This window comes from Hibiscus syriacus, unplaced genomic scaffold, assembly GCF_006381635.1.
Source record: "Hibiscus syriacus cultivar Baekdansim isolate YM2019G1 unplaced genomic scaffold, ASM638163v2 tig00110528_pilon, whole genome shotgun sequence".
NCBI classification, from domain to species: domain Eukaryota; kingdom Viridiplantae; phylum Streptophyta; class Magnoliopsida; order Malvales; family Malvaceae; genus Hibiscus; species Hibiscus syriacus.
The window spans coordinates 3087690-3159778 of record NW_024062770.1 but is presented as its reverse complement, the minus strand read 5'-3'; the positions used below and the strand labels follow the sequence as shown (position 1 = coordinate 3159778).

The following is a 72089-nucleotide window of genomic DNA, read 5'->3' as shown; positions in this document are numbered from 1 at the left end:
ACACTTTTCAATTCAAAACATGCTTGGTTTAAGCCTGCAATAAGCTAAACTTGTAGCACTAATACCAATAAATGTAACACCATTCCCGTTTCTGTCACTAAATACGAGTAAGAAATGTCACATGAACTTTAAAAAAACATTTCTTATCAGAGGTCAATGCAATTTTGTTCCTTTAAACATTCATTTAATAATAATAATAAATTTTAAACAATTTAATCACGTAAAATCAAAACCAATTTTTCTAACATTCAAATCTAATCCATTTTCAAGCAGCAACCTAGCAGTTTGTAACTATATCATATAATAAACAAAACTACTTAACTAAAATTCATCTTAATGTCAATTTAAACTAGTTTTACCAAAATATTAACCTGCAATCCATTTTTATAACTAATATAACTATGTAATGTTCCTTAAAAACCAACATGTAAACTATTAATATTGTTTAAAACATAGTAATATCAAAATATCATTAACACACACACGCGCACACACACACACACACACACACGCACACACATATATATATATATGCATGTCAACTAGAAAATCAAAACACATCAGTAAGATCTCATTATTGATACTGGAGATGTAGTCTTTGCTACTAGATGCCAAAATATTTCCTACTCCACTCGATTTCCTTTACCTACGTGTGAAAATCATCACACGCTAAGTATACACTTAGTGAGGCATTTTCCATAACTTAAATAAAAGCATATCAATATATAAAGAATATCACATATATCATAGTACATAAAATATCATACAATAATATATGAATAAAACTAACTTAAGTCAAAGTCACTTTTTTATAAGTATAACCTGAAATCAACAGTTCAGATATAAAATATTTAATGTCGATTCAAAGTATTTGATGAAAGATTTACTTTCAATCAAATCAATCAAACTTGCAATTTTCAATTCATTCAAATCAAAACCCAATGTAAATAAATGAGAATGCAAGGTATACAAGTCAGACGAGTATGCACAATTTTTACTTTTAGTACCAGATAGACATACAAATACAATAAACATAATATCAATGTACCAATAATCAGGAATACCATAGTATCAATATAATTTTACTATTTATTTTATTCCCAAGAGAATAATAGTACCAAAATCACATCTACTATGTACTTGATATAACTGCGTACAATAGTATAAAAATCATATATATACTATGTACATAATGATGTTACTAATCCTCCACCTCTATGGCATGCCAACTGTACCAAAGATTCTCAATGCCATACAATGGGGATTTCTATATCCCTTATCATTCATTTATCAAAGATGTCCATAAATATAGATTTATCAAAATAACATATAATAATGCAGTGAGCAATTTATACCCGAAATTATTCAAATTTTATTTAACAAAATATTATGAAAATATCATAATATAAATCAAATCATTTTCTTTCCAAAACATTCATGGTTGGCTTATCGCAAGTCTTCCTTATATCATATAATAATATAAGATAAGAAAGCACTCACCTAGTATACTTCACTAGAAAACCTTAAATAGTGATATAAACTTCACTCCTTAACTTGCTCATTAGTTTTGAGCTTACTTCTATCCCTATTAAAGTCAAGATCTACACATACATCATTTTCAAAACAAATACAATTAAAAGTACATGTTAGTACCTTACCATACATAGGCACATAATTAGAATGAATTTTCTAAATATTCTTTCGGTGCTTATTCGATACTAAATCTATTTCATATGATCCAATTCAACCTTGAACACTTCAAAAGTTCATTAACACTTCAAATCATAACTTCAAATTTCTCAATAACCAAATCAAAGGATAATTCACATGAAAAATTTCAAATTTCACAATTTATCATCAAAATGAATTCTTCCAAATTCATCTTAATATTTCCATAATTTTCAAAATGGTTCATTTCTATTTAACCCTAGATTCAATCTTCCATCAACTCATTTAAGCATTCTACATCAATTTCTTCATCAAATCTATTATTTCTACACATGTCGAATTAGTCCCTTAACATTTCCATACTTATAATTTGATCCAAACAACATTCTAAAGCTTTTACAACAATCAATTCATCATGTTAAGCCTTAACACAACATTGACTATTTTTCCCTAATTTTTCTTCAAAGGTTGAATACTATATAGTGACTTGGACATGACTTTCAACTTGATTCAAGCATGAATTCTTCTTCCAAACATCATATCTAATCATTATAAATCATTCCAATATCAAAAACCAAATCAAACTTTCAAGTTCATGAAAACCCTAAATGGTCAAATTCTTCATGAACAATTTCTAACGGTTTTTCATCATCCTCCGAGCATGGAATTTATTCAACAACATCTAATACATCATAATAAATCCTTAGAATGTCAAATCCTAGCATCCCCTTGGTCTACTCTAATTAACAACTTAAGTTTTTAAGCATGAAAAACATGAACTAATGGTACCAAAAGCTAGAGAAATTCATGTAGATCAATTTTGTATTTCATGATCTCATCAAAATTTCTAACCAAATGTTTGAAAATCAAAAGAAATATTTTCTTCTTACCTATGGAGTTCACGGCACAAACAAGAAAAGATGAGCAAAATCTTGAAAATTCTAATCCTTTAATTTAAGCCACTTTTCATATTATTTAATAAAATAAATTTTAAATTTTATTTTATTACAAAATGATCACTTTACCCTTAAAATATAATTCTCAACATCATGACACATTTCAATATCTTCATACAAGGGCTATAATTAATCAAGTAGTTACCAGATACAAATTTTACCTTTGAAAAATTTCAAAATTACAATCTTGCCATTTTTCATCCAACAACTTAGATTTAACTTGGAAAATCAACTTAAATTCAATGGTCCATATTAAATCTTATCATTTTAAGGCATGAAAATGACATTATTTTTCTTATCATCTATCAAAACATCTCAAATATTCGATTCGATCTAATTATTCGAATCTTTCTCGATTTTTAAAGCTTTATAGCCTTTAACACAAATTTCGTATGAAAAATATGGGTAACACGAAAACAACATTATTCAGGGTGAACTATTCATTTATGAGACTAAATATCTATTTCTCAAAAATTTCCATTTAGTCCCTAAACTTTTCTCAAGTTTATACTTTGATCACCAAACTTTAAGTTTATTCATTTTGGTCACTAAAGTTTTTTGGGGTACTACACACGTGGATTTCCATTCCATTGTTGTGCTATGTTATTCATTGTTCATCGAACTTCTCCTTCTTACTTTTGCCTGTAATGAGTAGAGAATGAAACAAACTTAATTTTAATTTGTGATTTAGGTTATAAATTAAATTTTATATTAAATAAAAAAGGTAAAATGGCCTACATGGATCCTACTTGGTTTAAATAGTTTCAATGAAATCATCCATGCCATCCCATCATGGTGTGCAGTTGTCATGTTACTGTCTTGTTAAGTTATTAACGACGAAGTGAAATAATTAAACCTAAAAGTAAATATTAATATTAAATTGATAAAATTATAAGTTTAATGGTATAAATAAGTCAATAGTGAAAGTGTGATAGAATCTGAAGAAGTTTCCTATGTTAAAATTTAAAATATATTATTATTTTAATTATATTATCCCGTAACAAAATTAAAATATAAATTTAAGCAAATACAAAATATTTAAGTATTGATATCAATTGAAATAATATATAGAAATTCTCTATTTAAATATTTTACATCTATTTATATGTGAATTTTTTAAAACAACTATGTTATAATATTAAATTATTAAATATTATTATTAATTTGATTTATTTTTAAATAAGTATTTACTTTATAATATTTTGAGAATATATATATAGTACGGTAAACTATGCATTTAATACCTAAACTATCGCACGAATAAAGTGGTCTCCGTGGTAAAAGAATTGTTGTTATTTCTTAAGGGCTCATGTTCGAGCACCAAAGATTCAAGGGCTTGAGAGTTATCTTTGAATAGGTAGTGCATTATATTTACCCTATATTAATTAAAATACCTAAACTATCAGTTATAGTCTGTTTCAGTAACTAAACTTTTAATTTTTTTAAAACCACACCTAACATTTAGTTTTTATTTCATTTTAGGGCATTGATAAATCAATAACCCCATTAAATAATTTTTTGAAGAACAACCTCCTCCAAAGATTATTTAGATGGATGCCCGCCAAACTGCACATGTAGGACTACTTTGTGTCCTACAAAATGCGATATGTAGGACTACTTTTCACAGAACGATATTAATAGTGGTATTTAATACCTCGCACTCTGCGAGACGCGATGTCCACGATACATTGAATCGTAGCGAGTCATTTATCACGAGAGGTATTTAACATACCTCGCATCCTACAAGAGGCGAGGTAGGTATTTTTGAAAAGATTCCATAAACTCGTGCTTCATAGTACACGAGGTACCCCTCGCTTCATGAACGGTGCGAGGACGACTATAAATATGGACCCCCACACCCATATTCTTCACACCTTCTTCATTAAAAAAAATCTCCCTCCCTCATATATTATCTCTGCTATTCTTTTTACTATCAATATGGTGAGATTACTGAGGCTTGATCGAAGGCATGTGTTTGACTATTAGCAAACAAATCCAAAGGTAATTTTTGAATAAATTACTAATTAATTATTTTTTTATGATTTATTTATTTATTCGTTTCAAGGTATCGTTGAATTGTTATATCAACCATTTCCCGAGATCTGATGAGGATATTCTTCCATATTTATACGAAGCCAATTTTGGTTATGTTAGCACTATAATTGGTGGTACAAATTTGCATCCTCAATTGATAAATGCGTTGCTAGAACGATGGAGACCGGAGACACACACGTTTCACTTTCCTTGTGGGGAGGCTACTATTATCCTTTAAGATGTTGCGTTCCATCTTGGGTTGCTTGTTGATGGAACGTTTATTATCGGTATTGCCCATGGAAAGTGGAAAGACTTGTGCGACAAACTATGGGACTTACTCCGACAGATGATGATGTGGATGGAGGGAAGCTAAAGATTACATTTTTGGATGACAATTTTGTGCAGTTACCTGCCAATGTTGCTTAGTAATCAAGGAGGTAATTTTTATATTTTATTTATTTCAAATAAATTATTTATTTATTTATTCATTTATTTATTTGATTTTTTGACTAATTGTTTATTTTAAAGAAATAATTTATTTATTTTCGAATAATTTTTTAATTTATTCGCTTGATTTTTATATTGTAGCACTTTGCTCGTGCTCGGATTTTGAAAATTCTCGAGGGGATCTTGATGCTAGATAAATCCCAAACAAAGTGCATCTAATGTGGTTGTTTCATCTACACAATTTGAGTTAGTCTTAATATGATTTAGGGATTGGCAATGTCGACCTATTTGTTTTGAGAGCTATGTAAAGATGTTCATTCAGACAAACAAGCTATTGGAGGTTGTTTGATGTTGTTATAATCGTGGACATGGTTTTGAATGTCGTTTTTACAGTCAATTCCTACACAGTGACCCCACTTAAATTTCCACTACTTCGAATGTAATTAAATATAAATTACGTTTAAATTTAATTTTTTATTAGTATGGGTTTTTTAGGGTTTTACGAATAATTATATTTTATTATATGGTAGGTGGACAGTTGGACTAACTCACACCCACATACCACATCATCTGTTTGATTTTAGATTGTTGATTGATAACATGATAGACAAGTTAATCAATTTTATAGATTTTTTTTAAAATTAAATATCAATTTTTAGTTGGATTTTATCTAACTTAGTTTAAAAATATTTTTGTATTTCATTTGGATGTTGTACGATGATGATACTAGCCAATCGTGTACTCCAACTAAAATAAGTCTCAGTTCAAACGTTTAGATGTCGAGGATGTCATTGATGGTCTATGAGATAGTCGAGTGGAATCCTACCGATCACATGTTGCAGCAATTTAAATGTGTCCAAACTATTCCGGTAGCACCACCAAACTTGGATGAATTGCACCACGTAACGCGATAGGGGAAGACAGAGTTTAATTGCATGGTTTATCATTCAGACTAGTGATGCGATGGATGGCGAGGTTAAATAGTTGGCCCTGTTCTCAACCCATCATCGACTTCAATGTTACTCATGATTATGTTGTGGTACGAGTAAAATGGAATTTCTATATACTAATCGAGGAGGAGAGAGCACGAGAAATTTATACGCCTCCTCAACCGTCCGCGGATGCAACGTGCTTCTCGAGTGGAATCAAGTTGGAGTAGCATAAAACATGTTCCAACATCATAATCGGGTACGACACGGGCACCTATAGAGAATCAGATACCGCTGACATCACCTACATTCACCCACTCGAATCAGTCAGCATTTTAGCAAACGATGTCTCCTCTGAAGGAAGGTTTTTTCACTAACGCATTTTATTCATATCTGACGGTCATTGTCCCTTCCCATTTCCTTTCCTGCACTAGTTGAACCGTATTATCTATCTGTCACACCCAATCCAGGGGCTAAATTTTTATTATATTTAAAGTGTCGAATTAAGGTAGTAACAAGGGGAAATTTGGGGACCAAAATGCAAGATTTTAGAATTTATAGGTCTTTTTAGGAAGTTTAAGGAAAACCCAGGGATTGGAAATCGAATTTGACCATTTTTTATACCCAGTGAAAAATAAATTTACCTGATCGGTTTAACCCTAATTTGGTCCCCAACAAAATCCCTAAATCCATCTCCCTGAAAACCCCCTTCACAACCTCAATCCGTAACCGTCCAGCCACTATTCGTCGCTCTGACGCCACATATAGACTCACCGTCGAACGGTGATCAAAACTTGACCCCGAGCCCGTCGTGAATCGGCGCCGTTCGCCGTAAATCACGTTATGAAACCCGTTGAAATAACCTTGACCACCGCTCATTTTTTACGATTTCGGCCGCCACCGGCTTTATCTCGCCTCACCGCCTGCTCCAATGGGTTCACCGTCACCGTGCTCTCTAAACCCATCCAGTGGGTCACCGTATCATCGTCGTTTCTTCTGCCGATCGTCATTGGGTAAGTCTGGTTCTATTTCCAGTTATTTGGTTGGGTTGATTTCATTTTTAGTGAAATTGATGTTGCAATCGATGTTTGATGAGCTAGGGAGTAATCGGTCACTGACAAGCCATATTCTCACCAGTTCACGTCCGAAGGTTACGCGTGGGGCTTGTCCCCAACTCTGGATTCTTCTGGAACTGGTCTAGCCGGTCTAGACCGGCCCAAACTGATCAACCTAGTTTGAACTGAACTGAGTCAACCCAAACCGATTCGACCTACCTGCCTGACCCGAATCGATTTGACCTAACCCGTTAACTTTGGTCATGGTTGACCATTGACCTGTCAGACCGTTGGCTTTGACTGGTCTGACTGCTGACTTTGACCGAAAAAGTCAAATTTTTCAAAAAGCCCTATTTTATGTTTATCGACTTCCTCAGTCTGATTCTGAAGTTCGTTTTTCCAAACTCGCACCAAGTAAGCCGTTTTTCAAGGTTTTATCTTCGGATTAAAATTGGTTTCTCATTTAAGTTCAGTTTCTGACGTAAATTCATTTGCTTTGTATCCGAGGAATTATTGGACGTTGGATTAAAGTTTGAGAGTGATCGAATGGAGTTTAAATGGTCGACCGATATGGCACAAAAATTGAGTTAATACATTTCTACCTTATGAATGCTTTATGGAACATGTTGGAAATTGGTAGATATAAGGATGAATATGATTGGTCACATCTACATAGTAAATTATTCCTAAACTCAATCTGAATATGAAAAAAAGTCGGTAACCGAACATGACTCATATGGCTCGCATAAGAAAGTTGAAGATCAATCGAAAATAATAATAATAATAAGTTCGGTGATTCAATAATTATTGAATTCATTTCAAGATTCGTAAATTTTGATAAAATTTCTTTAAAGGTTAAATATCGGGATTATGTGGATAAGGAATTACCAAAATTGTCTTATGGGGTAAAATTACGAAAATGCCTTTGTATTATAAAAGACCAATACTTCCTCGGATGGTGAAAAATAACCCAGCAAAGACATTCTTTACCAATTATCAGAAATATTACATGTGATTGAATTGAAAGAAATTATTGAAATGTCCTCAAGATTCATAATAAGTATAATAACCTCCACTAATCAAAGGAACAAATACCATGAACTTTAATGGAACTAGAATACTTGAAGCATAATACATCAGAAGTAATGTCACTGACATATTGGAATGAAATGACAATGATACGCTTATAGAGTAAAAAGCACAATGGATGGCTATTGATAATAGTGATGACTGAGAACTCATATCTTGAACCACTTGAACCTTGGAATTATTGATTTAAATTACAGATCTATATTGGAATTACGAAATTACCCATGAAGTGAATACTCTGGAATTACAACGATTGGACCGATTGATAGGTATCAGTGATGGCCCTTCTACAGTTCGGGTTGACTCGATATTCTAATAGGTCGACACAATCGTAAAAGCCTTGAATCTTCGTTTCTCCCTTATCAGCTCAAATCACTAAGAATTCTCCAAGAACCTAATGCTCAAAATGTCTCTGAATTTTTGAATAATGGAATCACTCCTGTCATAGCTGAAAACACAAGTAACTCAGATGCAAAGGATTCTGAATACCTTTCTGATTACCTAGTGTCTCCAAAAAATGTTCGAATACTATATGATCTTGATAAATCACATTCTGAATAACTGATGATCTAGTCAGCTAATGAACTCTTTTGATAGTGATTCTAATTTTCTGCATTCTATCGATATATTGAAGATCTGTGTTTCTCTGTCCGAAAAGATTATCTAGTATCTTCGAATATATGGTGCCTCTAGTGTGCTCCCTGATCACATGGATGTTTCTCTGATTTTTGTTATGATCTCTGCTCTGATTTCTAATATCTCTGTTACTATCTGGAAAATGATTTTATTCGAGGTACTCTGGGATCTGGTATGAAGACTCTAAAAAGTTCAGTCTCTGCTGGTAATTCCTTATATAGGTTCAGGATCTACTGGTAATTCCTATCTCTGGCAGTTTTAGTCGCTGTTGGAAATTCCTTGTATAGGTTCAGCACCGACTGATAATTCCTTATGGACCTAAGGCGACCCTTGGGTAGGATCTGAGGCTCCGAGAATCTTTCTTGGGTAGGTTCTCAGGCCCTAAGGTGCCCCCTTAGGTTATGCAGTTCTAGGGAACTACATATGGCATTCGATTGGAGGGTTTTACTATGGTTTTTAAAGATACGTTTTAAACTTCTACTGTTTTAAAAATGATATATATATATTCACTGGTTTTGTGGGAACACACTATGTTGAAAATATTTTGATATTTCGATATAACATATAAAGTGTTAATTAATTTTAAGATTTTATATTCGATTCAAATTTTATTTTCGATTCAATTATTTGAATATTACAAATATTACTCCAAGTTTTCAAATATCAATTTTTACTCCTTACTAAATGAAAATTGTGATTTATACTTTAAATATTTTTTAAACAATTTTTACAAAGTATTTCGAACCATAATCGAGTCAAAATAGAGTTTTAAATAAGGTAGTATTGATACTACCTTAACAGTATCGATACCCCCAATCATCGAAGCCAATTTGGGTACCGATACCCTACACGGTACAGATACCCTTATATATAATATTGATACCATAGCATATGGTACTGATACTACCTCTTTGTTTTGACTCCGAGAAATAACAGAACGCAAATTGGCTATCGATACCCATACGCTCCCAACAGACTTTTCAAGTGGATTTCACTCTACAATGGCTCTATTGACTCCATGATCATCCCCAACGTGTAGAATTGATCTGAGGTGTATTTAAACAAGTCTTAAAGCCATTGGTGATTAGGAATTGAGAAAAGAAACAATAGAGAAATCCTTAAACATCAAGTTTGAGCAATTCAAGCCAACATCCATTCACTATTCATTTTTCTTTCAAGAACACCATTTGTGCTCAATTGTATTTATTCTTGAGTATTCTTTTTTCTAGAATTGTTCAAACATCTTACCTTGTGAGGTTTTTCTGTAAGTTTGCAAAGTTTGTAATTTTCTCTTTGAGAAGAGAGTGTCTCAAGAATTTGGGGTATAATTCTTGAAGAAGTTGTAAGGTTACTCTTTGTCCTCAAAAGAAAGACAAATTAGTGAATTTGTGGAAAATCCTTAGTGTAGATTGCTAAGGTAGTGGAAGTAGGCTTTGGTTGAGAAAGTCGAACCACTCTAAATCGTTGTGCAAATCTTTACAATTTTTTGTCAAACCATCTACGAAATTTTTTTGTCGAACCTCTTGAGAAGATCCGGGAAGAGTTCAATCGATACTCAAGTCATCAATGGCCTCTACATTAAACTTCGACTTCGTTCTTGATTCTCAGCCCGTCAACAAGCCTCCTTTCTTCAATGGAGATAACTATGCCTATTTTAAGAATAGGATGGATTTCTTCATTCAAACTAGTGACATGGGAGCATGGAAAATCATGATGAGAGGATACTATGAACCATCCACAGAACCGAAAATGTGGAGTGAAGAGTAGAGAGATTATTCCAGCTCAACTCAAAGCTATCCATATTCTTTTCTGTGTACTTGGACCAGTTGAATACGGGAGAATATCATCTTGTTCAACCACCAAGGAGATATGGGACAAACTTTAAATCACACATGAAGGAACCGATGAGGTAAAAGAAACCAAAATTAGTCTTCTTAGTCATAGCTATGAAAATTTCAGGATGAAACCAGATGAAGATATCAAAGTTATAATGGATAGATTCTCAGTGATTGTCAATGGTCTCAAGGGATTCGGAGATATAATCCCCAATGAAAAACTTATGAGGAAGATATTATTTTCTTCCAAAAGCTTGGCAATCAAAAAAGACTACAATTATCAAAGCTAAAGACCTAAAGTCTTTAACTCTCGATGAGCTCATTAGTTCTCTCCTCACTCATGAAATGATGATTCAAGATGAGGTAGATCACGAGAAGAAGGATGATACAAAGAAGGAGATGGAGAAAAGAAGAACATTGGTGTTTCTTTCAAATCCACCAAAGATTAGAGTGACTCTGACGATAATGAGGATGAAGAAATGGCTTTGCTTTCCAGAAGACTCATAAAATTAATGAATCCAAATAGAGGAAGAAAATTCCAACGAAATGAAGGCTTCAAAAATGAGTCCAAGGAGAAGGACCCAATCATTTCTATGAGTGCAAAAAGCATGGGCATGTTAAATACGATTGCCCACAATTGAAGAAGAACAGTCTTTCAAAGAAGAAGCATAAAGCACACGTGGCTACTTGGAGCGATGATGAATCATCCGATGAAGAGGATCAAGAATTGGTAAACTTGTTCTTAATGGCCTTCGGGGAGAATTCTCAGGTAACCTCTAACTCATCCAATTTAGAAGATTATTCTTTTGATGAGTTATTAGAGGAATATTATGGGTTGGCTTCGAATTATGAGAAATTATTTTCACAATACAAGAAACATATTTCAAAATTGAAAAATGAAAAAGATCTCATATCCAAGACCAACAGTGATCTTGAAAGTAAAATTAAAGAACTGCAAATCAAAATAGAAGATTTTGAAAAGAAAATTTCGGATTTACAAAACTTACTTTCAAGAGTTAATGATGATCATCAAAAGAAAATTAATGATCTTAAAGCTTATTTCGATAAAGTTGGATCAAAACATTTTGAAAAGGGAGAAAGTTCAAAATCCAACTATATTAGAAAGAATTTTAAATCTTACAATCATAGAGGTCCCCAAAGAACCTTGAATGGTAAAATCATTAAGAGTATATGGGTTCCTAAAGGACTCAATACTACTAAAGATAAGGATATCCTAAACAAATGGATACCCAAGGGGATAAGGCTTTTAGGGACTAATGAATATGGACCCAAAAGAATTTGGGTACCAAAAATAAAAAAAATTAATCTATGTTTGTAGAAATAGGAGCATTGCTTCAAGGCATGAAATACAAGCTAAAAATCATGGTTGATAGTGGATGCTCGAGACACATGACTGGAGGCGATTTACAGAGCTTAACAACAAAAATGGAGGAGGAGTAACCTTTGGTGACAACTCAAAAGGTTATATTGAAGGTATAGGTACTATAGAAAATGTGTTATATGTGAAAGGGTTAAAGTATAATCTGTTAAGTATTAGTCAATTGTGTGACAAAGGATACAATGTCTTATTTCAATCAAATGATTGTAAAGTTGTTGACATTGCATCTAATAGGATTATGCTTATTGGTCATAGAATAGGGAATATATACATGGTGCATTTATATTCTATTAACGTGACTAATTTATGCCTAGTTTCCAATGATGAAAATGATAGTTGTTATGGCATAAGAGACTAGGACATACAAGCATGAGTGTTTTGCAAAGACTAAATCAAGGTAATTTAGTAAGAGGCTTACCCAAACTAAAATTTAATCCTGATAAAATATGTTATTCATGTGCAAAAGGAAAACATAAGAAAGCTTCCTTTAAATCCATTAACGATGTATCAACTAGTAGAGTATTACAATTGATCTATATATTTTGTTTAGGCCAATTACAACTACTAGCTTGGGTGGAAAACAATATGCTTTTGTATTGGATGATGACTATTCTAGATTTACTTGGGTTCTATTTTTAAGTACTAAAGATGAAGCATTAGAAAATTTTATCACTTTTTTCAAAAGTAATCCAAAATGAAAAAGGTTACTCCATTTCAAGTGTTAGGAGTGATCATGGTACTGAATTTGAAAATCTTGGATTTACTAATTTTTGTAATTCAAATGGGATTAGCCATAATTTTTCAGCACCTAAAACCCCTCAATAAAACGGAATTGTTGAGAGGAAAAATCAAACTTTAGAAGAAATGGCTAGAACCATTTTTTGTGAAAATAATTTGCCAAAATATTTTTTAGCGGAAGCGACAAATACCGCTTGTTATGTTATTAACTGAGTAATGATTAGGCCTATTTTAAAGAAAACTCCATATAAAATTTTCAAAAATAAATACCTAACATTAGCTATTTTCATCCTTTTGGATGTAAATGTTTTGTTTTAGACAACGATAAAGACAATCTTGGCAAATTCAATGCTAAAAGTGATAAAGGAATTTTTCTAGGTTGTTCCTTAAATTCTATAGCTTATCGTGTATTTAATAAAAGAACTTTAGTGGTAGAAGAGTCTATTCATGTTGTTTTTTATGATAATCCTCTTCCGAGGAAGGATTCTTGTGTTGATGATGACGTAGGTATAATAAATGCAAATAACGTGGGAGAATCATCATCAAAGGAAGAAGTGAAGGATGAGGAAACTCAAGATGCCTTCAAGAATCTAACCATTGAAGAAAGGGAAGTCACATACCCAAGAGAGTACAACTAGTCAAGGATGGTGAGATTTTAGGTGATCCATCCAAAGGGGTAACCGATCTTCTCTTAGGAATATTTGTAATTATGTTGCATTTATCTCATGCATAGAGCCTAAAAATATTAAAGAAGCATTAACTGATGAAATTTGGATTATGGCTATGCAAGAAGAGTTAAATCAATTTGAGAGAAGTGAAGTATGAACATTAGTTGAAAGGTCAAGTAATAAATCTACTATAGGTGCTAAATGGGGGTTTAGGAATAAGCTAGATGAAAGTGGCAATATAGTGAGAAACAAGTCTAGACTTGTTTCTCAAGGGTATACTCAAGAAGAAATAATAGAATTTAATGAAACATATACTCCCGTAGCTAGGATTAAAGCAATTAGAATGTTGTTGGCATTTTCATGTTTCAAGTACATTTTTAAATGGTTTTATAAAAGAAGAAGTGTATGTGGAACAACTTCCTGGTTTTGAACATTCAAAATTTCTAAATCATGTTTTTAAATCGAAAAAAGTACTATATAGTTTAAAACAAGCTCCTAGAGCTTGGTATGAAAGATTGTCAATTTTTTAATTGAGAAAGATTTTTCAAAAGGGAAGGTTGACACTACATTGTTTTTAAAATGAAAAGGTAAAGATTTATTAGTAGTTCAAATTTATGTTGATGATATAATATTTGGTTCAACTAATGATGCTCTTTGCCAAGAATTTTCAAAGCTAATGCAAGGTGAATTTGAGATAAGCATGATGGGGGAGCTTTCATTTTTCTTGGGGCTCCAAATCAAGCAAAGGAAAGATGACTTCATCAATCAAGAAAAGTACGTTCAAGATATGCTCAAAAGTTTGGATTGGATAATGTGAAACCCCAAGCCACTCCTATGAGTTCATCTACAAAGCTTGACAAATGAAGAAGCTAAATGTGTTGATGTTAAACTTTATAGGTCAATGATTGGTTCTTTGCTTTATCTAACTACAAGTAGACCAGACATTATGTTTAGTGCTTGCTTATGTGCTAGATTTCAATCATGCCCTAAGGAATCACATCTACAAGCCATTAAGAGAATCTTTAGATACCTTAAGGACACTCCTAGTATAGGACTTTGGCATCCTAGAGACTCTAGCTTTAGCTTGCATGCCTTCTCGGATGCGAATTATGGAGGATGCAAAATAGATAGGAAAAGCACCTCTGGTACTTGTCAATTCCTAGAAAATATGCTAATTTCTTGGTTTTCAAAGAAACAAAATAGTGTTACATTATCTACCACTGAAGTGAAATACATTTCAACCGATAGTTGTTATCCACAAGTTTTATGGATGAAACAACAACTTTTAGACTATGAAATTGAAATAGGTACCATTCCTATCAAGTGTGACAATACTAGTGTTATTTGTCTCACTAAAATCCCATCCAACACTCTAGAACTAAGCACATTGAAATTAGACATCATTTCAATAGAGATCATGTCACAAAGAGAGAGATATTTCTAGAATTTGTAAATACTTTGCATCAATTAACGGATATTTTTACAAAACCCTTAGATAAAGAAATATTTTGGAAACTTAGGAGAGAATTGGGTTTAACAAACCTAACTTGATTTTGTGTTTAAATAATTTTAGCACTTTTCATGATTAAGGAAAAATGCATGTAAAAATAACATTTTTCAATGCCTTTTATGCTAATAGTTAAGTGAGTTTATGATCTTTAATGAAAATTAAAAATATGTTCAAATTGGACTTAAGTGTGTTTTGATTGATTTAACATAGTTAATTTTATAATATGAGTTACCAATACCACTAGAGTTAATTAATTTTGCATGCAAAGTGTTTGAATGCAGATTTTTGACCATTTTGTGCACTTGTTATCGATACTGATCACCCAGTACCGATACTAATCTTGCTAGATATCAATACTACTAGCATAGTACCGATATTGCTTCAATGGGTATTGATATTATTTTTAACAGTACCGATACTGCTTCAATGGGTATCGATACTACTCGAAAAATGCCTTGAGGTATCGATACACCTCGAGGAGTACCGATACTACCTATCGGGTTTAGGCTATAAATCCTTAAAATTAACATCATTTGCCAAAATCCCTAAAATCAAAACTCTCACCGCCGTTTTACCTCTCTCTACCCAAATCTCCATATTATCTCATTCCTTCGATTTCAAGTCGGAAATCTTTCGTTCTTCAACTTCTAATCCTGATACACTCATCAAATTTGTGCAATCATCATTACATCCCACTCAATCTCAAATTTTTCAAGGTAGTTTTTCTAAACAACTGTTTTATTGATTTTTGAACATAGGACTAGTTTTAGTTAGTTCTAGTTTAAATTAATGATTGGGCATTTCGTAGATTATGGTTTTACACTAGAATCTACAAATAATTTCATCAAAAACACAATTTTTCTAATTATTTTTAGAATTTCGAAATAAAAAAATGTTTTTGATTTAAATTGTTGTTTTTGATTTAATTACATGAAAACTAGATATATTGTCATTTTTCAAACTTCGTTTTCAAAATAGTTTTCGAAATTTGACCATTAGACACTAGTTTTTAGAGAACCTTGAATTTGAGGACTCATATTGAGTTTTGGGATTAATTTTTGCATACATATGTTATTTAATTGCAGGTATCCCATCCTATTCCATTTAAACCATCTCAAAACGTCCTAGGTCTTCATATAGTCGATTAAACCAACCACAAAACCCTCCAATTCCACCACCAAAATATCCCTAATAAACCCAAAATGACTATTCTCAATTCATGTTTTAACAAACCTAGCTGTATGGGTCTCTACACTAGGTATGTTAACCATTTCGAGTCATACAACATTAGGGAAGAGCTATCCCATCCTTACAATCCATGGTAGAAATGAAATTTAAATATCTTCGTACCCTCCAAGCGTGGAAGTTTGATAATTTGTTTAAAGTCAAACCTATTGTCTATCATCAACTCGTACGCATATTCTATTCCAATGCCGTTTGCATACAAAACGAGTCCCAAACCGCCACTGAAAGTATTCGGTCCTATCTCTTAGGCAATATATTAACATAGACTCAGATTACATAGCTGCAGCCTTTGGATTAGATAATCAACGGGTAGATAATGAGAGATATTTAGTGACATCCCCTTATGAAGTCAAGTCGAGTGCGAGTGTTTTATATTACCAAGAACGTTTCCTTTATCTTATGATCTCTTGTGTTTTAAACCATCCAGAGGAAAATACTCCACTTTTAAAGCTCTTGACTTATGGTGGATACATTATATCCAACATAATAAGAAAATAAATCTCCCTCAAATTATCTTTGGGGAACTTGTAGAAACTGTAAACAACATTCCTTCAAAACGAGTTGAAACCTTAGTTATGGTAGTCTACTAAGTAACATGTTCTTCAAAACCAGTCTTAAGTAGACCTTGATGTGACCATCCCTTTAGGAACCGAAATTAACCTTAAATCTCTTCATAAATCAGGATGGTAGGGAGAAAATACCAATGATTTCGTTCAACGAAGAAAACTCCCGATGCTAGCTCCGGCTCCGGCTCAAGAGCTTGAAGATCTCTTATGGGATGTCGACGATCCCGTAAACCAAACCGATGATGAGCCAGCCAGGAAAGAGAGTCTGATGCCTTTATATTTTTGATCATTCATGGAGATATTCAACTTGAGGTTTACATCCCTAGAGTCCCAACTTACTGCTAAACATCTACAACAACAACGGGAAAATCAAGCACTCAACGCTAGGATCGATGATCTTGCACGTGATGTGGCTGCGATACGAGCACATCTATCTCCTACCGATCCTCCGATGGATGACTGACCTTATCTTGCTAGTTTTCTTTGGTTAAACTATGTCTTAGAACCTATGCATTGTTTTAACATTTTGATGGATTTGTTTGTTTAAGAGATTTGGATATTTGGTTGTTTGGTTATTTTGTGTTCTGAATGTTTTTTTTGGATTATTGATATTTTAGACTTAATATGTTTAATTTAGTATTGCTTATACATATTAGAAATATTATGACCAATCCCTATAGTATATTGTTATGAATATTGATTATGTGTACTAATGGCTAATATTTTTCTTGGCTTGATCTTAGCAGCTATATATATATATATCAATTGGCTATATTGTTTAAAATTTATAGAGACCTTTTTATTTAACAAAAAGGGGGAGAAATCTTATAGTAAGGGGGAGTATTTTTTTTCAAAATTATTTTCAAAAAAAAATCCTAAAATTTCTAAAAGGTTTTGTTATATCAAAAAGGGGGAGATTGTTGAAAATATTTCGATATAACAAATAATTGATTATGTGTACTAATGGCTATATTTTTCTTGGCTTGATCTTAGCAGCTATATATATATATATCAATTGGCTATTGTTTAAAATTTATAGAGACCTTTTATTTAACAAAAAGGGGGAGAAATCTTAGTAAGGGGGTATTTTTTTTTTCAAAATTATTTTCAAAAAAATCCTAAATTCTAAAGGTTTGTTATATCAAAAAGGGGAGATTGTTGAAAAATTTCGATAACAATAAAGTGTTAATTAATTTAAGATTTTCTATTCGATTTCAAATTTTATATTCGATTCAAATTTTATATTTGATTCAAATTTTATATTCGATTCAATTATTCAAATATTACAAATATTACTCCAAGTTTTCAAATATCAATTTTTACTCCTTACTAAATGAAAATTTGTGATTTATACTTTAAATATTTTTGAAACAATTTTTACAAAGTATTTAACCATAATCGGTCAAATTGAGTTTTAAATAGGGTAGTATCGATATGCCTTAATATCGATACCCCCAAACATCGAAGCCAATTTGGGTATCGATATCTACACGGTATCGATACCCTTATATATAGTACCGATACCATAGCCAATGGTATCGGTACTACCACTTTGTTTTTGACTCCGAGAAATAACAGAATGCAAATTGGGTACCGATACCCCCTGGACAGTATCGATACCGTTGGTTTACAACGGTCAAAATATTTGAATTTTATACAGGTAGTACTGATACCCCTATGAAGGAGTATCGATACCCTACGCTCCCAGCAGACTTTTCAAGTGGATTTCACACTACGATAACTCTATTGATTCCATGATCATCTCCAACGTCTAGAATTGATCTGATGTATATTTAAACAAGTCTTGAATCCATTGGTGATTAGGAATTGAGAAAAGAAACAAGAGAGAAGGTCTTAAACATCAAGTTTGAGCAATCATGCCAACATCCATTCAATATTCATTTGTCTTTCAAGAACACCATTTGCTCAATTGTATTATTCTTGAGGTTCTTTCTTTATTCTAGAATTTTGCAAACATCTTTGTGGTTTTTCTGTAGTTTGCAAAGTTTGTAACTTCTCTTTGAGAAGAAAGTGGCTCAAGATTTTCGGGTATAATTCTTGAGGGAGTTGTAATATTACTCTTTTCCCTCAAAGAAAACAAATTAGTGAATTTGTGGAAAATCCATTGTGGATAGCTAAGGTAGTGGACGTAGACTTTGGTTGAGAAAGTCGAACCACTCTAAATTGTTGTGCAAATCTTTTCAATTTTCTGTCAAGATTCCACCAAAATTTTAATTGCCATTCACCCCTCTTGGCTAATTCATCCGATCGATAGACTCAACACACTAGATAACTTATTCTGATCTCCTAAACCCAGTCATCCAAACATTTCCTATGAACTGGAAGTTTTCTGTCTTTTACTATCTGATATATCAATGGACCTCAGCTCAACATAAAATATGTATATGTCTGAATCAATTAAGGAGACATATGATTATTTGTTATCTGCAAGTTCTGTATTATTGAGTTTTCCAAAGCTCACTTGGTTACTCACATTTTCAGGTTAAAATGGATTGAACCAGCAATTATCGACATCAGTAAGGGAGTTCCACCGGTGTTGCTTGCGGAGTAAGGTGCATATGTTTAGGGGGCATGTAGGTTGTTTATTTTTATATTTGAGTCTGAAATCTATTTTATTTTTAATATTGTTAAATGTTACTATTGTTTTAAATTATTTTATGATTTTCATGTTTTAACAAAAAATTAATTTTTTCGTGATTTTTACGGTGCGTCACTCCGGTGGCCCTAATGTGACACCTTAGATCAGATCGGACCACCCGCATCAGTCTGAGGGGGTTACACTGTCACCTCCGACTACATTTGTTCACCATTGGCAACAGACTTTGATTTGGCTCCGACAGTGTTAAGCAGACGTCGCCTCAAAGCATGTTCTGCAAGGGTCTTGGTCATAGTGCTAGTAAGGTATTGGACATGTTACAATGTGTACAATGGAAAACACGTCAGGAATCTTTCCCGTAGTGTACAACACTCGATGTTTCAATCCAAGTCAATATTCACAATGGAAAACACAAGTATCCTTGCCTATATAATGCAACCTCTACTACTGACATTTTAAATTATAACACACAGTCTCAACTTATAAGAGGCTCCTCTTCTGGTGGTACGACTTGACACGAAACATAGACATCCATATGTCAAAATCGGTGATATATGTTATGCCACCCGAAAAGAATGCCTTTTATAAAGATGTTTCCCTCTAATTTTCATGAGTAAGTTTTCATTTAATAACGCCCTTAAAAGACATTCTTTTCTGCTGGCATCCTTATACGACCCATCCAAGTAAACAAAATTATGTGAGGGAGTTTCAATATCCACCCTCCTCCATCAAAACCATCGGTCGATATTTAAACCTTCTTCAACACAAGTAACCTGACATTCTTGAGAAACTTATTATTTCTAAAAATGCATCCTCTTCTAATGGCATGCTCCATGGAAGAACCTAGGGTTTTCTTAGTGCATGAAATTTCTAGTTCCATCAAACCACTCGGTAACCTATGGCTTTTAATTCTATGACTAGGATTACTATGAAACGTGTTTTTGGTTCGAACAATTTTCAACATGATTTTTCACTGCTTACAATGTCTCATATGTGTCAATACTAGCCTCAATTGAAACATAAGTATCAATATTGCGACTCTAATCTTATAAATGATGAAACGTTTCATACTAACTTCCTAAAAATACTCACCGAACATGTGTACAAAGCCATGTTAGCATCTTCTTAATGTAGAAAACCAAGCTTTTGAATCATGTTGAACACGATTTTTACCTCGCTTGCAATGTCTCGTATGTGTCGATATTACACTCAATTGAAAGATAAGTTACAATACTATGCCTCTAATATAATAAAGTACGAAAATTTTCAAATTAAATACCCAAAAAAATACCTCGAATATACCTATCAAACCATTTTAGAATTTTCTTCACGCACAAAACAAGCTTTGGAAGCATATTCAACACGATTTTTTATCGGCTTACAATGTCTCGTATGTCTCGATATTGGCCTCAATTGCAAGATAAATTCAAATAGTACGCTTGTAATCTTATAAATTACAAAAATTTTGAGATTCAATACCCGAAAATACCACTCGAACATGCCTATAAGAACTTGCGATATGGGCTGCAAAACAACATACATCGTGTCTTGTAGGACGCGAGATATGTTAAATATTGTTCGCGATAAATTACTCGCTGCGATTCAATATATCGTGGACCTCGCGTCCCACAGAGCGCGAGATATTAAATACCATTATTAAATATTGTTCTTTGAAAAGTGCATCCACCTCGGAAGTAACTCGCGCCTAGTTAGAAGCGAGTAATTTATCGTATTCGTACGACGTGAGGTAGTCCTACGTGTGCAGTTTGGGGGCATCCATCTAAATAATCTTGGGAGGAAGTTGTTCTTCAAAAATATTTAATGGGGTTATTGATTTAAGAATGCCTTATTTTTGTACCCACCATTAAAAGCTTTACGCGTTCATTACCTAAAATATTCGTTTTAGTCCGTTTTAGCACCTAAACTTTCATTTTTTTTCAAAACTTAAAGTTAAATTTTGAACAGATACTAAAATGAAGTAAAACTAAACTTTAAGCGTGGTTTGAAAAAAATAAAAGTTAAGTACTAAAACGAACCAAAATTGAAGTTTAGGTACTAATCGTGTAATTTTTCTTATAGGTTAGATATTAGAAAGTAAATATTCATAAGAATATATATATATACACGCGCAATTATAATCACAAATTTTATTATTATCTTCTATTATTAATTATTTGTTATTATTTTATTTATAATATTAAAATTCAATTATATTAATAGGGTAGCGCAACGTGGATTAGTAATTATTTTGACCAATCTAAAAATTTAAGGAATAATGATAGGAATTCAATAATTCTATAAAAGAAATCAATAAAGCATGAATTAAAAAGAATCAAACAAATAAATGAAAGAGGGAATAAAAGGAAAGATTTTACTAAGGTGCAAGGAGGTTGCCGAGTAGTCCTCGAACTATTCTCTTTTACTTGATTCTGAATATAAATAAAAAAATAAAACAAAAACTAAAGGTGATAGAAAATTCAGAGAATAAATATGACAGCACCTTACTTTAGGATGGTCGGTTGTTAGATAAATATTTTTTTTATTAATTTAAAGTAAGTACAAGGTAGAGATAATATCTGTTTAAAAATAACTTTTAATATCTTGACGTTGGACGCTTACATTTTTTACACTAATAGTGGTCGAACTCAGGTTTCTCAAAGATTTCCAATCATTCCTTTATCGCGGCCTTGATTCATACTCTTAAATAAATATTGGATTAAATAAAAATATTTAATTCTCAAAAGATGTTTATATTTACTGATATTAGTTCTCTAATGATATTTAATCCTTAATAACTTAGACAATGAAGGAAAACACACGAGATCAACACTGCACTAGATAACACCTTTCCCCCGCTCTTCTCAACAAATTCGGTTGTAACTGCTTGCTTAAAGGTTAATAAAATTCAATTCGAATAAAAAAATTTGATATTTTAAATTTGAATCAATTCAAAAAAAAATCAACTCGAATTAGGTTCGAGTTATAATTTCATAAATTTAACTCAAAAAAATTTAAATTCGATTCGAGTTATAAAATAGAACTCAAATAACTTGAAAATTTAGTAATTAGTGAATTGGTTTCAAGTTTAAGACAATTCCCTCAACTCTTAATATATGTATTATATGAAAAAAAAATATATAAAGAAATGTGTATGTATTGGGCATGGTTATAGAAAACATTTAAATTAGAATCAAATAATATCATAATATTATAAATATTTATTAATTAAATTTAAACGTAAACTCAGCTTGACTCAAAAAAAATTAAATCAAGTTTGAGTTATAAAATAAGACTCGTCAACTTACATAATTTGAATTTTTTTTCTCGACACAATCGAGCACTCACCCCTACTTACTTTTGGAGCTATATGCACATTTTGGCTCGCATATGCTCTCATTGATATGATAAAATATAATCTTAAAAATGCTTGAACTGTATTTTGTTAATCAACTCTCCCTTTACATTATGTGGTCGAGTCAGTTCTTGAAACATTATATCGTCAAGCTAATGCTTGAAAACAACTACAATGCCAATAGATATCATTAAAAGATATTTTATCATATCTCAATCAACACGTTAATATTATAACAAAAATAGAGAAGTTTAAAACATATGAATAATCAACAATCATTTTACAACTTTAATAATTGAGGGACTCAATAAAACAACCGATAGATCATTTTGTAACTTTTAAGAGTCGGAAGACTTAACAAAACAACGCCCTACATTAGAGAGACCGGGACCATTTGTATACTTTACTGTTCAAAGTATCATATCAACGAATATTACCATGTGTAAAAAGCAAGGTTGATTGAAACCAGAAAGATGATAGAAAAATCTAGCGTAGAACGTAATGCAAAGCAGTAACAGAGAAACCGGCAGATATGCAGATATTTAAAGCAGAGGGAAAACGTGCACAAATGTAGAATAACTGCTTCTAGTAACGAAATGAAAATAATTCCGTCAATAAAAGAATTTGATTCACTTTATAATAGAAGAATAAATCACCATGACCGGGGGAAAAAGGCCGAGGTTTTAAGTCTATCTATACCTTATGACAATTCTAAACCTGTGACAGCCGGGAAATTTATAATTTATTTACATAAAATACAGCTGCTTTCCTTTTAAACATTGTGTATAAGCTTGGAAAACTTGAACAGGCATGAACCTAATCCTGTAAGGGGGCGGACATTGCAAAGAGCATATCTGGTGCCATGTTTATTCTTACGGCTCACGAATGGTCTCCGGGAGAGGCTGATGAGGAGCGAATTAAGTTTTGGGCTTTCCTTGATTGCCGAATATTCTTGAGCGTCATCACGAGTTTCTGTCTCTCGCCTTCAACCTCTGCAAATTGAAGGCTTAGCTGAGAGTATCGTTCATGCATCTCTTTTAGTTCAGTCTCTACCACTCCGTATTTTCCCTTAATCTCCAACATGTCTTTGATCAGTTCATTGATGTCCCTGAAACTTTTGAACACTGCTTCCTCATCATTGTGCTGTTTCAGGAAAGAGCTGGACCACAAAAAAATATTATGTCAAATTCTTTGCTGTCGCCTTTTCTCAGCTAGGGTTAGAATTCATTCATGCATGCAACACTCTAGAGGCATTAATATGCAATGTGCTTAGAACCTTAAACAGAGAATCCATAGCAATTTTCATTTAAGTGACCTTCAAGGACAAAGCAAATTCCTTAATCAAAAGGTTTCGTCTTAGAAAAGCAGACTAGTTTTCTTTTCTAGAACGTTGCATACCTCTGAAAAAGAATGCTTGATTTCTTCTTTGTTTGCAACGCCTCGGCAAGCTCAAGTTCCAACGCTAGTACCCGTTCTAATGCATTTCCAGTTTCTAAATACTCATTAAACGAAGGAAATATGCTTCCCAGTTCCTCATTCACCTGTGAAAAGGCAAAAAGTGTGAGCCTGATTGAATATCTTCACCAAATCTTTATGAAAGAGGGTCATATTGATCCACCTTATCTAACTGCATTAGTTCTTGCTGTAAACATGGAAACTTGGTGTTGAAATCTTGAGCATGTTTTGAAAGAATCAGATTCTCATTTTTCATCCTTTCCAGCTAAAAGCACCAAAAGAAGAAAGTAAATTAATCACCATTACTAGATGTTATCCTAAAGAAATTTTATGCCACAAATGTAATGATTCCCTCGAGCTCAACAATACAAGAAATTGCAATTGAATTTGGGTGACATCATCACTAAGAAGACTGTTGGGGTGAATTGGGGGCCGAAACCGTTTAGGCTGTTTAATTATTTAATGGATGAAGTTGGTTTTCAAGAGATGATGGAGGGGGAGTTTCAAAAGATTCAAAAGGGTTCTAGGAGAAAGGGCATCACGAGTATTCTGCAGAGTTCCAAGGCTGTTATTAAGGGCTGGGCTGAAAATGGTTACAGAAATTTACCGGTTTCAATTTCGAATCTGGAAAAGTCAATTCACGATATGGAATTGGCTATCCAACAGGGGTCTTCTTCGGTACAAGTGGAAGATTTGTTAAAGGCAAAGACGGAGCTATAGGCATTCTATAAAAAGGATGAAAGGATATGGCACCAAAAATCTAGAACCAAGTGGATAAAAGAAGGGGATAGGAACACTAGATTTTTTTCATTTGTGTGATGCGAACAGAGGTAGAGTGAATTTTATTAAATGTTTAAAAGATAATGACTGTTTGCTTTCAGACCCCTCCCAAATCAGGCGCAGCGTTTTAATTTTTTTCAAATTGGCCTACAATAAGAAGACTACGGTTGAAGTTGATGAAATTGATCTCAAATTCTCGAAACTCTCGGATTTTCAAAGGTCCTTGTTGGAAAAGCCCTTCTCAGAGGAGGAGGTTTGGGATGCAATTGCGTCTTCGGATAGTAACAAAGCTCCCAGTCCGGATGGTCTGAACAAGGGTTTTTTCAAGAAATTTTGGCCAAATCTAAAGATAGATATTATGAGGGTTTTTAAGGATTTCTTCTTGGGAAAATGTTGGGAGAAGGGGGTGAACCATTTTTTCATCACTCTCATTCCAAAAAAGCCTAATCTGGAATGCTCGGAGGATTTTAAACATATTAGTCTAGTTGGCGGGCTGTTTAAAATTCTTTCCAAGGTATTGGAAGAAGATTGCGATCGTGTATTGACTCCTTACTTGGACCCTCTCAGTTTGCTTTTACCCCAGGGAGACAAAACCTAGATTACTCCTTCATTGCAAATGAAGTACTAGACTATTGGAGTAAAAAAGGTCTCGAAGGGGTTGCGTTCAAGGTGGACATCAAGAGAGCCTACGACACAGTTAATTGGTCAATTCTAATTGAAGTTATGAAGAAAATGGGTTTTGGTCAGAAATGGATTTCTTGGATTTTTAAATGAATTTCCACAGCCTCAATTTCTGTTTTAGTGACTGGTTCCCCTACGGAGGATTTTCAGATTGCTAGAGGTCTTCGGCAAGGGTGTTCTTTATCTCCCTTTTTGTTTAATTTGGTTGGGGAATTATAGAATTTGCTGTTGTCTACAAAGCTATTAGTTTGGGGTTGTTTATTGGTTTTGAGATTGGCAATCAGGTAAACTCTCCCCTTTATCGCATCTGCAATTCGCAGATGATTTGATGATTTTCTGTAATGTTTCTCTTGGCCAGCTGAAGAATGTTAAAAGGATTCTTCTCATTTTTTAGATGATTTCTGGTCTGCAGCTGAATTTGTCGAAAAGCAGGATTTTGGTGTAAATATTGGTTGTGATTTACCAAATGAGTGGGCTGGAGAGATTGGTTGTCCGATAGGAGAATTCCCGTCTAATTATCTAGGTCTCCCCTTGGGAGCAAAAAGGAATTCGGCTATGTTAAGGGATTCAGTCATCCAAAGATTTCATAAGAGATTGTCAGGGTGGAAAGCAACGTCCCTCTCTTAGGCGGGCAGAGTTGTGCTCGTTAAATCAGTCCTCTGTTCCTTGCTGATTTATACTACCTGTCCTTAATTAGAATGCCGCAGTGTGTGCTGAAAAGATTAAATTCCATTATGGCTAAATTCTTATAGGGTGGTTCGAATGAAGAAAAGAAGATTCATTGGGAAGGTGGTCGTCCGTTTGCCAATCCAAGAAAGTGAGTGGTTTGGGAATTTTGAACCTCGATATCATGAACCGTGCCCTATTAGGAAAATGGTCCTGGAAATTCGTTTGCGAGAAAGTTCATGGTGGAAAAGGATGGTCTGCTATAAGTAGAACACTGACCCAAAGTCCATGATGGTTGGAAACGTCCCTTCTTCGAGATCATCCTGGATTTGGAGCGGCATTGTGAACAATTGTGGGAAGAATGATGAGTTCGGGATGGTTTTCTGTAAACATCCGAAGTACAAGTAGGTAATGAGGTGTCAATACGTTTTTGACTGGATGAGTGGATTGGAAATTCTTCTTTAAAGTTGTTGTTCCCTCGTTTGTTTGCGCTTTTTATTAACAAGTTTGGGATGATGGCTGAGTTCAGAAGCATAAACCCGTCAGGATGGTGCTGGGACATTCAGTTTAGAGGGAATTTAGCTGATTGGGAAGTGGACCTTTGGTTAGAACTTCAATCTATGCTAAATAATTTTACTGTTGGAACTCTTGAGAATGACTGTTGTGTGTGGCTGGGTAACGGGGAAGGGTCTTACACCGTTAAATCATGTGTTAAATTATTATCTGATCGGGCCTCCTCAAATTCCATCTGGTCCAAGCAAGTATGGCTTGGAGTATCCCCTCCAAGGGTTGAGTCATTTGTATGGCAGGTTATCCATCAAAAATTGGTTGTTAGATCGGAACTTTTTAAGCTTGGGGTAATCGGATCTGAGGATTTGCTTTGTCCTCTTTGTGGTTTGGAAAATTAAACAGTCTCTCATCTCTTTGTGTCATGCATAATTGTGTGGGAGTTATGTAGATTTTTTAGGTTTTGGAATGTTTCAACTGCCGTCCCTAATAAACCTTCAAATCTTATTGCGGTTTGGCTGGATTTAATCCCTTTTTCGAAAATCTGGAGTTTCATTCCAGGGGCTATATTGTGGTTGATTTGGAAGCTCAGAAACGCTGTCATTTTTGAGAAAGCCAAGGTTGACCCTACCCAATTATGGTTCCTTACCAGGTACAGGTTGGCAGCATGGTTTAGGGAAAAGTATCCCAACCTTTCGGTTCAGTTTGATTGCCTAGTGGGAGATCCTAAGTTGGCTGATGGGTTACTACGTAGTCAAAAGAATACCTCGTCCCCCTCTTGGTCTCCGCCTCTCTCGGGTTTCTTTAAGGAAAACATAGATGGTGCGATGGACAAAGATTGGATCAGAGGTGGTATTGGTGGGGTTCTCTGCAATTCAAATGGGTTGCTGCTAGGGTCCTTCTCGAAGCCCTCTGGCCCTGCCCCCCGTCCTAGCTGAATCGTTGGCTGTGAAAGTTGGTCTGATTCTTTTCGTGGAGTCGGAGTGGAACTCAAAGGGGAGGTTAATTCTAGAAAGTGATTGTGCAAACGCTTTGGGTTGGATAAAAAGTCCTGGTTCTTGTCCTAGTCTCTTTGAATCTTTAGTGAAAGAAATAGTCGAGATTGTTGTCAACCTGAATGTTATTATTAAGCACATTCAGAGATGTGTGAACTTGGAAGCGGATGGCTTTGCTAAGTTAGGAATTAGTTGATAGCTCCTTTGTGCTTTGTGCTTTATTGTTATTGGTTGTTAGATAGTTGGTTAGGTTCTTGGGCTGGTTATTTTTTCTGTGTTTTTTGTACCTATGGATGATATTGATTTCTTAATAAAACTGAGGTACACATTCCTCCTTCCTATGTTCGTGGAGATACTTTTTAGTATTTCTTCGGATACGAAGGGGTTTTTAATGAGACCTCCCATTTCTTATTAAAAAAAAATCTGGCACCTTACAGCTTTGACAATAAACATACCTCGTTATTTAGGTGGTCCATACTTGATCTTAAACTTTGGGCTTAAAACGATCATTGATTAAGGCTAGACACTTGGCATCACTCTTCGGCAAGTTCCATTGGTTGACGAGTGTCAGACTTTGAACTTCATTTGTATCATTAGCTACCAGATCCTGATATACCATTAAGCAAATCATCAGGTCTAGATAACATCAAAGTCATTTTCAGTTCTTTCTTAGAAAGGCACACTTCGCATTTATAATAAGTTGATAATCGAGTACTAAATTCTCAAATTATATCATTAAAACAAATATATGCGACACAACAGAATCATATGCTACATAAAGTTTTCAGACTTATAATTCATTCAAAACAAAGAATTACTAATTGAATCAATCATAGTAGAGAAGATATTCCAAGCAAACTGATAAAAACTACCTGCTCAGGTCGCAAATCTGTGGATGCATTTGTGCGGTCGCCTACACCAACAGGAACTAAGCCTTCTGCTTGTCTGGAGTTTTCTGAAGTATCTTGGTCCAAATTCATGAAATCAATGTCCCGAGTTGGAGCAGTATTGACAACAAGCTCACCAGGAATGCTAGCATCTTTTAGTTTTCCATTTCTTTCAGTTAGAAAATTCGTAGTCGATTTGGAGGTCTCAAGCAATTCTTTCACTACTCTAAGTTCAACTGAGAGTCTAGATTTTTCCTCATTACATTCTAGCAAAGACGCCTCAAGTTTCTGTTTTTCCGCGTTGCATTCTTGCAAAGATGCTTCAAGTTTCTGTTTTTCTTCATTACATTCTTGCAAATATGCTTCAAGTTTCTGTTTTTCTTCCATGCAGAATTCAAGGGTAATCATTGAGCAATCCATTTCAGTTTTCATCAGGTCATAAGCCCTCATTTTTTCACGCTTCTCCGAAATCAATGCTTGTAACTCAGCCTCCAGTTCCAAGATCTTCACTCCCAGTTCTTCATTTCTCTTTAAGTGAGACGCTTCTGATTTCTTTCTATTCTCAATGTCATCCACAGCATCTTGTAATTTCCATAGCATTTCCTCGCTATGCTTTTTGGAGACAGCCAACTGATGCTTTAGTTCTTGCAGCCTTGTTTCATACTGTTCTTTGATAAATGCAATTCTTAAGGACTCTTGCATAGCAGTTGGTGGTGCTTCTGATTCTCTCTTCTCCGGCGCCTGGATGGATTCTGCATCAGCCTTATCTTTGAGCTCCTTCAAATGTATGGACAAGTTTTTGAACTCTTCAGTCTTCAAAATTTGTTCAGAAAGCCTTTGAGAAAGCTCATTACACTGATTCTGCAGCAGCAGCACTTCATCATTGCGCCCTTCCAGTAAGATCATCTGAGTGGTCTGTTCATCCAATTTACCTTTGAGTACTAAGACATTGAATTCCAGTTCTTCCTTCAATACCATCAGATTATCAATCTCTTCTTGGGAGCAGCCAAGTAAGTGCTTCAGCCTTTCAACTTCAAGAGCATGCTGATGGTTATCCTGAGAGTAAGCGAACTCAATCTTTCCGATCTTACTTTTGTAGTCCTGAAGCTCAGCTATTACAGAGCTATTTTTATTGATAAGTATCTGGTTTTCAGCCATCTGAGTGCTCTGTTCATCCAATTTAGCTTTAAGTACTAGGACAGAGAATTCCAGTTCTTCCTTCAATACCATCAGATTATCAATCTCTTCTCGTGAGCAGCCAAGTAAGTGCTTCAGCCTTTCAACTTCAAGTGCATGCTGATGATTATCCTCAAAGTAAGCGAACTCTATCTTTTTTATCTTACTTTTGCAGTCCTGAAGCTCAGCTATTACAGTGCTATTTTTATTGATAAGTATCTGGTTTTCAGCCATGGAAGCTTCTAACTCTGATTTTAGGGAGTCAAGTGTCATTGATAATCTTCTACTTTCTTCAATGCAGTGTGCTTCACGAGCAAGACAACCATTAAGTATACTCTCAAAATTATGATGCTTCTTTTGAAGCTCTGCAAGTTGTCTTTCAGACCTGAAAAGTTGATGAACAAGGTCAGTGGTCCAGTTTTCATACTGAGCTCTTAAGAAAATGAGGATAAGATCTGCAGCTATTGAACGTTCATGCATTTCAGACAACTGAGTTTCCAGAGAAGTAATAGTGGAAGACTCTTTGACAGCATCGATGAGGCGCTCCTCAGACTGCTGTAAAAGACTGCAAACTCTAGATTTCTCTGATTCTAGGTCCAACAACATATGCTTAAGATGGCCCAGTTCAGATTTATGTTGGTCAAATTGCAACAACTGACCGTGGTTCTCATTCATTTGGGAAGTAAGATCTGTAATCACACTCTGTAATTTATCTTTGGCGATTCTTTCTGATTGCAGCTCATCATGTGCAGAATGCAAACTGTCTTGTAAACCATTAATTTCCAAAGCAAGCTTGGATGCCTCCTCAGATTTATCCCGTAAAGATTGCACCAATGCTTTGTTTTCTTCCAGAAGTTCAGCCACAGTCAACTTATTGCTTCCAAGTTCTTCATTGACAGACTCTAAACCAAGAGTTCTTCAGCAATATCCCTATTCTTAGAAGTAAACTGCTGTAGCTCCGTTTCAAAATGCTCAAGATCAGATAAGAGATCTCTCTGCTGCTGTGCATTGGTTTCTTCAACTTCAGAGCTAACCTTGAGCTTTTCGGCAACAGCTTCAATTTCTAACTGAAGCTTTTGTACAACTGCATTGGATAGATCCATTTTATCAACCATGGCTCGTACATCACATTCGAACTTCTGTTTCGTTAGCACCATGTCTGATTCTACCACACTTAAAGACGCTTGAGCCTTATCTCTTTCACCCATCAGATCTTTCTTTTCTTTCAAGAGATGAAGAAAATTTTCATATGCATTATTCTGGACCTCTTCTAACTGGGCAATGACAGATGTCAAGTCCTCAGACTCAATATCCTGACAAACCAAGTCAGTTGAGAGGGGTGGTTCAAAAAACTTGCCAAAGGATGTCATTAAGTTATGAACCCTGTTTCGCAGAAAGTCCATAGTCTTTTGCAGCTTTTCCTTCACAAGAACCAATTCATCAAACTCAGCTTTGATCATTCTCAACTCTTCCTGCAAAGAAGAGTTATTGTTTCTAAGGTTGTCATTTTCCAGAGTACCTTCCTTCAATAAATTAGCCAACTCTGTTTTCTCCATGACACAGGCATTAAATTCGCTCTTGTAACTTTTGTACTCCATCAAGCAGCACTCCAGTTCAGTTATCTTCTCACGGAGATGATGATTTCCTTGGGTGATATTTTTCACATTTTCTTCCAAAGCTTGTTTCTGCAGAGCCATGTCATTATACTTGACAATGCAAGTAGCCTTGTACTCGTTAAGGGAATGAACATCATCCATAGCTGTTTGCAGCCTTTGCATCAATAACTCCTTGGACTCGAGTGAAAGTTCCAATTGCCATGCAAGCTCATCTATTTTGTCTTTCTTTGTTTTAATATCATCATTGGCTTCAAGCAGAGTTTCTAGTAGAGTGTTTGAAAACACATCCAAGTATACATTTTGGCAATGCATTTCACAAACTTCTTCTTCAACCTTCTGGTAAAGGGTTTCCTGCAAATGGAGGGATCTTTTCAAATCTTCTAAAAGGATATCTCCACCCAACTGTTGTTTCTTCACACCAACATACTGATTTTTAGAATGTAAGGGCTTGGTGGTTTGAAATTCCTCAGAGAATCCTTGAGAGTTTGTTTGTGAAGAATCTACAAAAGCTTGCCTTATGAGACTCTCATTCGTCTCAAACACAGACATAACCTGCGAAGAAAGCAGCTCAAGGTCCTTTTGCAACTGGCCCACCGCAATTGAGTAATTAAGGCGTCCTCTTTTCAGTGCTGCTTCTGCAATAATAGCCCTTCTTTCCAGTTCCTTGCTCAGAGATTCCAAATCTTGTTTTTCTTCAGCAAATCGCAAGACTTGCTCATTCAAATCTTGGTTCATAGTCTCCACCTCAGCTTTAGCAGATTGCACTCTAAACAAGCAAGTAGAATGCTCATTTCTGATAGACTGCAATTCTCCCAGCATCTGCCTTTGGTTTTCCTCAAGCTCCTGAACAAGAGCTTCATAGTAGCACTCCATCTGGTCCATTTTCTTTGCAAGGCTTTCCCGCTCAACTTTTGATTCATCCAACTCTCTCAAAAGTTCAAAGATTTTTCCTTTCATTGCATTAGTGGCAACCATAGAATCAGGTTCATGAGGCATAAGACCAGGCACACTAATGCATGGAACCATGCCTGGTTCTGGTTGATAAAGCTCTGCATCAAAACTAGTTGCTGGTATAAAAGAATTAGTTAGGCTCATTTCTCTGGTACTATTCATGTTGCATCTTTCGGATGCCACCGACCTAAGAATAAACATTTCTTTTTGAGTTCCCTGTTTGAGATCTTGCAGAATGTCAAGCAGTGCTTCCAAGTCTGTTTGAATGAACCTATGGTCTCTTTCATGATAATTCAAACATACCTTGTCTTGGAGTTCCCTTATCTTATCCTCCATAACTAAAAGCCCCTTTGACAATATGACCTCTAAATCTTGGAGTAAGTGGTCCTCACCTTTCTTTATAGCTTCTTTGTTGGTTAGAGAAGGGCACAGTTTCGAAATTGTCATTTGCTCAAGGTCATCTTTCAACTTCGAACACTCTAATTTTAAATCAGAAATCTCTTTTGCCAACCTTTCACCTGAAGAAACCTCAGTGACAAGTTGCTGAGAAAATTTCTCGGTTTCAGCACCAATTTGTCTAACATGATTTTGCAATAAGCTTACTTCCATCTTAAGTTCCTGAATAGATGATTCTGCCACTTCCAAGCACCCTCGGAGTCTGCTATTTTCTTCATAAGCAACAGATAAGTCATTATCCCTGGAATAGTCTGAACTCCAGCCATGAACCCAATTGTTAGACCCCTGTGCCAAAAACCAGTGATTTGAGGGATCTCCTTTATCTTGCTGAGGGCTATGACCAAGCCCGGTCAAATCACCAGAGACCGTACTCTTTAGGCTGTCAATTTCATGAGTACTGGACGTATCATGCTTTTCTGCACATAAACTTTCTGACGTATTAGAAGAGCCATCAAACCCAACAGCTGAGTCTCCATAGTCTTCATTCAACCCAACATCTTCCTCGCACAAAGAGTGCTCTTTAGATTTTTCTTTAAATCTAACCCTTGGATTGACCTATATACAGAATAAAAGGTGAAAGATTAGGTTACCTCCTAATTAGAAGACACATACAGCTCATTCATAGAAAGCTCGCAACAACTAGAGGGCCTACAACATAGATTTTCAGATGAACAACTAAAATGTAAAACAAATAAATAAACTTAAAAGATGTGAAAGTATTTTTAAAGATACATCGAAAGTTTGCTGCGTATTGGTTTTGTAGCATGAGACTGCTAGAGGGCTTTATAATAGAATTTCACACATCTCCACGCTCATTTAACCAACTTGACTTTTCAGTAACATTTTTTCACATTGGCTCACAACCATAGCCTATTTGATGGTGTCTACAGAAATGTCATAAAAACCCATGCAAAGACTTATGGCATTCCAGGTAACATCGAAGTCTATTGAATACAATAGTTGTGATTTTAATATTCTAAATTCAACCAGGGAATAGTCATTTCTCTTCAATAAGTGATCTCCTAAACCTTAAAATCACTTTATTTTTTCAAGAGGAATACAGATAAGTGAAGTCTCAAAAAGAAAATAACCATGGCCAATCATGCATATGCAACAAAGAATGTGTATTTGTGGGTATATGAGCAAAGAGTTATGAACTATAAAACAAAAGCAAAGAACCTTAACTAAAATACAACACATATAGTTACAACTAGAAATCCAAAAGAAACAAAGGACTGGACCTTAACCGTATGAATGTTAAGGATATCCTCAGAAACTGATACTTTTCCAGATGAAGACTGATCAGGACCATTTTGATCTGGCCCCACCTGCAATCCTATCTCTCTAAGTTCTCGTTGCTGTTCGAACTCCCTGAGACCAAACATAGTTACAGATAAGAAGATTGATATTAACTGAAAAAATAAGTTTAAATGTTTAAAAAAAAAATACCTGAAACCGGTTTTAGAGGTTAGAAGTTGTACAGTGACCTGTCATTGAATATAAATTAACGATCGATATTAGCTGAAACAATAAGATTGACATAAAACAATAGAATCTAGTAACAGAGAAAAAGCTTCAACACTACACAAATATTTTAGCATTTAGCTACATTATGACTCAAGATATCCAACAAGAAATTGAAAAGAATAAACCAAGAATATTTTGAGAAATCCAAAAGTCCTCACATGTAATATAGCTCCAGGATCACAGCCAATAAGTGGCAGTGGAACAACAGAAGGCTTTGATGCATAAGCATAATCAGCAAGGTTGATGGTCGCCTCACCCAGAAGGCTGGACCGTGAGGAACCCTGATTCCAAATTGATCAACGTGAAAGACAGTTAAACTCAGTTAAAATGAGATAGAAAAGTACTCTTTTCCTCCTTCCGCTGGTTGACCCTTTCCTTTTGGAATGGGTGAATTATGAAGGGGCTTTTTAATGAGACCTCCTACTTTTATAAAAAAAAATGAGATGGAAAGCAAACATCAATTCTGCTACAACTAGAGGATTGTAATAAACTGTCTACAAATCTGGGGAATTCCATAATTCAAGTTTAGGTCGAACTAAGAGTACTTGCCTGTGTGGTTAAGTTTTGCAATTGGACAGTAAGGATTAGAATCTTACCATTGCCACAACAAGCTTATAGAGTTTTTCATCGAACTGCTTAGTTTTGATGTCTTGAAGAAGCCTTGTAGTCTCATAGATTGGATCAGCCCATTTGCAAGTTCCATTTCTCACATTTGCTTTGGTTGTCTTTGCAGTTGCTTTCCCAGAATCGGCAGGAATGAAGGATATATACAGTTTATCCCATCCACTTTGTGGAATCTGAATTTTTCAGAAAAATAAACATAGCAAGATGAATGATGCATCAGAATATGTTTTCCAGTTATGAAAGATGGAAAACAATCACATATTAGATTTCTGGCATATATATAGTGGGAAAGTTCAGATGCACTGATCTTATGAAATGGTGGAAAACAGTCATTCAGATGATTCAACCAGTTTAAGACTTTTTTTTTATAGAATATTAGACCTCATTAAAAAACCCCTTCATACCCTCCATGTTACAACAGTAACATGGACATTGGAAGGAGGAAAATAGTGCCTATGAATTTTATTAATCAGAACAATAATACACAGCCAGTACCTAACAACCTTCTGTTACACCATAACTCTGAAAACAAAACACTCTACAGTAATACAAATAGCTCACAGTACCTATTCCATCTTTAGCTAACTTATCCGCTTCCCAATTAGCCGCTCTCAATATATGCCTTATAATAATATCCACTCCTTCCACAAGAGAAGCTATATCATTCACCAAGGATTGAAACATAGGAGTACATTTAGCGGGATTTTTAATCCACTTCAATAAGAAGCAACCCCCTTTTGATATCCAATAACTCTGCAAGTATAGGAGGACCACCCCAACCTTCTTTTCAACTCTGTTCTAACCGCCAATCTTTGATGTGAAACTTGCCACAGAAAAGTTTCGACTCTGGGAGGAGCCAAACCTGTCCAAACGCACTTTTTCCAATTGAACATACCCCCAGATTTGGAAAAAAGAGTCAACCTACATGCTTTTGCCGAGAACAGTCCATCACTTGTCCCCGACCAAGACAGAAAATCATCAACCGAATCAAACAGAACAATATTCTCAAGCAATGACATTAATTGAATCAGTAATCCAATTCACAATCGCATAAATTCCTTCTTGTTTGAATATTCCAAACCCATCTGTTGCTCACTAGACAGCCAAACTCTAAAACTTTTCCCCACTTGTTATTTGAAAGAACATAAATCCTTGGAAATTGATTCTTTAAAGAATCCTCGTTTATCCAAACGTCGTGCCAGAATAAAATAGACTTGCCATTGCCTACTTGAATCTTAGAGTGAGATTTCAATCCCTGTCCAATTGCATCATCTTTTAAATAGTTCTTAGTAGTACCTTTCCAAATCCATGAGTCCAAAGGAGAGACTACCTTATTGGTAGCTAGGGATAGATTACTAACATTATGTTTGCTGCAAATCAAATTTTTCCAAAGGGTGTCTTTTTCATTTGCGAATTTCCAGACTCATTTACCTAGCAGCACTCTGTTTGCAAAATTCAAGTCCAAGACTCCCAAACCTCCCTCCTCAAAGGGTTGACAAACCCTTTTCCAATTCACCCAATGAATACGACTTTTTGATGATCCATCCCCCCAAAGAAAATTGGCCATCAAAGAATTTAACTTCCTATAGACCTTGCTCGGAATTCTGAAAATAGAGAGGAAGAAAATCGACATAGAGGATAGTACTGACTTTAACAACACCAATCTGCCCGCCATAGATAGTGTGGAAGCTTTCCAACCGGACAAATTCTTGTTAAAACCGTCTCCCATAGAACCTCTGAATTTCTCTTTGCACCTAAGGGTAATCCTAAATACACAGTAGGAAAAGAACCCACAACACAACCAACCTTTGTTGCCCATTCATTTAATAAGCCGTCTTCCACATTAATGCCATACAAATTACTCTTGGATAAATTCAAATGAAGCCCAGTCATTAGGCTAAAAATCCTCAACACTCTCTTAATATTAAGAATATCAGTAGGAGAATCACGGCAAAACATAATCAGATCGTCAGCAAACTGTAAGTGAGTTAGATTAAAAGAATCAAAACTTCCAATAGCAAAACCTTGAAAGAGTCCCAAATCAGCAGCTTTCATCATCATAAGATTAAGAAGTTCCCCCACTATATTAAACAGAAGAGGGAACAAACTACATCCTTGTCTCAACCCTTTACCCATAAAAAATTCATCAGTTGGAGAGTCATTTACTAACACCGAGATTGACGTCGTGGAGAGACAACATTTATCCAAGAAACCCATCTCTCGCCAAAGCCCATGACTCTCATTAATCCAAGGATAATAGACCATTCAACCGAATCATAAGCTCTCTGAAAATCAGCTTTGAAAACGACCCTTTTCAGCCCTTGCTTCCTCCAATAATCTATGCCTTCATTAGTAAGAAAGGCACAATCTAATAATTGTCTCGCCGGAGTAAATGCAAACTGGGAAGGGCTCACAATATCTTTAATCACTGAAACTAGTCTCTTCGATAAAACTTTGGAGATGATTTTGTAAAGATTGCTAACGAGACTTATAGATCTATTATCTTCAATGAATTCCGGATTAATTTTCTTTGGGATCAAAGAAATAAACGCATGATTAACTCCATGGTCTCATTTCTCCCGTAATAAAAATCCTCCATGAACTTCATTATTTGCACCTTAAGAGTTGGCCAGAATTTCTTGAAAAAACCCATCGTAAATCCATCTGGGCCTGGAGCTTTAGAACTGTCCGAAGAGAAAATACCTCTAACTTCCTCCTCTGAAAACTTAACCTCCAGACTATACTTTTAACTTACTCTCAATTCTATAAATTTCAAATTCAGGTCCTCCACCTCCAAAGAATCTTTGAAATTATAAATTTTCGTAAAGAACTGGGAGACATAAGCTTTGATCAGATCTGAATCTTTCAGCTCCTCCCCATCCACTTTCAATGCCGAAATGGTGTTGATTATGTTTCTGTTTACAGCACATAGGTGGAAGAACCTAGTGTTTCGATCACCATCTTTGATCCATTTCGCCCTTAATTTTTGGAACCAAATACTTTCTTCAATCCTGTGCATTTTCCATAGCTCCTTTATGGATATCAGGAGCTGTTCCCAAACATATGAAGAAAACCCACTGCCTTGCGCCTTTACACCCAAATCATTTATTTTGCTCTCCAAAACTGAGATAACTTTTGAAATACCCTCTTTGCTTCTAATTGGCCACTCCTTGATACGCTTTTTAATTCCTTGTAATAAATTGTATAATCCCCATCCCCTTCTATCTTTTTCCCGATCTATCAATGATTTTTGAACCATGTCTACAAAACCATCTTCCTCCAGCATATAGTTAAAAAAACGAAAAGGTTTAGGGCCCCAGTTTTTCTTGTCTTCTTCCAATAGCACCGATTGTGGTCAGAGAGGGATTTAGGAAGCATTTTTTGGATATTCTTTGGAAAGCAACTTAAGAAACTGCTATTAATCAAGAAACGATCTAGTCTAACCCATGTAGGAATCTCCCTGTTATTACATCATGTGAAAGTACCACCTACTAAAGGGAGATCTATTAAATTTGATTGGTGCAGAAAATTCCTCAGCAGATCCACTGAATGCCAATTCTGTGAGGCACCATTCTTCTCCTCTTGGTCTAGATAAGCATTAAAATCTCCCCCAATACAGACTGACAGATTAACAGAAAGAACATAACTCAACAGCTGCCTAAAAAACTCCTCTTTTTCATCCTTAATTGAAGGACCGCACACATTAATAATAACACACTCCACGTTAGACTCCTTGAACTTTCTTGATAACGCCTGAAATCTGCTTTGGTTATACACCCTGCTAACCTCATATTTATTCTCATTCCACAAACAAAGCAGTCCACCCGCTGTCCCCTTCGCTAGCTGGAAACTCTCTCCCTTCAGCTCAAATCCCCCTAATTTCCTGCTAAGACCCTTCTGACATTTATTCAATTTAGTCTCCCGTAAAAGCAATACCACCGGTTTATTCTTGTCTACAAGTCTCGACACCGCTCTAATTTTTCCTTTCTCACTAGGCCCCTTACATTCCAAGAAATAATCTTGCAATCCAACATAGATACTTGAAAATCAAACCTATGAGAAGCAGATACTGGCCAAAACTATCTACCTTCACTTACTACCTCTGAACCTTTCTCAAGCTTTTTAATTTTTTAAATAAAAACCTCCCTCCCTTCCTTGAAAGAAATGCCTAAACTCTGACAGACTTCTCACGTTGCCATTGCTTCCTCTAGCACTTTAGAAAAGGAACGAGAATAAATAGTTGAAACTTCTGCATTGTCTAAAGCTTCTGTGATTAAACCTCTTCTCTTCATTCTATACTTTCTTCGAATCCCTAAAGCACTAAAAGAATTTGCTGCTAATAATAGGAACCATTGAGTAACTCCGAGCAAGAGCAGAACGGTTGATTTCCTTGTCTTGTCCCCTTTCCCCCGAACTTGTTGAAAATTGCTAATTATTATGAACATTCCTGTTCAGATTGAGCTTATGATTACTTTCTGAACATAACCAGACTCATCTTGTTTTTGACCTACTGTAAACTCGAACAAAACGTCCACTTCCCCTCATTCCTTCGGATGTACTTCTTATTGACAAGCCCTTAGATACCTGATATCCCGATTTCCATCTCCTAGAACTCTTCACCTTGATTTTGATGTTTTCCTTCTGAAGCTTCAATCCTTGGTCACCCATAACAAAAACCTCAACTTCCTAGATGCCTTCATTCTTCTCCTCTACCATGTTACAACTATTCTCCTCAAATACTTCAGAAGGAGATTGAACCTTATAATGACTTTTGAACCCGACCCCATTTAAATTCACGGTAGGCCCAGCAGGAATTATTTTTGAGACAGGACAATAAGACCCCCAATTAGAATTAGACCGTGCTGAAAGACTCTATCCCACTACCTCTCGCAGCCCAAGACCCATGTGATCCCAACAGGGATTAGTCTCACATATAAAATTCTCTGACACCCCATTAATCCTGGATTTCGAAAAAGAATTTTGTTTCAGAGAATGTTCCCTATTTTCCTCGTTCTCCCCACTATCATGACTTTTCTGAAGCCACCTGTCCACCTTTGACCGACCTCCCTCAGCCACAAATCCCCTACTAGCTTCTTCATCCACTTTTCTTCCTCCATCTTCCTCGTTCAGGTATTCAGCACTCTAGCCAACAGCTGAATGATTCTGCAGATCTTCACCATAAGCAGCAGAACTAAATTCACACTTGATTCCAGAATTGATTTTGACTTTGACTTTAAAGGATCTGCTATAAGATCCTATTGTCACAAATTCAGGGACATCGAAAGAACTTTCTACCCTTATCAACACTTTCGCCGAGTAGAGGTCCTCTCTCCTTGTTTCCTCCGATATACTAATAAAGCTTCCCCAAGTTCCTACGAGTTTCTCTAAAAAAGATTCATTCCAGGCAATAAGTGGTAGTCCAACCAACTCTATCAAGCAGTATGACAGAGGAACACCCACATCGTTCACCAACGGTGCAATCCAATCAAACCATACATAAAACTTCTCTTGGAGATTCGACCAGGCCTTAACAAACTCTACATTTGTGTTGAACACTATGACAGTGGCATTCCTAACGTAACCCCACCTAACAATCTTAACCCCAAAACCTTCCTCTACCAAAGCTTTTATCACCCTATGAGGCTATAATGAGTCCTTAATCACCCCTGTTAAAGAATTTTTCACCCACCCATAATCTTCAAAAGAGATGTGCATATCCCATACGTTCCTTACTCCCTTTGTTATCATATTCTGACCTCCCCTATTTTCCAAGAATTTCTGATCCATTATCCTGATATTCTCCACCTTCAAGACCTCCTTATAAGATCTGTCATCCCTCAGAACTTTGCATACTCCTCATTTGATCCTGTTGACCACCATATTTCTCTCTCACTGACATGTTCCCTTCTAGTTGACCTCTTTTTTCCTCTGTTACTCCTTTCCTCTCATTCTTGTACTTAGCCACCCCAACTGACACTCTCTTTCTTTCTATCAGCGTACCATTAACGAACCTAACCGCTCTTGTACACCCTTCTTCACTCGCATATTGCACAAAGGCAAACGTGGAAGTTTTATATTTTGGCTTAAACATAATATTCGGAATAAAAATCCTCACAACTCGACCATAATGATTGAAAATCTCTCTTAACTCTAATCTAGAAACTCTCTTACTGAGATTATCAACAAAAACAGTCCATTCCTCATCGGAGGAATGTCGACCACTTGCGCTCCCTCTCTTTCTCTCTCTACCTTTCTCACTCATCGAATCTTAAAAATTGTGTACTTCCCTATTATTACACTATGTAAATCGACCTCCAAACAAAGGCAGACATACCAAATTAGCTTTACTCACAAAATATCTGAAAACACTCATTGAAACCGAATTCACAGCACCTCCAGCTTTCTCTTCCTGTGACAAAACAGCATTGAAGTCTCCTCCTAAACACGCAGGGCATTCAACATTCTCCAAAAAGGATAATAACTCCCCGAAAAATCAGTTTAAGACTTAAGTCTAGTCGACCATCTATCCAATATTATGGCAAAGAGACAATGACTTGACGTCAATTCTTTTTGAACCCCTATTGTGATTAGAAAATCATCTTTTAAGCCGACACAAGTTCTTACATTTATGACGGTGGTGTTGTGCATATACTGTATATTTGAGAGGAAATCTCGTCTTGCTCACAGCCTACCAAGAATGCCCTCAGGTAGCTTACCACATATTTCTTAAGCCAATAAAAATCATACTTAACTAACTTCGACCCTCCAAACCTACCAATAAGTTGTGCAGGGAATGAATAATTTCCACAGTAGATTGTCATACATGAAATCAAGCCAATTTTGCACACTATTAGCATGTTATAAACCTTGCTCAATAACCTTCTCAAAGTTTCATGGTATAACTCATAAGTTATTCCCCTAAAATTTGAGTAAAAGAATGTCATCTTTGCTTTTATATAAAGGCACCAAAATACTCTTCCTCCACTCACAAGACATCTTATTACTTCATCAAATCTTGTTAAGGAACGGGTTCCAAAAAAGACTAAACTTACGGCTAGCGCATAAAGTTTAATCCCCCAAGCAGTTGACCTACTAAAACTCTTGGACATTGAACAAACTACACCCATTTTGTAAACTTTCCAATCTACTTTTTTTTAATCTCTAAAACTCTCTAACTACAAATACCGGCCAAAGACTCGAAAGAAAATTGTGCATTAAAAATACATATTTCTTGCCACATACAAGCAATCATGAAACTGTAATTGCATGGTCGAAGTAACATAAAAGATAAAATCACAATCTAAGTAAACATCATATAACATTCACATAATATAGATGAAGTTCTACATTCAATGCATTGGCATCGAGTTGTTGATCCACCTTAATAAGGTACATTGTACAATTTGGTACACATTAAAATTTCCAATATTACCAATTCATCAACTTGTAACATGAGCTTATGTATAACAATATTAGGGTCTGTTTGTTTGCTTGTAATTGGTTTTTCGGAAAATGAATCACTGGAATTTGAATTACTGGAAAATGAATTACTGTAATTTGAATTCTGGAAAATGAATTACATTTCCGGAAAACGTTTTCCGGAAAATGTTTTACGTAAAATGAATTACATTTTTCTGAAAAACATCTGGAAAACGTTTTATGATGTTTGGAATTGTTATTTAAACTTTTTTTTCACTAGTTGAAGAGTTTTTTAAAAATTATTTATTACAAATATTAAATACAATAAATAATATTATTTATCATAAAACTTATTTATTATTAAAAATAATTTATTTATTATTAAAATAATTTATTTATTATTAAATAGTATTTTAATAATTTTATTAATAAAAATATTAATTTTTGTATATTTTAGTGAAATAAAAATATTATAAATTATATTAATTATTTATTAAAGTAATAGTGTTATATTATATTATAAAAATATTAATTAGTATATTTTAAATATCTTTATTAAAATATTATTTAAATATATAAATAATATTATTCATTATTCAATATATAAAAAACTTTATTATATATTATTAAAATAAAAATATAATATCTTATATTATTATAATATAATTGGTTATTTTATATAATATTATAAATATTATATTATTATAAATATTAATAAATAAATAATATTTTGATGAAAATGATATTAAAATATTTTATTAATATTAAATTTATAAAATAAAATTATTTTGAGTATTTATTTTTTGAAGTGAAAAGTTCGGAAAATGACTTTCGAAAATGAATCCGTAAATCATTTTCCAGAAAATACAAAGGAAATTTTATTATTAGGAAAATGAATTACGTTATGAAAAATCAATTATGTGAAACAAACACTGGAAAACATTTTCCGGAAAATGAATTACGTGAAACAAATACGGAAAACGTTTTCCTGAAAATAAATTACGTGAAACAAACACGGGAATTCGGAGAAAACCAATTCCGTAATTCCAATTACGGCAAAATAACATACCCTTAGCTTCAAACAGAAAAATCTAAATAGAAATGCCAGAAAATTCCACAAGTACAAATTGCAACTCACATGTGTAGCATGGAATTGTAACCGGAACACGACTTTTATTTTTGTCTTCTCAATCTTCCACTTAGGGATCCTCGACATCACCAGCAAATCAATTAATCCCCCAGCTCTATGACATAACAACCCCCCTCTCCCCCAGATTTTACTGTCCCTGCTTATAACAAAACAACCGAAAATTACAATATCACTTTCACATAGATAGGATAGCTGAGACCAAATAAAACTAATTCAAATGCAGGTATAAATATGTTCGGAATCCAAAGCCTACAGCAAGCACTGAGATCCCATAAGTGTACTTCACCAGCACAGTAAGATAAGTAGGAGAAAAACAAGGTAAAGGCAAACAAAAGAGGATTTTTATTAAAAATAAGAAAAACAATGCAAAAGCAAATAAAAGAGGGTTTTTATTAAAAAGAACCCAATTACACAGAAGGACGATTCAGATCAAGGTTTGAGTTCAATAACAGGAAAACAAATTGAACAAAACTTCAAGCTAAAATCTAGAGGAGAAAACCCTTAAGCTCTACTTATCTCGATGACCTGATCTACTGAGTTTGACTTCACCATTTTTTCAGAACCCATTCAAGATCCAAACAAGTATAAAGAGGATATTTGAACTAAAAGCCAAATTAGGCAGACCATACCTTGTTCAATGCAAAAACCCAGAATCAAACTTCGAAATTCAAAATGCTAACTTAAAATGATCAGATCCAAACCCTTTTTATTGAAAAATAAAAACAGTGAATTTAAAATAAAATAAAAAAGAGGAAGAAAAGCTTACAAAAGGAGAAAATAAGCAAAGAATAGAAAATGGCACTTCACGCACTTCAAAGAAACAAAGATGCAAATGTCCACCTTCAGAAAGACTGACGCAAGAGGAAAACGGAAAAGAGTTTAAGAGAATCCAAAACAAAATGCCACACCAAAATAAGATAAATGAATAGCACCTATAACAAAAGCTTCAAAATACTACTATTTTTCTTTCCTTTTCGGAAACATCGAAGAAAAACAAAAGAACACAGATGTGGCGAGAAAAACAAAAGCAAAAACCGACCCAACCCAACTGAGAATACGTCAATAAATGCACATGGTAACAGTAATCCATGTAAAAAATGACATTTTGAGTCCACTTAAACACTAAAAAACATACAATAAAAGAATGCCGAGGAGCAATGAAGTTAGGTACCCAGCAGCAGATGGTTAGGTGCTTAAGCTGGAAGAAAGGGAAGATAAATCTTTTAGCGAAGGTTCCATTTCTCATACAAACGACAATGAATAAGAGGAATTTTTTTTAGGAAAATAGACGAGCGTCTGAGAGGGACAGGAAAAAGGCTTTTTTTTTAATTATGAGTTGTTTTTATTTTTCAGTAATGTGTGAGTGTTTGCTAGGTGGGATTTTTGGGAGAGAGAGTGTATTTTAGTTGGCGTGAGTAAGGATAAAATGTTGGGAGGTTTTGCTTTGATTTTCGAAGGAAAAAAATAGGGTAAATTATACAAATGATCCTTTTATTATGAGACGTTATTTTGTTAAATTTTTTTATTATTAAAATTATAAAATGATTTCAATTATAGAGGTTGTTTTGTTGAGTCCCTGATTGTTAAAAGTTTTGTTTAGTCCATTATTGTTAAAAGTTTTGTTGAGTCCTAACAGTTAAAATTTTCAAAATGATCATCTGATTATTCATATATTCTAAACTCATTCATTGTTGAAAATTTGACGATATTCTGAGTTGAAAGTTAACCTATTGGTTGTAATATGATAAAATCACATTTTTAATGATTTTTACTATCTTTGTCGTTGCTTTCAAATATTGGTTTGACGATATAATATTTCAAATACTAGCCCAATGACATAATATAAATAGAGAGTAGATCCACAAAATATAACTCAAATAATTTTGAGATTGAATTTTATCATATCTCAATCAACAGGTTAACGTCCAACTCTGACGGCCATCATTTTTTTAACAAAAAATGATGTGTCGGAATATATGAATGGCCGGTGATCATTTTGTAACTTTTAATAGTCGATGGACTCAACAAAATAATATTCTATAGTTATAGGATAATTTTATAACTTTTAATAGTTAGGAGATTTAGCAAAGTAATGCCTTGGTGGGTCATTTGTAACTTTTAATAGTTTGGAGATTTAACAAAATAATACTTATAGTCGAGGGACTATTTGTATATTTTACCCAAAAATATATTAAGATTAAGAAGATAATTAATTAGGTAAAATGGAAGTTTGTTTATAGGTAAAATATGAGCTTTCAGATTTCAAGCAGAAAGGGTTTTGCTTTGATTTTTGAAGAAAAAATATAGGAAGATCAAGAAGATAATTAATTAGGTGAAATGGAGGTTTGTTTATAGGTAAAATATGACCTTTCAGGTTTCAAGAATAAAGGGTTTTGCTTACCATAAAAAAGGGGTTTTGCTTTGTGTGAGTAGAAAATGGACATTTCGCCAAAGCTTGGAGTTGTCAATTGTTTGCTAATAATTATAATTTAATAATTGATTTAATACAATTTATAAAGCAATTATGAACACACTTCAGTGGGGTACCTCATTTTTTTACTGAAAAGGAAAAAAAAGTTAATTCGTGCTTAGCTTAGGTTTTGTTTGGAGTTTTAAGATAATGGACCGACCAATCGCTGATTGCCACTTGTGACAGCTGGACCACTAATAATTCAATTGAAGTATCAATATGTCATTGGACCACCTAAATGGTTGGTATTTAAATGATTGTCCCTTTTTTCTTTTCTTTTTTTATTTCCAATTCCTTCAAATTTTCTGAATTTATATCTTGACTTTTAAAAAAAATAATTATAAAGTAATATATATTCAAAAAGATTTTAATTATTGATAACATACTAATATTATATAAACGTGATTTTTTAAACTCAGAACATTTGTGGAGAATAATATTTTATTCAACCATTAAAAACACTTAATGAATTTTTATATCTAAATTTTTTAATAATATTCTTATATCTTGACTTGGCATTTAACAACAAAAATTAAAGGGCAATTCCATCAGATACCATTGAACTTTAGACGTTGTATCGTTTATCACTGAGCTTTCAATTTTGTCAATTATAGCATTGAACTTTGATTTTTGTTTCAGTAATACCATTGAACCATTAAATCGTTAACGAAACAATGACGTGGCTGACGACTATTAATATGGCTAACGACTATTGACGTAGGCACCTCACCAAAATGAAATCATTTTGATCTGACCGTTAACAATTTAACAACATGTGGTATAATTGAAACAAAAATTAAAGTTCAATGATATAATTGATAAAATTGAAAGTTTAGTAATATAAACGATACAACGACTAAATTTTAGTGATATATGGTGTAAGTTACCCACAATTAAATAAATTTTGAAACTACTTGGTAAAGTTATATATTATACAATGACTTTACTTCTATTGCTTCTCGGTTTTATCATGGGGATAAAAGAAGCTTACCTCTTAAAGTTTGGTTTCATTTAATTCTTGAAGAGAAGAGATAATTTGATATACAAAATATTAAATTACTAAGATTATTGAAATATAATATTATTTGATATATTATTAGACATGTTTTATTATTTTATTTTATTTTATTTATTTAATAGAAATGTAAGGTTATGTGATTTGATTTGAGAATATAGGATAAGAATAATATATTTTTTATCAAATTATCTTTTATATATATATATATATATTAACAAGTTGAATTCTCAAAATTAAAGTGAAAATATTTGCATGAAAGTTTGTTAGGATTATTAAGGATTTATGAATTGACTGAAAAAGTGTCAAGAGGGATGAATTGACATTTTGAAAAATTTGGGTGTGGAAATAAAAAGATAAACAGAGGCACAAAGATTTAAAGTGATTCAATTTCCTCAATGAAGTCTACATCCACTACCTTAGCTCCACAGTAAGGATTTCTAACAAATTCTCTAATTTATTCTTTTTTTAGGCTTTAGTAACATTTATAATTCCTCAGTTTTTAAAGGCTAAAATAGAGAACCACTCCTCTTTCAAAAATGGATAAAATATTTAAACAAAAAAAGCACAAGGTAAGTGTTTACAAGAATTAAGCTTACAAGAAATCAATTAAAAGATATGTAATGAGCTCAAACACTTATGTACAAGATAAAAAGGAAAATAAACACTGAAAAAAAATTCTATTGGCCTTATTATTTTAGAATGATGTTGTAACCTTTTTCAAGTGTCTCTTTATTATTTTTATCAGTTAAATGTGTTTCTAATTGTTATAGTCATCTGAAGCATTAAAATCATGCAATTAAGGTGTCGTACCCTAATTTTGTCCGAGTTGCTCAAGATTGAATTCAAGGCAATTGAAACAATTTTTTGGAGCTATTCGGTTCGAGTGGAGTTGAAGTGTGGGTCAGCAGGCTTCAAATAAAATCTATTTCACACACCCTTGGTTATCGATGGATTGGTACATATTCCCGTGTTTAACAAACCATTTGTTTACACAACCATAAAAACAAATCCAATAATTGAAATACAACACCAAAATTCAAAAATCATTACATAGGACCCATACCCAAAATCGACCCAATTACACTTTCCATAGTCATCATCCTAATCCATTTACATTGTTAACCCATGTAACCCACAATACCAAAACCCAAACAAATAAAATCCAAATAAATTTAGCCCGATTACAAAGACTATTATCTAAGTCCCATCTCAATATCCAAAAATAGGCCCATTCAACCCATAATATGTTATGGTTGTGTGAAACCCTAAGCCAAATGTAGCCTTCTTCAGCCGCCAATCTTGGCCTTTCAGCTTTCCATCCGTGGCCCCTAACAGCACACGCGCCCCTGCCACGACAACTCCTTCCTACGTTGAGGTCTTCTTAAGGTCCCACCAGTAACACCTTTTTCAGAAACTTTCCCAAACGCTCGATAGGCATGCACAGAAAAATAGAAAAAGAATTTGATTTGTATTTTCTTTAATTTTTTATTATTTCTTTTATCGTAAACCAAATTAGGCATTTATAATGAGAGTTTTTGGATTAATCAGATTTATGTCCCTCTAATATTACCGTGGTTTTGCATTTTCGTCACATCTAGTGTTCTTTGCGAGTTTGATTTAATTATATTGGCTTGATTTTGTAATTTTACACTTTGTAGCTGTAAGTGAAATTAACATTTAAAAAAATGAAAAATTGTGCTTTCGTCCTCCTAGGTTTATTTTTTTATTTTGGTCACTATGTTCTGGTTTAATGTACTTCAATTCGGTGCCTGATTTTTATTTATTCTGATTTGGTCACTATGTTGAATTTTATGTTTTATTCAAATTAGATTCCTAAATTAACATCATGATTTTATTTTAATCCCTAAATTTACTATATTATTAATTAACCTAATTCTAATTAGTTTGTTAGATTTATACATTTAATTATTATTAGCATATTTTTATTTTTATTTATGTATTCAAATGCATATTTGTTGATTTTTGTAGTAGTTTCGATTACTTTTAATGTACCTTATTTTAAGTTTAGTCTTTTCTCTAAATTAGTAATTTTAGGGCATTTTCTTCAGTTTTAATTCTCTTTATTTAATCCATAATTAAAAACTTGATTTCTTAAACTTTAAGGCAATGTTAGTGTTAAAAAACATTTTTGATATTTCGATATAACAAATTAAGTTAAATGAATTTTAAGATTTTTACAAATGATTCTACAATTTATATTCAATTCAATTTATCGAATATCAAATTATTACTCCAAGTCTTTGAAGATCAATTTTAATCCTTACTAAATGTGTAAAATTGTGATTTGTACTTAAACTATTTTTGAAACAATTTTCACAAAGTATTTTGAACCAAAATCAAGCCTTAAAACAATTTTTCAAAGGCATGCATCGATGCATCAATACCATGCATCGATGCATCAATGAATAAGTTGAAACATCGAATGCATTCCATGCACCGATGCACTCTCCATGCATCGATGCACTCTGATTTAATTAAAACATCGAATGCATTTGATGCATCGATGCACCAGACTATTTTTCAAACATCGAATGCACTTCATGCATCGATGCACTCTTAGTGCACCGATGCACTAGGAGTCCAACGGTCAAAATATTTGAAATTTTACACTGATGCACCGATGCATAATGGTCATGCATCGATGCATGAGACGCTCCCACCCAGAAAATTAATTGTTTTCACACAATAACGGCTCTATTGACTCCACTAATTTTCACCAACATTCAGAATTGATTCAAGGAGTATTTAAGCAAGCTTAAAAGCCATTGATCAACAACAAGAAACATCAAGCAACTAGAATCAAGAGAGAATCAAAGAGAAAGCATCAAATCTCAAGTTTGAGCATTTCAAGCTATTTTTCATTTAATATTCATTTTGCTTTCAAGAACACTTTTGTGCTCAATTGTATTTATTCTTGAGTGTTCTTTTCTTTGTTCTAGAATTGTGCAAACAATCTACCTTGTGAGGATTTCCTTGTAAGTTTGCAAATTTGTATTGTTCTCTTTGGGAGAGAGTTTTTCTCAAGAATTTGGGGTATAATTCCTGAGGATTTGTAAGGTTACTCTTTGTCCTCAAAAGAAAGACAAATTAGTGAATTTGTGGAAAATCCTTAGTGTGGATAGCTAAGGTAGTGGACGTTGACTTTGGTTGAGAAAGTCAAACCACTCTAAATCACTGTGTAAATCTTTTCAATTTTCTGCAAAAGCTTCCACCGAAATTTTAATTGCCAATTCACCCCCTCTTGGTCGATTCCTTCGATCGATTAACTCAACAATTGGTATCAAAGCCTCACTCATTTGAAGGGTTAATCGCCTCTTGAGTCGATTCGGGAAGATTTACATCGATTATCAAGTCATTAATGGCCTCCACTTCAAATTTCGACTCCGGACTCGATTCGATGCCCGTCAACAAGCCTCTTTTCTTCAATGGAGCTAACTATGCCTATTGAAGAATAGAATGATGTACTTTATTCAAGTAAGTGACATGGGAGCATGGAATGCCGTAGAAGAATGATACATCAAACCTCTCACTCATCCAAGGTTGTGGAGTGAAGGAGAAACAATAATGTTCCAACTCAACTCCAAAGCCATCCATATTATTTTTTGTACTCTTGGACCAGATGAATACGGAAGAGTTTCATCGTGTACAACCACCAAAGAAATATGGGACAAACTTCAAGTCACTCATGAAGGTACCGATGAGGTAAAGAATCTAAAATTAGTATTCTAACGCATAGCTATGAAAATTTCAGGATGAAACCAAATGAAGTTATCAAAGCTATGACGGATAGATATTCAACAATTGTTAATGGTCTCAAATCATATGGAGAGACCATTTCAAATGAAAAACTTGTGAGGAAGTTAGTCTACTCCCTCCCAAAATCGTGGCAATCAAAGAAGACGACAATCATCGAGTCTAAGGACTTAACATCCTTAACTCTTGAAGAGCTAATTGGGTCACTCCTCACTCATGAAATGATGCTCGAAGATGAGGTGGACCTCGACAAGATTGACGAGACACCAAAGGAGAAGGAGAAGAAGAAAAACATTGGAGTTGCTCTCAAATCCACAAAAGATGAGAGTGATTCGAATGATGATGACGAGGAAATGACATTGTTTGCCAAACGGTTCAGAAAAATGATGAGACCTTATCGAGGAAGAAAATTCAAACGAAATGAAGGCCTCAAAAAAGAACCGAAAGAGAATGACCTAATCATTTGCTATGAATGCAAAAAGCCGGGGCATGCCAAATATGATTGCCCACAATTGAAGAAAAAGGGTCAATCAAAGAATAAGCACAAGGCTCATGTGGCTACATGGAGCGATGAAGAAAGTTTCGATGAAGAGGAACAAGAAGTAGCTAACTTGTGCTTGATGGCATTCGGGGAAGATTCTAAGGTAACCTCTAACTCATCCAATTTTGATGATTTATCCTATGATGAGTTATTAGAGGAATATAATGGGTTGACTTCGGATTATGAGAAATTATTTTTAAAATATAAAAATGATGTTTCAAAATTGAAAATTGAAAACAAACTCATATCCAAAACCATCAACGATCTTGAAAGTAAAATCAAATATTTGCAAATCAAACTAGAAGAGTTTGAAAAGAAAAATTTAGATTTGCAAAATTTACTTTCAAAGATCAATGATGATCATCACAAGAAAATTGATGTTCTTAAAACTTTTTTTGATAAAGTTGGAACAAAACATTTTGAAAAAGGTGGAAATTCAAAATCCAACTTTGTTAGAAAAAGTTTTAGAGACTACAATCATAGAGGTCCCCAAACAACCTCTAATGGAAAAATCGTTAGAAGTATGTGGGTTCCTAAAGAACTCATTACTACTAAAGATAAAGATATCATACACATATGGATACCTAAGGGGACTAGGATTTTGGAAACTAATGAATATGGACCCAAAAGAATTTGGGTACCAAAAATAAAAATTAATCTATGTTTGTAGGGAAATGAGCATTGCTACAAGGCACGGGAAACAAATTCACATTCATGTACCTTGATAGTGGATGCTCAAGACACATGACTGGAGACAAAAGTCGGTTCATTGAGGTTAACGCCAAAAATGGAGGAGAAGTTACTTTTGGAGACAATTCAAAAGGTCACATTGAAGGTATTGGTACAATAGGTAATACCTCTTCCATACAAATTAAAAATGTTTTATATGTGAATGGATTAAAGCATAATCTATTGAGTATTAGTCAATTATGCGATAAAGGATTCAATGTCTTATATGAAATTAATGGTTGTAAAGTCATTGACATTGCATCTAATCGAATTATGTTTGTTGGTCATAGAGTAGAAACATATACATGGTGCATTTAGATTCTTTTGATATGACTAATTTATGCCTAGTTGCTAAGGATGAGCATGATAGTTGGTTATGGCATAGGAGACTAGGACATGCTAGTATGAGTGTTTTGCAACGGTTAATTCAAGAAGACCTAGTAAGAGGGTTGCCTAAGCTTAAATTTGATAATGATAAAATTGTGATGCTTGTTCTAAAGGAAAACAAAAGCGAGTTTCTTTTAAATCCATTAATGATGTACCAACTAGTAGAGTTTTACAATTGATCCATTTAGATCTTTTTGGGCCAACGAGAACTACTAGCTTGGGTGGAAAACAATATGCATTTGTCTTGGTAGATGACTATTCTAGATATACTTGGGTTCTATTCTTAAGTACAAAAGATGAAGCATTAGAACATTTCATCACATTTTCAAAAATTATCCAAAACTAAAAAGGTTACTCTATCACTAGTGTTAGAAGTGATCATGGAACTGAGTTTGAAAATCTTGGATTTATTGAATTTTGTAATTCTAATGATATTAGCCATAATTTTTCAGCACCTAGAACCCCTCAACAAAATGGAGTTGTTGAGAGGAAAAATCGAACTTTAGAAGAAATGGCTAGAACCATGCTTTGTGAAAATAATTTGCCAAAATATTTTTGGCCTGAAGCCACAAATACCGCTTGTTATGTTGTAAATCGAGTAATGATTTGGCCAATTTTAAAGAAAACCCCATATAAAATTTTCAAAAATAAAAAGCCTAACATTAGTTATTTTCATCATTTCGGATGTAAATGTTTTGTTTTAAACAACGGTAAAGAAAACCTTGGCAAATTTGATGCTAAAAGTGATGAAGGAATTTTTCTGGGTTATTCCTTAAATTCTAAAGCTTATCGTGTATTTAATAAAAGAACTTTAGTTGTAGAAGAGTCTATACATGTTGTTTTCGATGATAATCTCCTTCCGAGGAAGGATTCTTGTGTTAATGTTGATGTAGGCATTATAAATACAAATGACGTTAGACATGACGTTGGAGAATCATCATCAAAGGAAGAAACAAAGGATGAGGAAACTCATGATCCCCTCAAGAATCCAACCATTGAAGAAAGGGAAGTATCTTATCCAAGAGAGTACAACTATGTCAAGGATGGTGAAGTTATAGGTGATCTATCTAAAGGGGTAACTACTCGATCTTCTGTTAGAAATATTTGTAATTATGTTGCATTTATTTCATGCATAGAGCCTAAGAACATCAAAGAAGCATTAAAAGATGAACATTGGATTATGGCTATGCAAGAAGAATTAAATCAATTTGAGAGAAGTAAAGTATGGACATTAGTTGAAAGGCCTAGTAATAAAACTACTGTAGGTACTAGATGGGTATTTAGAAATAAGCTTGATGAAAGTGGTAATATAGTGAGGAACAAGGATAGACTTGTTGCTCAAGGCTATACTCAAGAAGAAGGCACAGACTATGATGAAACATACGCTCCCGTAGCTAGGATGAAAGCAATTAGAATGTTATTAGCATTTTCATGTTTCAATGAATTTAAATTATATCAAATGGATGTTAAAAGTGCATTTTTAAATGGTTTTATAAAAGAAGAAGTGTATGTGGAACAACCTCCAGGTTTTGAAGATTCAAATTTTCTGGATCATGTTTTAAAATTGACAAAAGCTCTTTATGGTTTAAAACAAGCTCCTAGAGCTTGGTATTAAAGATTGTCAAATTTTTTAATTGAAAAAGGTTTTTCAAAAGGAAAGGTTGACACTACATTGTTTTTAAAGAGAAAAGGTAAAGATTTATTAGTAGTTCAAATTTATGTTGATGATATAATATTTGGTTCTACTAATGATGTTCTTTGCCAAGAATTTTCTAAGTTAATGCAAAGTGAGTTCGAGATGAGCATGATGGGGGAGCTCTCATATTTCTTGGGACTCCAAATCAAGCAAAGAAAATATGGCATCTTCATCAATCAAACTAAGTACGTCAAGGATATGCTCAAGAAATTTGGATTGGAAAATGGGAAACCCTATGCCACTCCAATGAGTTATTCTACAAAGCTTGACTTGGATGAAGGAGGTAAATGTGTGGATGTTAAATTTATATAGATCCATGATTGGTTCATTGCTTTATCTAATCGCAAGTAGACCGAATATTATGTTTAGTGTTTGCTTGTGTGCTTAGGTTTCAATCATGTCCTAAAGAATCACATTTACTAGCTGTTAAGAGGATCTTTAGATACCTTAAGGACACTCCTAGTATAGGACTTTGGTATCCTAGAGACTCTAGCTTTAGCTTGCATGCCTTCTCAGATGCGGATTATGGAGGATGCAAATTAGATAGGAAAAGCACCTCTGGTACTTGCCAATTCCTTGGAAATATGCTAATTTCTTGGTTTTCAAAGAAACAAAATTATGTTGCATTATCTACCACTGAAGCAGAATACATTTCAGCTGGTAGTTGTTGTGCACAAGTTTTATGGATGAAACAACAACTTTTAGATTATGGAATTGAAGTAAGTACTATTCCTATCAAGTGTGACAATACTAGTGCTATTTGTCTCACTAAAAATCCTATCAAACACTCAACTAAACATATTGAAATTAGACATCACTTCATTAGAGACCATGTCGCTAAGGAAGATGTAGCTCTAGAATTTGTTGATACTTTGCACCAATTAGCGGATAGTTTTACAAAACCCTTAGATAAGGAAAGATTTTGAACACTTAGGAGAGAATTAGGTTTAACTGACCTATCTTCACTTAGTGTTTAAAATAATTTTAGCACTTTTAATAAATATTGAAAATTGCTTATAATAATAATCTTTGATTGCATTCTTGCTATTAGTTAGGAGGAGTTTATGATTCTTAATAAAAATCAAAATTATGTTCAAATAAAGTTTAAAGATTAATTTGATTGATTGAACATAATTAATTTTGATATATGAGTTGCCAATACCATTAGAGCCAAATAATTTAGCATTTTAAGTGTTTAAAATGGATTTTTGACATTTTTGTGCTTAATGCACCAATGCATCGATGCATCCCTTTGAATGTGCATCGATGCATCCGCATGATGCACTGATGCATGCCTTGAATGTGCATCGATGCACAAGACCATGAATCGATGCATCCGTAGGTTTTTGATTAAAAACCCTGATTCTCTTTATTTTTCTCAAAACCTTTAAACACTCCCTCATCTCGTTCGTTCCTCTCTATCTAAAAACTCCATTCTTGCTCAAAATCAACGATTTTTCGTCGGATTCTTCAAGTTTTTCATCTCCCAAACCTGCTTTTATCATCAAATCATGAAAACATCTCTTCATCCCTCTCAATCCAAAATTTTCAAGGTAAAATTTCAAAAACCTCTACTTTATTGATTTTTGATTTTAGAACTAGTTCTGATTAGTTCTAGGATGAACATTATATCGGGCATTGATTGTTTGATGATTAGAAACTCAATTTTACAACTAATTTCATCAAAAACTCACAAATTTTCAAGATTTTTTTGAAATAAAAAAATTTGAAAATTTGAAAATAATTTTTAAATTTGATGTTTTTGATACATCTTATAATTTTACAAACATTATTTTCAAATAGTTTTTCAAAACCTTGCCCATTAGGATTTGGTTTAGAGAACCTTGAATTATTGAGGATTCAATTGAGTTTTGGGATTGATTATTGTATATACATGTGTTTTCAATTTGCAGGTTATATTTCTTATTCCGACTCCTTTATCATGTCTAATCCTAAACGTCATAGGACTTCCTATAGTCGTTCACATCGTCCTTCCGTTCCTCTACCTCCTAATCTCATTCCTCAAACTTCTAGTGGCCTATTGAGTTCCTGTTTCAATATGCCAGAGCATCGTAGAAACGACCTTTACAATAGATACATTGAGTCATTTCAATCCTATAGAATTCGGGAAGAACGTATTCCCTCGCTTCAAGCCATGAACAAAATTGAATTTGAATACTCCCAATTCTTAAACAATGGAAGTTTGATAAACTATTTTCACTTCAACCTATCGTCTTCCACCAATTAGTCCGCATTTTCTATTCCAATGCGGTCTGTATTCAAAATCAAACCCAATGTGGAACCATCGGAATTAAATCCTATCTTTTAGGACAGTACATTGTTGTTGATTCCGCAACTATTGCTTCTCATTTCGGGTTAGATAATGATGGTGTGTTTGACGAAAAAGAATCTGTGGCTTATCCCTATACCCCTAATGCTAGTGTCAGTACCCTTCGAACCCATCACGACTGTTTCCTTCAATTTATTATTTCTTGGTGGTTTCGTCCTTCTGCTGGTAGGTACTCCACTCTACGTGCTAGGGATTTATGGTGGATGTATTGTATTAAAAATAAAATCAAAATAAATCTTCCACATGTCATTTTTAGTCAACTAGTAGACATCGTAAACATTGTCCCTTCTAAACATGTTGAAACATTAGCCTACGGATGTCTACTTAGTAACATGTTTCTCAAATTTGGTCTAGAAGTTTCTCTCGACACTCCCATACCTCTCCAAAATCAAATCAATCTCACTTCTTTAAAGAAAGCGGATTGGGTTAAAGATGAACGCACCGATTTTTGGGTCTTCCGACCAAATAAACAAACTCCGGGAGCTAGTTCTTCTTGTTCTCCTCCTCCTCCTCCGGCTGCGGATGTCAATCCCAAGCTTCAAGGGATATTTCAAGATATTGACGATCCAGCTAATGCACTGGAACCCGCTCGGCAAGAAGATCAAACACCACCTTATTTCTGATCCTTTTTAGAGGCGTTTGATCTACGATTTGCTTCCATGGAGTCTCAGATTACTGAGTTTCAGAGGGAGATGCGTGATCGTATGGATGCTCTGACTCTTGAAGTTCAAGCTCATTATCCTTCTCCTCCCGATCCTCCGATGGAGTAGATTTTTTTTTCTTGTCATGCTTTCTTGATTTTAAAACTTGGATTGATTTTGATATTTCCGGTTTGTTTGTTTTTGGATACTTTAACTTTGTTGGTTGACGGATGTTTGAACTTATTTTATGAATGCTTGAACTTAATATATATATATTTGGTTTGGTTAAATTTTCTTATCTTTGCATCATTAGACATATATGACCAATTATCCATTACATGTTATATGAATATTGATTTATGAAACTAATGGCTAACCTCTCTTTTGATTGTGATATTAGTAGCTTATAATTAATAAATCAATTGGCTTAAGTTTTTCAAAAATTATTGTTTAAAACGTTTTATAGAGCCTTTTTGATTTAACAAAAAGGGGGAGAAGATGTGTGTCATAGTAAGGGGGAGTAATTTTTCAAAAGTTGATTTCAAAAATAATTTTTCTAAATTATAAAATTTCCCAAGTGTTTTGTTATATAAAAAAGGGGGAGATTGTTAAAAAACATTTTTTGATATTTCGATATAACAAATTAAGTTAAATGAATTTTAAGATTTTTACAAATGATTCTACAATTTATATTCAATTCAATTTATCGAATATCAAATTATTACTCCAAGTCTTTGAAGATCAATTTTAATCCTTACTAAATGTGTAAAATTGTGATTTGTACTTAAACTATTTTTGAAACAATTTTCACAAAGTATTTTGAACCAAAATCAAGCCTTAAAACAATTTTTCAAAGGCATGCACCGATGCATCAATACCATGCATCAATGCATCAATGAATAAGTTGAAACATCGAATGCATTCCATGCACCGATGCACTCTCCATGCATCGATGCACTCTGATTTAATTAAAACTTTGAATGCATTTGATGCATCGATGCACAATCCATGCATCGATGCACCAGGCTATTTTTCAAACATCGAATGCACTTCATGCATTGATGCAGTAGGAGTCCAACGGTCAAAATATTTGAAATTTTACACTGATGCACCGATGCATAATGGTCATGCATCGATGCATGAGACGCTCCCACCCCAGAAAATTAATTGTTTTCACATAATAACGGCTCTATTGACTCCACTAATTATCACCAATGTTCAGAATTGATTCAAGGAGTATTTAAGCAAGCTTAGAAGCCATTGATCAACAACAAGAAACATCAAGCAACTAGAATCAAGAGAGAATCAAAGAGAAAGCATCAAATCTCAAGTTTGAGCATTTCAAGCCTATTTTTCATTCAATTTTCATTTTGCTTTCAAGAACACTTTTTTGCTCAATTGTATTTATTCTTGAGTGTTCTTTTATTTGTTCTAGAATTATGCAAACAATCTACCTTGTGAGGATTTCCTTGTAAGTTTGCAAATTTGTATTGTTCTCTTTGGGAGAGAGTTTTTCTCAAGAATTTGGGGTATAATTCTTGAGGGTTTGTAAGGTTACTCTTTGTCCTCAAAAGAAAGACAAATTAGTGAATTTGTGGAAAATCCTTAGTGTGGATAGCTAAGGTAGTGGACGTAGACTTTGGTTGAGAAAGTCGAACCACTCTAAATCACTGTGCAAATCTTTTCAATTTTCTGCAAAAGCTTCCACCGAAATTTTTAATTGCCAATTCACCCCCCTCTTGGCCAATTCATTCGATCGATTCACTCAACAGTTATTCTACTAGGATCAACAACAAAGCCTTCGTATTAAATGCTCGAGGGTGGTCGTTCTTGGTCTTAGTAAATTAACATCCTTTTCCAAACCTGTAATCATTCCCCACGCGTAACTTACTCCCTAACTTGATTTTTGATTTCACAGACCAAAACATGGTACTTTAGTAAAATAAAATGTTTTATTAAATATCCGATTTTAGGTGTTCAAATCACACATTAAAAATGATTTGTGGTAACTCCCAACATTTCATAAAATCTTTTCAAAAAACCCCATCGTCGTAACTAGTCGACTTTTCCCCTAAAGGGTCAGCTGCGACATCTTGGTGACTCCACTGAGGACTTTTATTTTTAAAACAAATAGAGAGTTGAGCCACGAGTCGATTTCCCTATATTCAAAATTTGGAAATTTTGAGTTCAAATTTATTTAATTTAAAATTTATTATGATATTTTAAAAATTGAAAAAGATTTTCTCTCTCGCTAATGCTTTCACTTGATTGAATATATTTAGAATTGTTGCATATCATATCTCTATACCTAAGCTTTGTCCCATTTCACATAAGTAAGAAAAGGCCACACCACTGAGGAACTTAGTTCTTCCTTGTGTAAGTCTGGAAAAGTACCTCTGGAAAGCATTCTAAGGCCTGGCCGGATATCATTTTTGTGACATAAATTTAGTGATGCGATCCCTAAACTAAATTCAATTTGCAAAGTTTGTAATGGGCTAAGATCGAAGTCTTTATTAATCTTAGCAGGTTGTTATGACAATTTGGGAACCTTTTTAGAAAAGAACTTCATATAGCGAATTTAGTAAGCCTACCCCACTAAGCCATGTGGATAACCTAGGAGAACTAGAACACATGCGATTAGAACTTTAATTTCCTTTGCTTGTTTTATTTTCAGCCTTATCTATGAGTCATGTTAAATTACTTTTTTACCAGTTCACGCTACTTTAATTTTCACTTCTACTAACTTGATTTCCTTTTACCTTGTTATGTGTTTTGTAATACTCTATTTTTCCATGAGCATACATTATATTAAAGGTATTCGTCTTTGAAATAACTGATAATTTAGAAGGTTCTTGAAATGACAGTGTCTTTCATTGGGTTAGATAGAATTTCACAAACTCCCATGTGGACATAACAAAAGTAACGTGATAGCCTACCTATTGAGGAGATGATATGGGCTAAGGAAGGTTCAATGCTGAAGGCAATAGCTAAAGGTCACAAAATCGACTTGACTAACCTTCCCTATGGGAGAGGAAGTAGAAGCTTTGAAGATATTTGAAGTGCCAGAATCTAACAAAGGACGATGCATCATCCAGCTACTCGTATGAGTTGAAAAACTGGGAGATATAGCTAGATTTCATCTATAATATTTAATTTTTGCTTTCCCATAGTACCGAGGCATTGTCATTTCGTCAAGAATTGTTCTAGTAACAATTATTTTGAGATTAATATCTTTTGCATACATGCATTTTGCATTTCATTTGCATTGTTTGTGCTTTTACATTTTAAAATCATACATCAAAACAATCATTCATGAAACCCATAATAATAAGATAAGGTTTCTGATCGCAGTGATCATGGCACCTATTAGAAGTAAGAACACCCCACACTCATAAGATACAAGAAAAATAACTAAGAAAATAAAATGAAAACTCGATAAAATGGAGAAGGACCAAAAGGATATGCAAGATGAAATGAAAGGAATATTGACTAATATAGAGGTTGACATTGTAAATTCTTAAGTTGATTTACTGAAAAAGTTAGAGGACATGTTCAGAATCACGTACCAAATACTAAGAGTGTTACTAAGGACCCTTCACATCCTCTAGGTTTCACACCTATCAACATCCTTGTGCAAACCCCTGTGCACCAAGAATTTCATCCACCTTCTTTCTTTGTAACTGAGAATCCATGACATCATCAAGTTGGAACTTATTTCCGCATCAATCATCTCGCTGCCTTTGGATTAAGCCAATGGACTTTTATACTGATAATGAAGACCCTTTTCTGAACGAGATCTTCAAGAAAGAAAAGAGAATGATAAGCTCATTCAGTATGTGAAAAAATTAGAGGAAAAGATAAAATCTAAAGAGATGGTTGAGTTGTTTTATGGGTTTGATGCCAAAAGCTAAGTCTAGTCCTCAATTTGGTATTTCCGCCGTTCAAAGTTCCTGACTTCGAGAAGTATGAGGGGACCACATGCCCTTCATCCCACATCACCATTGTTTTACAGGAGAATAGTTGGCCACTTAGAGAATGAGAAGCTATCATCTATTGTTTTCAAGATATTATGACTGAGCCCACTTCCAAAAGGTATAATCAATTGAATCATACCCAAATTCATTCTTGGAAAGACTTATCTCAGGCATTCTTAGTTCAATATAAGCACATGACTGATATGGCCCCTGATAGAATAACGTTGCAAAATATGGAGATAAAGCATAATGAGAGCTTTCGATGACGTTGCATATACCAATAACCAAAAGAGAGTTCACCTTTTTGTTCATTAACACATTAAAATCTCCCTGTATTGATCACATGATAGGAGCTGCCACTAAACGTTTCTCTGACATAATCAATGTGGAGACATGATCAAAGAGCTATTAAGAATGACAAGATAAAAGGTACTGGCATTAATGAGGTCGATAATATAGCCGAGGTCAATACAATGAAATCTTATTTAGCTAGTCGTAGGACCAAACCTCATAAGATAACCCAATAAAATACTCAAATTAATCCGATTCCAATGACATATGATGAATTGCTCCTAACTCTACTTGAGAAGAATTTAGTGACTCTAGTGTAGTCCAAGCCAAAAGAACCCTCATTTCCTGAAGATTATGACATTAATGTAGTGTGTAGCTACCACATAGGAAGTGCAGGGCACACTACTAAGAATTATTGGGCATTGAAGCTTAAGGTTCAAAATTTGATCGATTTATAGGCATGAACCTTTGATGAGTAATAAGGCTATTAGGATTATGAAGAGAACAACCGAAAATGTGAAAGGTGGTACTTGATAGAAATTTGTTTAGGGAGTAAGGAGAGAAAAATATAAGACAATGAACACAATGATTTATAATGGTTCGACTTCTCAAATAAGTCTACCTCCACTACCTTAGCTACTCACCAAGGATTTTCTAACAAATTCACTAATTTGTTCTTTCTTTTTAAAGGATCAAGAGATAACCTTTACACTCCCTATCGTTTTCACTTGGTTATGATAAAACCAACCCCTTTTACAAAAGGATAAAAGAAGTAAAGAAATAAACCTCTACAAGGTAGGGTGTTTACAAGAATTAAGCTCACACAAACACAATATTTATAAGAGAAATAAAAATAAGAATAAAAAACTCTTCTCTTATGTTTGATTGCTTGAATAGGTGTTTCTAACCCTTCTTCAATGTCCTCAACTTGTTTTTAAATGTTGGAATGCTGTTGTGATCGTTTCTAGCCATTGGGAGTGTTTTGGAGTCGTTGGGGATCAAATTTTTGTGTAAAATAAAGCTACCCAGAACAAAGGGTATTGGTAATCCTAAAGATAGTATTGATACTACCTTTGTTATATTTAAATCAACTAGCCGTTGGGGCCTAATGGTATCGATACTATGCTCATGGTACCAATTTGGGTATCAGTACCATTTTTGCATTCTGGAATTTGAGCAATGATGGTAGTATCGATACTACCAAGAGAGTATTGATACTTCCCTTACCTTTGGTATCGTACCATACGAACAATATCAGTACTGTTCATTAGGTATCGATACTGTAAGAATAGTATCGGTACTACTTGTCCAGAAAAACGTTTTGTGCTCAATTCCACTTATAAATGGACTTTGAATTATTTTTGAAAACTTTAAATAAATTCAATTCAAGTCTAAAAACATTTTGCCTTAAATTGTTATATCAAAATATAGTTCAACAATCTCCCCCTTTTTGATATAACAAAACATTGAAAAATTGTTTTTGGCAAAATTCCTTTAATAAAATGTTTAATGAAAAAGATACCAATTGTTGGAAAATATGTGAAAATGTTCACCTCCCATTTTTCAATAGGAAATTGAATTTTTCAAACCATACTTCTCCCCCTTTTTGTTAGATAAAAAAGAATTCAACTTTGGAGAGAAAGTGGTATGTGCATTCCAAACAAAAATTAGCTTTAAAATATTGACACTTAAAAAAATTAAATTTCAAAAAAGATTAACAAACATGTTAGTAGCACATGAAATTCAATATATCCAAGTTTAAAATACTTTATGCAATATCCAATGTTGAAATTAAGTGCATATGCATAAAACTTTCAAAAATGTTATGCATTTGAAAAATTTGATATCAATTGTCAGAGAGATATCTTTAACATTTAAAACACATGCATAAACATTTAAAATTTAGGTCAAAAATTTAAAATTTGTAATATCAAAACATTTGAAAAGTTTATATAAATTGTTAGAGAGATATCATTTGCATTGAAAATCAATTTTGACCAAAATTCATTATGATGAACTAAAAATTATGAAAAATCATTAAAAATTTAAAATGTTCATCATAAAACTTTTCAACATACATGAGATTAAAAAAATGCATAATCATTTAAAATCAAAACTAATGCATGCATAACCAAAATGAGCAACCAAATAACCAAAATAAAAGCATTAAGCTTAGAGGTTACCCATTCCTTTTCAAGTGTGACTAGAGCATCTCAATTTCTTCATTTTCATCACCATTGCTCCCACACACCTACAAGAGACATTTATTTGGATTTTGGTATCCAAATTGCTTTGGATCCTTGGACGTTAGTTTCAATGCCCCTTGTTCCCTTAGGAACCCATACTTGTCTAATTTTAAAAGATTTTATTTTCTTTATGGGACAAGTATGTTCCATATGACCATAAAAATGACAATGCGAGGATTTTGCCATTTTTAAACATAATGAGTTGTTTTGAGAAATTAATTCTTTTTCTTTTGTTAAGCTCTCAAGCTTAACTTTCAAATCAATTTTTTTTCTTTCTAAATCACTGATTTTGACTTTTGAAAGCTCTAAATCATTTTTCAAATTTTCATTTTGATTTTCAAAATTAACTTTGGCTTTCAAAATCAAATCATTTTCAACTTTAAATTTTGAAATTAATTTCTTATATTTGGAATTCATGGTCTCAAATTCCAAATACAACTCATTATAAGCATCTTGTAACTTATCAAAAGAATGTGAATTTAAATTATTAAAGTTAGAAGATACAATTGAATATCCTTGAATGGCCATGAGGCATAGTTTTGCTACTTCATCTTTATCATTGGAGTCATCTTCATCACTCCAATCCGCCACAAATTCCTTTTTCTTGTTTAATCCCTTCTTCTTTAGGAGAGGGCATTCATACTTGACATGCCCTTTTCTTTGATAATTGAAGCATACCGGAGGACCATTCTTATTGGTTGATTTATGTTTCACTTTCTCGGAATACATGAATCTCTTAAACTTTTTAAAGAGCATGACCATCTCTTCTTCATCATCATCATCTTCATCACCTCTTCACTTGAATCTTGATAGCTCTTATTGGTGGACTTGAAAGCAATGGCTACCTTCTTCTTCTTCTTATTCTTCTTCTTCTTCTTCTTCTTCTTCTTCTTCTTGTTTTGCTTCTCTTCATCTTCTTCCTCTTCTTTCATCATCAACTCATGAGTGAGAAGAAAACCAATTAGCTCATCAAGAGTGAGAGACTTTAGGTCTCTAGCTTTGATAATCACCATCTTCTTCGATTGCCAAGACTTTGGAAGAAAGTAGATCATCTTCCTCACAAGCTTCTTATTGGAGATTACTTCTGCAAATCCTTTGATACAATTGACAATCACAAAAAATCTATCCGTCATAGCTTTGATATCTTCATCGGGTTTCATCTTAAAATTCTCGTAGCTATGGTTGAGAGGATTATCTTGGTTTCCCTCACATCATCAGCTTATCCCATATCTCCTTGGCATTGGAACAAGAAGAGACTCTTCCATATTTATCCGGCCTAATGCATAAAAGAGAATGTGCATAGCCTTAGCGTTTAGTTGGAACTTCTTATTCTCTCCATCTCTCCAGTCATCCATCTCGCCGTTTGTAATGGTGTATCCTTTCATGATAGAGTTCCAAGCTCCTATATCATTAGCTTGAATGAAGAGCATTATCATATTCTTCGAATAAGCATAATTTGCTCCATTGAAGTAGGGTTACTTGTTGACCGGTTGTTAATTTTCAATGTACTAGGAACCGGAGGTTGAAGCCATTTCTTTGTCGTTGCATTGGGAATCGGTAGTGTAACACCCATAACCCTATAATTATACCTATACAGATTATAGATGTCACCCGTATTTTCTAAAACCATTCCATAATTTGAGAGCGATTTAAAATTTATTTTCTTAAAATAGTAAATGTTATTATAAAATTTTCATATCATAAAAATTACGTTTTGTTATAACCAATTTAATTCAAAATATTTTTATTTATGAATAGTGAATAGTACCCGAAGGAACAATGAACAGTGGGGGAATCGATTCCCTATAGTAGGGGAATCGATACCCCTTTTACAATCTGGAAAATTTGGTTTAAAATGGGGTTACTGTTCATGCTACAGTAACTTTTGAAAATTTCATATAAATCTCATAAAAATTAACCTTTCATCACTATAACAATTTCCAAAATTTATTCAACAAAATAAATTTAACATTATCAAATTACATGCCACTATCTAAAATCAAATTTCACAATAGGATGTCTTACTGATATTGAAATATACCTCTCGATGCTTGATGTCATTCTGAACTCTTTATTCTTATTCTTTGCTTTTTACCTACACGTGAAAATCATCACACGCTAAGTATAAACTTAGTGAGGCAATTTAAAACATTTAACAGTGCAATACAATTCATGCATGATTTTCAATATCAAATATCAAATTTCCATAAAATCATTTTACTAACATATCCAATATTTTACCATGATCAAAATAATTTAAAATCTCTTACCATTTATCCCGTAAGCTCTTAAGCTTATTTTACCAAAATACTTACCATTTAAATTCCATAAGCTCGTAAGCTTATTTTTCCTATATACTTGCCATTATTCCGTAAGCTCATAAGCTTATTTGCATGGTTACCATTTATTAACCAATAAAACATAATCCATAGCCAATAGCCCAATATTAAACCTTGAGGACCCTGGGTATACGAGTAAAATACCTGCACCGTAGTGCTAAACCTGAACTAAACTTACGCCATAGTGTTAATCCGGACAATACACATAAGCTCGTGCCCACCACCTATACTAAGCTTTTGCTATAGTGCTAATCCGGACATAAACCTGCACTTAGTGTCCTTACACACTATAGTGCTAATATAAACCTGCAGCTGCTATACTCCATGGCATGCCAACTGTACCATGTCCCTCAATGATTTACTTGGGCATATAGTCTATTTTATTCAATTAATCCATGGCAAAGTATATTATCAATATTTAATATTTGGCAGTTCATACCCAAAAACATTCATGGTAAAATATCACATTTTTCATAATCAATGAATTTTGATTTCATACCGTGACATTTTAATGTCATGTCAATTTATAAAAATATAGCATAATATCATGCTGATATAAACAAGGTCGACTTATCGCAAGTCTTTCTTATGATGTATAAAACATCCATGTATAATTTCATGCATGTATTGCACTCACCTTGACACTTTATATATTTCAAAATATTTGTGCCTCACTATTGTCCACAATATACCCTTGTTATACTTGATTTGCTTCAATTGCAAATCAACCAAGATCAGTATAAATCATAATTTATAACCATACATATGTTAGTATTGTACTAACATAACCATATCCCAAAATAATTCCATAGCATACTTCAAATTCATTTCTACCAAATAATTCAGTACTTATTAATTCCTTTAACATTGGAACCCACAAAATGGTTTCACCAATCACTTAGATTCTTAATCAAAATCCAGTATTGAAATTATTTCACATCTAACACTTATTTCAATTCTCAAACTACAATTTCCAGCATAGTACATTAATTGTACAACTCTTACACAACAACCCATTAATTTTCCAGAATTCAAACAACTCGCACTACCCTTAAAGAATCATTATTCTGTATTGATATAGACACTGGGAATTTATTCCGTTGAAAACTAGACTCGAATACAAATCTATCCATATAAAGAACTCATTCTAATCATTATGTACAATTTATGGTGAATTTTCAAAGTTCACCAACAGAATCTGTTTTGTACAGAATTCTGCTGTCCGATTTTTCTGACCTTTCTTCAATAAAATTCATATATATTTGTATACAACTTGAAATTGATCCCCGTTTGGTTTAAACAAAACTAGATCCATATATGAACACAATATATAAAATAACCTCCAAATTATTTTTATATATTTTCTGGTGAATTTTCGAACCTACTGCCAAATCCAGAATCTAACTGTTTCTTTTAACTTCATCCCTAGGTTCTTCATCAATTTTCCAAAATTTACGAATTTATCCCAAACTTTTAAAAACTTAAAAAATGATCCCCAATTTTTCTAAGGCTTGTAGAATACTTCCTTCATCATTTCCAACCCATATCAAATTTTTCCATAATATTTCTCACTCAAACAACCCATGACCAAAATTTAAAGAACAAGTTCTAGAAAGATTAAACATGTTCTAATCATCTTTCATGCTTGAATATGAATCAACTACTTCACAAACATCAATATCCATCATTAATTTCATGATCCCTTATATATGAACACAAACCCTTAAATTTGGATCTTTGAACACCAACAAGATTATCATACAATATTGGTACCAAAAGATAGAGTTTTTCACGTATAACAATTTTCTATTTACAACTTACTCTAAGTCAATTGCTGTAAAATATGGAGTTGAAAATTTTCTCTTACCTAGGAGAAACCCACGGCAAGCTTGGATGAGGAAGAAGATGAAAATACTCCTCCATTATTGATAGTCTAATATAAAATAATCCAACACCTGGCATAATGAATTTTTTTATTCAAATCAATAAGAAATTCCATTTTTGCCATTAATGAAATTCCATATTTACCGTAAAACCTATACACATCATCCATATCATCTTTCAAAGTCAAAGATGAATTATGTTGACTTTGACTTACGAAAATGCCATGAAAATTTCAAAACTTACGTTTTAGTCACTAAATACCACTGTTCAGTAAAATCTGAAAAATTACATATTTTCAAACCGAATTTCTCTGATCCAAAATATTAAAATAATATTTCCAACCATTTTATAGCATCCTTCAAATTTTCGTAAAATTCCAACTCGATCCGAATTACCGATTCCTTATCGACTTCAACCATTTCTAGTTTTTCTTTACTAAAACTCCAAATCCAAAAATATGATTTCTATAAAACTCCACTCTCAAGAGTAGACCTTCTATTTATGAAATAAAATTCTTTTTAGGAAATTATCACTTAATTCCCTAAACTTTTTCCCAATTTTCTACTTTGACCATCAAACTTTCCAAATTTTCATTTTGGTCATTGTTTGAATTTTTGGGGTATCACAAGTAGATCTTCTTCGAGAATCGTCTCAAGGTGGTTAAACCTTATAATGAGTCAAGCTCTGATACCGATTGTTAGGATTATGAAGATGCTCAATTGAACAACCGAAAATGTGAAAGGGGGTAATTGATAGAAATTTGTTTAGGGAGTAAGGAGAGAAAAATATAAGACAATGAACACAATGATTTATAGTGATTCGACTTCTCAAATAAGTTTACCTCCACCACCTTAGCTCCTCACCGAGGATTTTCTAACAAATTCACTAATTTGTTCTCTCTTTTTAAAGGATCAAGAGATAACCTTTACACTCCCTATCTTTTCACTTGGCTAAGATATAACCAACTCCTTTTACAAAAGAATAAAAATAAGTAAACAAATAAACCTCTACAAGGTAGGGTGTTTACAAGAATTAAGCTCACACAAACACAATATTTACAAGAGAAATGAAAATAAGAATGAGAAACTCTTCTCTTGTGTTTGATTGCTTGGATAAGTGTTTCTAACCCTTCTTAAAGTGTCCTCAACTTGTTTTTATATGTTGGAATGTTGTTGTAACCGTTTCTAGCCGTTAGAAGTGTTTTGGAGCCGTTGAGGGTCAAATTTTGTGCAAAATAAAGCTGCCCAGAACAGAGGGTATCAGTACTCCTAAAGAGAGTATCGATACTCCCTTTTTTATATTTAAATCAACTAGCCGTTGGGGCCTAATGGTATTGATACTATACTCATGGTACCGATACTACTCTGTATAGTAGTATCGGTACCCCTTTGGGTATTGGTACCATTTTTGCATTCTGGAATTTGAGCAATGCTGGTAGTATCGATACTACCTAGTGAGTATCGATACTTCCCTTACCTTTGGTATCAGTACTATATGAACAACATCAGTACTCTTCATTAAGTATCAATACTGTAAGAACATTATCGGTACCACTTATCTAGAAAAACGTTTTGTGCTCAATTGCACTTATAAATGGACTTTGAATTATTTTAAAAAACTTTGAAAAAAACTTTGAATAAATTCAATTCAAGTCCAAAAACATTTTACCTTAAATTGTTATATCAAAATATAGTTCAACAAAGACATTCCTAGGAATCTTCATTTCACTTGCAAGTTTATTTTCTTGTTTGATTTTTTTTTTTACAAATTACTTGACTTTTGAACGTGCTAAATAAAGTTTTATCTTCTGAGGTTATTAGCAATAAGTAAATTTTAATCTTGAAATTCTCTAGATACTAAATAAATAAAAACATCTTTAAATAATTGAGGTTATAAATCTTTGACAAAGTGACAAGATTGAACCCTTGTAAAATAATTCTACTCCACAAGATACACTAGAACATCATACCCTTCTCTTGCATAGACTAATATAGCCTTTTCCTTCCACGAAGAGATGAACAAAGGGCTTGACATTTAGGTACGTAAAAGAGCTGTCAAAATATTGCATCTCTTGTGTAACACTCATTTCCCATATACGTTCCTATACACAGGTCACAAGTGTCACATGACTTTTTAAAAATATTTTCTTATTTATAAACCCGTAAAATTTTGTTTCGAAATTTAAAAAAACATTTTTAATATAAGGTAAACATTCGTTGTAAACTATTACAAAGTTATAACTTAAATACATTACATAACATCTTTCTTAGATTCATATACATGCCATCTAATTACCAAAAAGACTTGATTTCCTATAGTTACTGATTAATCAACCTTGGATTGATGTTATTTGATGCACTCCTTACTCTGTTAAGTCTTTGCTTTTACCTACCCGTGAAATCAACACATGTTAAATATTTACTTAGTGAGGCATAATAATGTAAATAAACTACAATTCATACGTAAACATGTCACAACTATCAAAATCTGAGATAATTTGCATACTTCATGAGAATCATCTAAAACCTTTTTAGTTACACCATGAGTGGCACCTTTTATGCCGAAATGCACTGTTATACATTTAACTGTCATTAGTTGCACCTTTCTGCCAAAAATGCATCGTTATGAATTTAACTCGCTTTAGTGGCACATTTCTGCAAAAATGCACCTTTATGCATTTAACTTGCATTAGTGGCACATTTCTGTAAAAAATACACCATATGCATTTAACTTGCATTAGTGGCACCTTTTTGCCAAAAATGCACCTTTATGCATTTAACTTGTGTTAGTGACACCTTTATGTAAAAAATGCACCATTATGCATTTAACTTGCATTAGTGACACCTTTCTGCCAAAAATGCACCTGTATGCTTTTAAGTTTCATTAGCGACACCTTTCTGGAAAAAATGTAGCATTATGCATTTAACTTGCATTAGTGACACCTTTCTAGAAAAAATGCACCATTATGCATTTAACTTGCATTAGTGGCACCTTTTTACCAAAAGTGCACTGCTATACATTTAACTTGCATTATAGAGTAGTTCATACTCTAAACTTATTCATAATATCATTTATATACACATTATAAAATATATCAAATACTGTAAAACATATATTAAATCAAAATATTAGAGGTTGACTCATTGCGAGTCTTCCTAATTCCATATAATTACAATAAATGTAATCACCCAAAATACCTCCCTAGTATGCTGTAATGATGTCCAACTACTCGACAACCTTATCCTTGCCCTTTTTCTTGCTTGACTATAGAGTTTGGTTATGATCTACACAAGCATCCATTAAGTACATATACCATACCAATGTTAGTATACTTTCTGACATTTATTCTTTTAATAATACTCAAGAGTACTATTATATTCAATTTATATTAAAATTCCTCCTATCTTAAATTTTCCATGCTTAGTAGTATCGGTACCCCTACTATGGTATTGATACTTCTATACTATGGTACCGATACTCCCTTTCAGTATTGATACCATTTCTACATTCAAGAATCCATGGTATCGATACCTTTCTCTTAGAATCGATACATCAATATCTATACTAATTGCATTAGTATCGACACTGTTCATCGTAATTCTTCACTAGATTTTCCATTTTTAAGCTCAATTTTCACTATTTTTTGTTTAATTCTCTTACTTTTAGCTCAAACAATACCTTTAAACTTAACATCACTTAACCCAACTAACTTTCCTCCTTTTAGCTTTTTATAACAACTAAATTCTCTAAAGAACATCTCAAACCAAGAATCATACTACTTTTTCTAACATGTTTTAATCACATCCACGGCTTCTAATCTCTTATTTACTTCTTTGACAAGTCAAATATACTAGTAAACTTCAATAAAATCTCATATTTCAACACATCATTCAAAAACCAATTTTCTTCAATCTCAAATAAATCATCCATATCTTAGTTTTAATGGTATTTAACCCTTCCTTAAGCCTCTATAACACTCAAGGTTTTTAGAACAAACCAAAAACAAAAAGAAAAGCTATATAGATGAAGCCATACCTTTGGCTATGGAGGAGAACACTGTCACGGGGAAGAAGAAGAGAAGATAAATTAGTGTGTTTTTCAACTTCCCATTTCTC

General features: G+C 33.6%; 1 protein-coding gene across 1 annotated transcript; it reads right to left on the bottom strand.

The window, feature by feature from the left end:
* Positions 1-23314: 23314 nt before the first annotated feature.
* LOC120130193 (GRIP and coiled-coil domain-containing protein 2-like) lies at positions 23315-43749 on the bottom strand. Its single transcript, XM_039147494.1, is given in 13 exon segments — positions 23315-23903; positions 24143-24285; positions 24363-24464; positions 27600-27841; positions 28366-28435; positions 28701-29630; positions 29871-30795; positions 30798-33469; positions 34156-34285; positions 34364-34401; positions 34600-34722; positions 35038-35238; positions 43623-43749. Coding segments are annotated over 13 exon segments (5934 nt in total). The 5' UTR covers positions 43701-43749; the 3' UTR covers positions 23315-23623.
* Positions 43750-72089: the final 28340 nt, after the last annotated feature.